This window comes from Lathyrus oleraceus, chromosome 4, assembly GCF_024323335.1.
Source record: "Lathyrus oleraceus cultivar Zhongwan6 chromosome 4, CAAS_Psat_ZW6_1.0, whole genome shotgun sequence".
Taxonomy (NCBI): Eukaryota; Viridiplantae; Streptophyta; class Magnoliopsida; order Fabales; family Fabaceae; genus Lathyrus; species Lathyrus oleraceus.
Window position 1 is genome coordinate 332,422,111 of NC_066582.1, and position 72,089 is coordinate 332,494,199.

Here is a 72,089-nt window from a genome sequence, read left to right on the forward strand (position 1 = left end):
TCTCCAACAAGCTATCTCACCAATTGATCAAATATCTCAAGGCACACTTTAAAATTCATCATCTTATGCATATATGATCTATCATGAGCCTAAAAAGTCAAGAGAATTGAAGGTTAGCAAGTTGGTTGATGGTGGTTGGCCAGATGAATTCATCTGATCAAAACTGGGTCTCCCTAGACCCTATCTACTACAATTTTCACCATATGAAAATGATTCCAAGTGCAACATTACTCTAAATGACATTACAAACCACTTTCATGTTGAGACCTAGAGCTAGTTTTCCTTTGAAAATCATTTTCTATGTTGAAACATTATAGGTCATTTTGTCTAAACCCTAATTTGAAAGTTAACTTCCCAAGGCCATAACTTGCTCAATTTTTATGAGATGAAATATTTCCAAGTTGCACAATCCAATTCAAGATGTCTAATTCAACTTTGATATTTGGAGTGAGATCTAATTCAACTTTTATGACCATGTGATATAAGGATACATTATAGGTCATTTTTGACCTATACCATTGGACAAGTGATTTTTCCAAACTTCAAAAATGCATAACTCTACCATTCTAAATCCAAATGACATGAAATTTGTGACCATTTTGAAGTTATTTGAAAGAGGTACAACTTTAATGAAGACACTTTTTTCATTTGGAGCTCACATGAAAAGTTAAGTAAAGTGGAACATTGAGGTATATGACTTGACACTTAGAAACTTTTTCAACATGTTGAAATTTCCAAATTTTCACCTCAAAATTCACCATGATCCAAATTCAAAATAAAAAAGTGTCCAACATCAAGCTTGTTCCCCTTTATCTAAGCTTTATAAAGAACCTAAGTTCATATACTTTGGATGAAGTTTGTTAGGTCTGCATATGGCTTTAATAGAGCTGCATCATTGGAGAAAATCAAATGTCCAAAACTCCACATATCATTGTCTTGCCACTCAAGCCTCATTTGAACTTCAGAACAGTTGGATATGGATCAAAATGGATTGCTTCATGGGCTTGTACACGCCCATGCAAGCTTGTACATGAAATGACCAAATTTAGCAATTTTTCAAATGTGCAATTATCAATCCCTACTGCTATAAATACAAGGCCTCTAAGCTCATTTAAAACACACCTTGCGCGCCAGCTTTGCCCCCCCCCCCCCCCCCCAATTGAAACCCTCACATTTCAAAGGAAAACTTGAGAATTTTCAATTTCAAAATTGACTTGGAATCTCACTGTTTGGATATTCAAGAACTCTAGGATCCAAAGCTTTGTACCATTGTTAAACCTCTCCTGCAAGCTTCTCAAGTGTGATCAAATCAAGGTTGAAGCAAGCAACATCAAGTTTTTCACAACATTGAAGGTAATTTTCAGAAAACTTCATCTCTTCGATTCTCACTCAATTCTACTCAATTCTCTTGGATCTTTGGTTGTCTGAAGTCCTACCAATGTAGGCAAGAAGATTGAGTTGCTTTGAGGTCAAAACAAAGCAACTCAGTTGACGCACCTCAAAATTCAACTCCTCATATCTTTCTATATATGTGAAGTTAGTTGAAATTGAGGTCAGATTCGTGCTATACGCCATTTTTTCTTTCAAATCATGTCCTCCTTTTTCATTTTCTTGATGGTGATGAGTGAACCGTCCGGTGGATCTCGCTTGAGCAGGTGACCGGTGGTCCAACGACGGCGGTGTGCTGGATAGGTTCTGTGCCATTGATCTCATTTGAATTGTTTTAATCTCACGCGTTGGTTTTAATTACCATCTCTGCATCGCATTGACTTAGGTCTATTGTGGAACGCGCGTTTGTGTCCACTTGATCTGCCACCTCAATTAATGTGGGAGATCAAGTGGCTCACATTTTTTTTTCTTCTGATTTTTGTTTTAATTCATTTGATTTTCATTAATTCATATTAATTTTAATATTGATCCAAAAAATATGAGAGTTTCACAAAAAAAAATTAAATAAATTCCACTTTCACATTCTGAATTAAAATTATTTTTTGGATCATTATTAATATTTTTCATGATTAATTGATTTTATAATTATTTTTAATTGTTTAAAAATACTTTTAAGTCTTTAAAAATTCTGAATTTTTTTCTCCAAGGTCCTTTGACCTTGTTTGACCTATGATAAATCTCATGGCCATTTATTTGGTGTTTTGATGAGGTTTTCGGAATTTGGAAAACCATATTTAATTTAAATGCCTTATTTTAGTATTTTTAATTTGAATAAATGCCAAATAATTGTGTTGACCTCTTGTCATGATTTGTGTAAGCTTGACTTATGTTGTTGGGCCTTGGTCAAGGTTGATTTGACTTTATTAAGTTAATATCATTGGATTTAGGGGATTGATGGAATGTACATTCCATCTCCCAAAATGAATGAATGATATTAATTTGGTAAAAGTCCTCCTTTGACCAATTTGAGTTTTGATCAATTCCCCTCCCTCTTCATCTATTTCACATTCTTTATGCATTCATCTCATTTGGCCTATGATATCTCGAAGTCCTAAGGCTAGTTGATTGCGAAATCAACATAAGTATGGATGAGATTAGGCCACCTCTTTTGCATTTTCTTTTTCGTGTGTGGTATGTTTCATGAGCATAGTCCATTATACTATGTCTCTAATATGCATTAACACCAAAATTCTATTGCCCGACCTCGAATAGTTGTGACTTCTACATAAGTCCAATTACGATTGCTTAACATAGCACTAAATTTTTGACACAAGAGGCATAGCATTCTAGTTAGTGAGATTGTAAGTCTCCCCTCTTTCATGGTATTGTATGGAAACTTGGCCTTTTTTCATTCCTTTGGAAGATGTAGTGGCTCAAGGATCCATGCTTGTGATTAGTGGGTTGAGTGTTCTCCAAAGAATGACTTAAAATGAAAAGTAAAAGCAAAACAATACTAACTTCTAACTCATTAACAACTAACATTTAATTTCAAGTCCTTTATTTTAATGCACTTTAATTTTTAAGTTCTATTCATTTGCCATTATTCATACCATTCTAATTATTTATGTTAGTGCAATTTTTACTTTGCCCATTTGGACCATATTGTGTGATATATCTTGTTTGTGTATATTTTGTTTGTTTGTGTGGTCTTTGACCATTAATGTACATAATAAGAACAAAAACCCTAAAAAACTTTTGTGTGGACTGTTGACTTGATCTTGGACAAATTGGACTTAGAATCTAGACAATCTCCCTATGCTAAAGGACTTGGCCAATGCCAACATTTGTGTAACCAAGTGCTTTCAATTTGAAACTTCATCTCATACATCCTTGAAGATCCCTTTGAGTTCATCTGCAACATGATCATTGTGAAGTTGTTACTTTGAACCTGTGACTTGAGGAATTCATCTGCTACATGGGCTAATTTGAAAAAGATCATGGAGTGGCTAAGCTTGGATGTGGCTATCTTTATTTGATGTCTTGCTCTTCAAGATTGATATAATTGTGCATTGTGTGTTACTTGATTCAAAATGTCCAAGGGAATTTGGGTTTCTATAAGACATTCTTGTCTATTGGATTGCTACCCATTGGTCAGATCTTTTCAACTCTTAACTTTTAATTTTGTGCATAGGATTAGTCTCTTCATCTCCTCCCCACTTCTTTAATTTCAAAATATCTCCCTCCTTTTAAAAATTCTTCTTTGCTTGAACTAGTTTTGTTTTAAACTTTGACCACTTTGCAAACTAGAAACTTTGGCCTTATGCCATTGCATTTTCAAACTTCTTTTCTTAATCAAACTTGTAAATAGACTTAACCATACTTAAATTAAACTTTCAAAAAGCCAAAAAATCTAACTCATTCAAACCATTTTTAGGCCTTGGTGCCTCTCAATCTAAATTTTTATTAAAAGTTATGCATTCACTTTGAAATTTGTATCACGAACTACGAGGTTTTTATCCCTCATTTTTATGTTGGTACGTAGGCACAAGTCCGAAGGTCTTGTCAAACACAAAAATATAATTAATGAATTCTCTTCTCATCCCCCCATTCTATTTGTTTGTAAACATCACTTTGTACAAAATACATATGCACACAAAAAATGGCTCCCTATGAGTACCTAGGACACTTTGGGTGCTAACACCTTCCCTCTGTGTAACCCACCCCCTTACCTGTAATCTCTGACATTTTATTAGTTTTGATTTGAAAACTTCTTACTTTTGGGTTTTGTTCGTACTTTTTCCCTTTTCCCTTGGAAACAATAAAAGCGCGGTGGCGACTCTTGTTATTTGATGTCTTGCTTATCCATAGCTTGATGATCATGAATTTACCGCTACACTTCCACCATATTATTATTCAAGTTCGACCCATTATCAGTAATGATCTTACTTGGCACACCATAACGGCATATGATCTGATTCTTGATAAACCTCACAACAACCTGCTTGGTTACATTTGCATATGATGCTGCTTCAACCCACTTTGTGTAGTAGTCAATTTCCACCAAAATGAAACGATGTCCATTTGAAGCTCTAGGCTCATTCATGCCAATCATGTCAATTCCCCACACGGGGAAGGGCCATGGAGAGGAAATAACGTTCAACAGTGTCTGAGGAACATGGATCTTATCCGCATAAATTTGACACTTATGGCATTTCTTCACAAACTTGCAACAGTCAGATTCCATTGTCATCCAATAGTAACCTGCTTTCAACATATTCTTTGTCATAGCATGTCCATTGGAATGAGTACCAAAGGAACCTTCATGGACTTCAGTCATCAACAGGTTTGCTTCGTGTCTATCCACGCATCTGAGCAGAACCATATCGAAGTTTCTCTTGTACAATACATCACCATTTAGGTAGAAGTTGTCGGCTAATCTCCTCAAAGTATTCTTATCTTTCAAAGATGCCCAGGCGGGTAAATCTGACTTTGAAGGAAACATTTGATATCAAAATACCACGGCTTTTCATCTTTGTCTTCTTCAACAGCAAACACATGGGCTGGCCTATCAAGACGCATCACAGTCAAATTGGGAACCTCATTCTAATACTTCACCATAATCATAGAAGCCAACGTTGCAAGAGCATCTGCCATCCGATTTTCATCTCGAGGGATATGATGAAATTCAACCTTTATGAAGAAAGTTGAAATCCTCCTCGTATAATCTCTATATGGTATTAAACTGGGTTGATTCATCTTCCATTCACCTTTGATCTGATTCACAACCAAAGCTAAATCTCCATAGACGTCTAAATACTTGTTTGTACACTTGAAAGTTAATCTAGCTTTAAATGGAAAATGAGTGCCTTGAGGAGTAATAATTACTGCCCCAATACCATTACCATATTGATTAACAACTCCATCAAATACCATGCCCCAACGGGAACCAGGTTCTGGCCCTTTTCCAAGCAATGGTTCATCACAATCTTTCATCTTCAGGTACAAAATCTCTTCGTCAGGAAAATCATATTGCACTAACTGATAATCTTCAATCGGTTGGTGAGCCAAATGGTCAACCAAGACACTACCTTTAATCGCTTTTTGAGATCGGTATTCAATATCATACTCTAATAACAACATCTTCCAACGGGCAATCTTCCCAGTTAAAGTAGGCTTCTAAATAATATACTTGATTGGATCCATTTTGGATATCAACCAAGTAGTATGATTCAACATATACTAACACAAACACTTAGTAGCCCAAGCCAATGCGCAAGAAGTCTTCTCAAGCATAGAATATCGAGTCTCACAGTCGGTGAACTTCTTACTGAGGTAGTAAATAGCATATTCTTTCTTTCCAGTTTCATCTTGCTGACCAAAAACACAACCCATACTCTCTTCAAGCATAGTCAAATACATGATCAATGGTCTTCCTTCAACAGGCAGAGACAGAATTGGAGGCTCAAGCAGATACTCTTTGATACTGTCAAATGCTTTCTGGTAGTCTTCAGTCCAATCACAAGACTGACCTTTCCGAAGAATCTTGAATATAGGCGCACATGTGGCAGTCATGTGTCAAATGAATCTTGAGATATAATTCAAGCGGTCGAGAAAACCTCTGACTTGCTTCTCAGTTTTGGCGCAGGCATCTCTTATATTGCTTTGACCTTGGCATGATCAACTTCAATACCCTTCTCGCTGACAATAAAGTCCAACAACTTACCAGAACGAACACCAAATGTACACTTATTGGGATTAAAGAGGAGTTTATACCTCCTCAAATGCTGGAATAACTTCAACAAATGCTCAACATGTTCCTCTTTATCAATGGATTTGTCAATCATATCATTAACATAAACTTTGATCTCTTTATGCATCATATCATGAAAAAGAGTAGTCATTTCTCTCTGGTAAGTTGCACCAGCATTCTTTAAACCGAAAGGCATCACTCTATAATAAAATGTTCCCCGGGGTGTAATGAATATGGTCTTCTCCATATCCTTGGGTGTCATCTTGATCTGATTGTATCTGGAAAATTCGTCCATAAACGAAAAGACTTTGAATTTAGTTGTATTGTCTACCAACATATCAATGTGTGGCAGAGGGAAATCATATTTTGGACTAGCTTTATTCAAATTTATATAATCAACACACATACGGACTTTTCCATCCTTCTTCGAAACAGGCACAATATTAGCCACCCATTGCGGATACTCAGCAGTAACAAGGAAACCGGTATCAATATGCTTCTGCACTTCTTCTTTGATCTTCACTACCATATCAGGATGAGTTCTCCTCAATTTTTGCTTGACTGGCGAAAATTCTGGCTTCAATGGTAATCTATGTTCCACAATCTCAGAATCCAAACCAGGCATGTCTTGATAGGACCAAGCAAACACATATGAATACTCTCGGAGAAGATCAATCAACCCCTTCTTAACTTCTGGACCCAATCTTGACTTCCTTCACATCATCTTCGGAACCCAAGTTGACCAACTCAATCTGCTCTTCGAATGGCTGAATGGATTTTTCCTCGTGCTCAAGTAGACGAGATAATTCATCAGATACTTCTTCATCACTTCCTTCCTCGGTCTCAAACACAAGGAATTCAAAGTTTGGCGAAGGAGTGGGATCATTGTATTCAATGGGTTTAAAAACCAACCTGCATAATGATTTGATATTTTGATTTTAGATAAGTGATTTGGTGACCAAATATTATGCAGATGGACAATTATATTTATTTATTTATGTTTTTTATGATTACCATTTTCAGAAAAAGCAAAAAGTAAAAATAAAACATCATAGATGCGGATGAATAATATTGAATTTTATTAATGATCAAATTTGAAAATGCCAAACAATGTTCACTTCTCCCTTAGGCATAGGAGAAGTATTTTCAAAAACACTAAAAGCAATTACTTAGAACGATGCATAATAACAGGAACATCGACAGCAGTCCAATTGTTGCAAGCTTTTCCATGCGTCACAAAATTGGTGCAGTCTTCATCTTCCTCCCCCTCGATCACAGCAGCTAAGTGTTGTTCATTACCATGAATGAACCCTCCACTACGGAAACTGGGTTGCACATCTTCAGTTCTAATCTCAGATGAACCTTGTTGGAAACCCAAACCGGCTCTGCTCTTGTTTTCGGCGACCTCTATCATCTGGCCCCACTGATCAGAATTACCGTCTTCAAAAATCTTCTGTGCATCTTTGAAGGAGGACATAGGTGCCCCAACTCTCTTTTCCTCAGCAATAGGTAGAGCTTGGAACGGAGTTCCAATCTCATGCTCAACTTCTACATAAGAGAAAGACGACAGGTAGCTTACCAACAAAGCCTTCTCCCCACCGACGATAACAAGCTTTCCATTCTTAACAAACTTCAACTTCTAATGTAGTGTTGACGTAACAGCTCCTGCCTCATGTATCCATGGCCTTCCTAACAATCATCTATAGACCGGGTGGATATCCATTACTTGGAAAGTAATTTGGAAATCACTCACACCTATCTTCACAAGAAGGTCCACCTCACCAATTACAGTCTTGCGAAAACCATCAAATGCCTTGACAATCATGCCACTATATCTCATCGGAGCTCCTTGATACGACAATCTGGACAGAGTTGACTTGGGAAGTACATTCAATGAAGATCTAATGTCAACCAACACATTTGACAAATCCTCCTCCTTGCAGTTCATTGATATGCGTAATGCTTAGTTGTGATTTCTACCCTCCTCAGGGAGTTCTTCATCACAAAAGCTCAAGTTGTTGCAGGAAGTGATGTTATCCATAATATGATCAAATTGATCCATCGTAACATCATGTTCCACCTAAGCTTGCTCAAATACCTTTTGCAATGCTTCTCTGTGCGCTTTAGAGTTCATGAGCAGAGACAACACTGAAATCTTGGAGGGAGTTTGGAGCAACTGCTCCACCACATTAAACTCTCTCTTCTTGATTAACCGGAGTACCTCATCATCATCATTAGGCTTCAAACTGCTGGATTCACCAGACTGACACCTTGGAGCGCTAACCGTATCCACTACAGGCACATCCACTTTCTTGCTGACAGATACATTTTCTACACTCTTTGGGAACATAAGCCCAAAAACACGACCGCTACGAGTCACCTTCGTGACATCGGCAATGCTCACAACATAACTGGTCATAGGTAATGGAACCTTTTGACCATTCTCTAACATAGTCGCATTATATTGGTACGGGACAGCTCTATCGGATGCATACGGGACGGGGCCCGCTAACCATATTACCAACGTCGATACCGATCTATTGCTGATACTATTACTGCTGCTGCTATCAAACTGAATTATTACTCTCTCTGGAGTCTTGAATACTAGCACTATAACATTCACATCGTCACCCAAGTGACGGGACTGAAGAATCTAGATGATACCTTCATCCATCAACCTCTGGATGTCTGTCTTCACAACCACACAACCTCGGGGGTTAACACTGCAAATTGCACAACCATCATGGTCATGCTCACAATCACTCACCAAACAAATATCCTTGTGCTTCCTCACCAAGGATCTTCTAATGAAACGGACATCATATACCTTGAACTCCCCAGGACATCCATTTACCATGTTAACAGAAGGATTACCATGAGCAGGTAGTGGGTTAGCTTTAACATTAGGCGCACGGTCCTCAAAGGACACCATCCCACTTTTGACCAACTTATGAACTTCGTATTTCAGGGGGTAACAGTTCTCAATATCATGTCCAGGAGCCCCTTGATGAAAGGCACAATGAAGATCTGGCTTATACAACCATGGAAGTGGTTCTGGGATTTGTGGCGGATTTCTCGATTGGAGAAGGTTCTTGAGAACTAGAGATGGGTACAATTCAGCATAAGTCATAGGAATTGGGTCGAAAGAGACCTTCTTCCTTTCAAAGTTCTGTTGTTGTTGATGATTATTGTTGTTGTTGTTGTTGTAGTTGTTTGTTCTTTGTTGTGGTTGTTGTTGACGTTGTTATTGAATTGGCACTAATTGATTGTTGGAAAATATTGGAATAACAGATGATACTTCATGATGATGTTTACGGGGTTGCAAATTCCTTCTGACATGAGGCCTCCTCCGCCTCCCAACCGATACTGCATTAGTCTCTCCTTCTTTCTTTCGGGCAAACCCATTGCCATACTTCTTGCTAGACGAAACCTCCTCTTTAGACAATCGTCCCTGTCAGACTCCTTCTTCTAGTCTCATCCCCATGTTTACCATTTTGGTAAAATCACTAGGGGAACTGGCGGTCATTCGCTCATAGTAAAATGATCTCAGGGTCTTGAGAAAAATCTTGGTTATCTCCTTTTCTTCCAAAGGAGGGGTAATCTGAGCAACAAGCTCTCTCCATCGCTGAGCGTACTCTTCGAACGTCTCCTTATACTTCTGAGACAATGACCTCAACTGGTCCCCATCCGGCGCCATATCCACATTATACTTGTACTGCTTCACGAAATCCTTACCCAAATCATTGAACATGCAGACACTCGTACTATCCAAACTCATGTACCACCTCAAAGCGGCACCAGTCATACTGTCTTGGAAATAATGAATCAATAATTGATCATTATCAGTTTGCGCCGACATCTTTCTAGCATACATGACGAGATGACTGAGTGGATAAGTATTCCCTTTATACTTTTCAAAGTCAGGGACTTTGAACTTCATCGGGATCTTAACATTAGGAACCAAGCAAAGTTCCGCAACACTCTTACCAAATAAATCTTTTCCCCTCAAGGTCTTCAACTCCTTTCGCAGCTCAAGGAATTGGTCTTTCATTTCATCCATCTTTTCATAAACATCCGGACCCTCAAACGGCTCGGAATGATAGATGGTGTCCTCAACACGAGGCAGAGTGTGAACGATCGGTGGTGGCACAGACATGACCAGGCTAGATGTCGACATGGAAGAAAAATTAGGCGCAAAGCCCTCATGCACAAGGTTGGGAGACATTCCCCACGAAAATCCGACAGGCATGACGGGAGCGAACTGAGTGGCAGGCACAGTTGAAGAAACAACCTCTGAAATGACCGTCCTCTGAGGAGGAGGAATTGCAAGCTATGGATAAGCTAGACGTCAATTAAACCAGAGTCGCCACCGCGCTTTTATTGTTTCCAAGGGAAAATGGAAAAGTACGAACAAAACCCAAAGATAAGAAGTTTTCAAATCAAAACTAATAAAATGCCAGAGATTAAAGGTAAGGGGGCTGTTTACACAGAGGGAAGGTGTTAGCACCTAAAGTGTCCTAGATACTCCTAGGGAGCCTTTTCTTGTGTGCATATGTATTTTTGTATAAAATGATGTTTGCAATAAAATGGAGTGGAGGGATGAGAAAAGAATTCATTAATTATATTTTTTTGTTTGACGAGACCTTCGGACTTGTGCCTACGTACCAACATAAAAATGAGGGATCAAAACCTCGTAGTTCGTGGTAACAATTTCAAAGTGAATGCATTGCTTTTAACAAAAATTTAAGTTTAAAAAAGGCACAAAAGGCCTAAAAGGTTTGAATTAGTGTTAGTTCTTTTTGTCTTTGGAAATCTTAAGTCAAGTATAGTTAAGTTCATTTACAAATTTGATTAAGAAAAGAGTTTAAAAATGCAATGGCATAAGGCCAAAGTTTCTAATTTGCAATATGGTCTATGTTTAGAAAAAAAACATAAGCAAAGAAGATTTTAAAAATTTTAAAATAAGTGGGGAGGATATGAAGAGACTAATCCTAAGAACAAATTTAAAAGTTAAGAGTTAAAAAGATCTGACCAATGGGATGCAATCCAATAGACAAGAATGTCATATAGAAACCCAAATTTCCCTTGGACTTTAGAATCAAGCAATATCAATACACAAATAGAAAGATGAAGAGCAAGGCATCAAATAAAGATAGCCACGTCTAAGCTTAACAACTCTATGATCTTCTTCATAATCTCACATGTATCAGATGAAATCAGAGATAGGCATTAAGCACAAGTTCAAAGTAACAACTTCAATAAGACCATGTAGTTGATGAACTCAAATGGGATCTCAACACTTGCTTCAGATGAAAATTCACTTCACAAGCACTTGGTTTCATGAAAGTTGGCATTGGCCAAGTCCTTTTGCACAGGGAGTGTTGCCTAATTCTAAGTCCAATGTCTCGGATTAAATCCAACAGTCCACACAAATGTCTTTTAGGGTTTTTATTGTTATTATGCACATTAAGGTCAAAAGACCACAAACACAAACAAGTATATACAATCACAATGTAATCACAAGATATGGCTCAAATGAGCAAAGTGAAAATGGCATTAAAGTAAACAAGTTAAATGGTATGAATAATGGCAAATGAATAAAGACTTGAATTTAAAGTGCGTAAAAGTAAATGGCTTGAAATTAGATGTTAGTTGTTAGTGGATTAGAAGTTAGTATTGCTTTTTCTTTTGTTGTTTAAGTCATTCTTTGGAGAACACTCAACCCACTATTCACAAGCATGGATCCTTGAACCAAGACATCTTCCAAAGGAAGGAAAAAAGGCCAAGTTTCCAAAAAAATACCATGAAAGAGGGGAGACTTACAATCTCACTTACTAGAATGATATGCCTTTTTGTGTCAAAAATTTAGCGATATGTTAAGCAATCGTAATTGGACTTATGTAGAAGTCACAACTATTTGAGATCGGACAATAGAAATTTTAGTGTTAATGCATGTTAGAGATATGGTATTATGAACCATACTCCTAAAACATACCACACTTAAAAGAAAATGCAAAAGGGGTGGACCTAATCTCATCCACACTTATGTTGATTTTGCAATCAACCAGCCTTAGGATATTGAGATATCATAGGTCCATGAGATGAATGAGAAGAGAATGGGATTGAGATGAAGAGGGAGGGGAAATGGAATCAACACAAATTGGTCAAAGGAGGACTTTTATCAAATTAAAATCACTAATTCATTTTGGGAGATGAAATGTACATTTCATCAATTCCCTAATTCCAATGATTTTAACTCAACAAAGTCAAATCAACATTGACCAAGGCCCAACAACACAAGTCAAACTAAACAAGTCAATATCAAAATCTCAACACAATTTATTTGGCAATTAAACAATTAAAATTAATTAAAAAATGCATTAAATTAAATTACGGTTGGTCAAAATCCTAAAACCTCATCAAAACACCAAATAAATGACCATGAGATTTATCATAGGTCAAACAAGGTCAAAGGACCTTGGACAAAAAAATTCATAATTTTTGGAAACTTAAAACTATTTTTTAACAATTAAAAGTATTCACAAAAACATTAAATCATAAAAAATATTAATAATGATCCAAAAAATAATTTTAATTCAGAAAATGAAAGAGGAATTTATTTAAGAATTTTTCGTGAAAGTCTCATATTTTATGGATCAATATTAAAATTAATACGAATTAATGAAAATAAGTCAATTAAATAAACAATCAGAAAATAGCAAAAAATGTGGACCACTTGATCTGCCTCATTAATTGAGGTGGCAGATCAAGTGGATGAGAGAGTGCGTTCCATGATGGACCCTGGTCAATGTGCCACACGTGTGGTAATTAGTTTGTACGCTCAAGATTAAAACAAAATGGATGGATCATATGGTTCTGAGACATGCCAACGCATCGTCGGAGCTGTAACTCCGGTTTTCTTCTCCGGTGGACCTCACCGGACTGGTCAACCTTCAACCATCACCAAAATAAAAATAAAAAAGAGGACATAAATTTAAAGTAAAAATGCTCAGGAGCTCGAATCTGGCCTCAGTTTCTCCTAACTCCAAGTATATTGAAAGATACAGGGAGTTGAAATTTTAGGATCATGAATTGAGTTGCTTCGATTTGACCTCAAAGCAACTCAATCTTCCTGCCTACATTGGTAGGACTTCAGACAACCGAAAAATCAAGAAGAATTATGGAGAATTGTGTGAGAAATGAAGAGATGAAAAATTGAGAAATTCACCTTCACTGCAGGTCTGGATGAACACGATCTTGCTTCCAATTGCACTTGGCCTTGCTCTGGACACTTGATGGAATGAAATTGAATCAAAAGGGAAGTAGGACTCTTTGAGATTTGAATCTCAAATCAGTGGAGATTCAAACGCGATTTCTAATGGAAATCCTCAAGGTTATCCTTTGAATGAGAGGGTTTGGAGCTAGGGATTCAAAGCTGACGTGCAGGGTTTTTCAATTCTGAATGCAAGGGACTCTATTTATAGCCAAGGCATTGCTAATTGCACACTTGATTCAAGTTTTCAAAAATAGTAACTTTGCTTGCATGGATGCATGGTCGTGTGATAGGACCATGTAATCATTCCTTCAGGTCCAAAATTATGTACAAACATTGCTGAAGTCGTGTGGAAAGGCCATGCATTTGTGTATGGAAGATTCAAGTTCACTTATGCCAAATGGTGATCCAAGTTCAAGCCATGCGCAAGTCACTCATACTTTGTCCAAATAGGATGAAATTGGACTTTTTGAAAAGTTTAGATCAAGAGGAACAAATTTAATGTTTAACACTTTTTCATTTGAAGCTTGGATCATGATGAATTTTGAGGTGGTAGTTGGGAAAATCAAACATATCAAAAAAAAATTCTAAGTGTTAAGCCATATGTTCACTTCTTCCACCTTCGCTAACTATTTATATGAGCTTCAAATAAGAAAGGTTCCTTCATAAAAGTTGTAACTATCTAAAATTACTTCAAAGTGGTCACAAATTTTACCTCATTTGGATTTAGCATGAAGGAGTTATGAATTTTTGAAGTTGAGGAAAATCACTTGTTCAATGGCATTGGTCCAAAATGACCTATAATGTCTCCTCATATCACATGCATTTAAGAGTTGAATTTAATCTTACTCCAAACATAAATATTTAAGTAGACATATTAAATTTGATCATGCAACTTAAATATCTTTCATCTCATAAAAATTGAGCAAGTTATGGCCTTGGGAAGTTGACCTCCAAATTAGGGTTTAGACAAAATGACATATAATCTTTCACCATAAAAAATGACTTTCCAAGCAAAACTAGCTTTAGACCTAAACATGAAAGTTGTTTGTAATGTAATTTATAGTAACTGTTCTCTTGGAATCATTTTCATAGGACAAATATTGTAGGATATAGGGTCTAGGGAACCCCAGTTTTGATCAGTTGACTTCCTCTGGTCAATCACCATGAACCAACTTGCTAGCTTGATATTCTATTGACTTTTGGGACCAATGGGGGATCATATATGCATAAGATGATTAAATTTTAAGTATCCTATGAAATATTTGATCAATTGGTGAAGAAGCTTGTTGAAGAAGTCGCATAAGATACCTAAATAAATTAGGGTTTCCAAGGAAAACAAACTCCAAACTCTTGATGAATTCTTGATCAAAACAACATGTGAAGATCATGGGGATCCATATATGACGCTTAGAGCCATAGTAAACCAATTCTTGATTGAACTCCTTGCATTGAGGGTCTTAAACCCTAGATGTGAGCTTGATAGATCAAAGGTGAGCATGTGCCCTACCTAGAAAAAAAGTTAAACTATACAATGACATATTTTTGTATTTTGATTAGTAAATGATAAAAATACAAAGTATGGTACAATCAAATTATGCTTGGTGATCTCTCCCAATGCAAACCAAATGAATGAGGGGTAAGGAGGATGCCAAGATGTGATCCCAATGCCAATGCATATGATGAGATAGCATGAAGGATCTTAGGGTCAAAATTGGGGTCTTACAAAAGCTAAATTCACAGTCTTTTCTATTATGGACGGATTTTCCGGTTATAATAAGATTAAGATGGCACTCAAATATATGGAAAAGACCATATTCATTACACCTTGGGGTACATTCTATTATAGAGTGATGCCTTTCGGTTTAAACAATGTTGGTACAACATACCAGAGAGATATGGCCACTCTTTTTCATGATATGATGCATAAATAGATCGAGGTCTACATCGATGATATGATTGCCAAATCAAGTGATGAAGAAGAGCATGTTGATCATTTGTTGAAGTTATTCCAGCATTTGAGGAAGTACAAACTCCGCTTGAATCCCAATAAATGTACTTTTGGTGTTCGTTATGGTAAGTTGTTAGGCTTTATTGTCAGCGAGAATGGTATTGAAGTTAATCCTACTAAGGTCAAAGCAATACAAGAAATGCATGCGCCCAAAACTGAGAAGCAAGTCAGAGGTTTTCTCGACAGCTTGAATTATATCTCAAGATTTATATCGCATATGACTGCCACATGTATGCCTATATTTAAGCTTCTTCGGAAAGATCAGTCTTGTGATTGGACCAAAGATTGCCAAAAAGATTTTGACAGTATTAAAGAGTATCTGCTTGAGCCTCCGATTCTGTCTCCACCTGTTGAAGGAAGATCGTTGATAATGTATTTGACTGTGCTCGAAGAAAGTATGGGTTGTGTTCTGAGTCAACAAGATGAAACTAGAAAGAAAGATTATGCAATTTAGTACCTCAGTAAGAAAATCACCGACTGTGAGACTCGGTATTTTATGCTAGAAAAGACTTGTTACACATTGGCTTCGGCTGCTAAGCGTCTACGTCAGTATATGTTGAATCATACTACTTGGTTGATATCTAAAATGGATCCAATCAAGTATATTTTTAAGAAGCCTGATTTAACTGGGAGAATTTCCCGTTGGCAGATGTTGTTATCTGAGTATGATATTGAATACCGATCTCAAAAAGCTATCAAATGTAGTGTCTTGGTTGACCACTTAGCTCACCAACCAATTGAAGATTATTAGTCAGTGCAGTATGATTTTCCTAATGAAGAGATCTTGTATCTAAAAATGGAACATTGTGATGAACCATTGCTTGAAGAAGGGCCAGAGCCTGATTCCCGTTGGGGCATGGTATTTGATGGAGCTGTTAATCAGTATGGTAATGGAATTAGGGCAGTGATTATTACTCCTCAAGGCACTCATTTTCTGTTTACAGCTAGCTTAACTTTCAAATGTACAAACAATATGGCTGAATATGAAGATTGCATTATGGGGCTTGAAGAGGCCATTGATCTCAGAATAAAATATCTTGACGTCTATGGAGATTCATCTTTGGTTGTGAATCAGAACAAAGGTGAATGGGAGACGAATCAACCCGGTTTGATACCATATAGAGATTATGCGAGGAGGATTTCAACTTTCTTTACAAAGGTTGAGTTTCATCATATCCCTCGAGATGAAAACCGGATGGCAGATGCTCTTGCAACGTTGGCTTCAATGATTATGGTGAAGTTCTGGAATAAAGTTCCCAATCTGACTATGATGCGTCTTGATAGGCCAGCTCATGTGTCTGTTGTTGATGAAGTTAAAGATGAGAAGCCATGGTATTATGATATCGAGTGTTTTTTCCAAAGTCAGATTTACCCGCCTAGGGCATCTTTAAAAGATAAGAAGACTTTGAGAAGATTAGCTGGTAACTTCTACCTGAATGGCGATGTGCTTTACAAGAGAAACTTCGATATGGTTTTGCTCAGATGCGTGGATGGACACGAAGCATACTTATTGATGACTGAAGTCCATGAAGGTTCTTTTGGTACTCATTCCAACGAACATGTTATGGCAAAGAAGATATTGAGGGCGGGTTACTATTGGCTGACAATGGAATCTGGCTGTTGCAAGTTTGTGAAGAAATGCCACAAGTGTCAAATTTATGCAGATAAGATTCATGTTCCTCTGACATTGTTGAATGTCATTTCCTTTCCATGGACTTTCTCCATGTGGGGAATTGATATGATTAGCATGATTGAGCCTAAAGCTTCAAACGAACATCGCTTCATTCTAGTGGCTATTGACTACTTCCCAAAGTGGGTTGAAGCAGCATCGTATGTGAATGTAACCAAGCAAGTTATTGTAAGGTTTATCAAGAATCGGATTATATGTCGTTATGGTGTGCCAAGTAAGATCATTAATGATAATGGATCTAACTTGAATAATAATATGGTGGAAGCTCTTTGTAAAGACTTCAAGATTGCATACCATAATTCTTCTCCCTACAGACCTAAGATGAATGGGGTTGTTGAAGCTGCGAATAAGAATATTAAGAAGATCATTTAGAAGATGGTTGTGACCTACAAGGATTGGCACGAGATGCTCCCGTTTGCTTTGCATGGGCACCGTACATCTATTCGCACTTCAATAGGGGCAACCCCTTTCTCACTTGTTTATAGCATGGAAGTTGTGCTCCTAGTAGAGGTTGAGATCCCATCATTGTGTGTCTTGATGGAACTCAGTTGACAAAAGTTGAATGGTGCCAAACCAGATATGATCAGCTGAATTTGATTGAAGAGAAAAGGTTGACTGCCATGTGTCATGGCCAGTTATATCATCAGAGAATGACGAAAGCATTTGACAAGAAGGTCAAACCTCGTGCATTTAGAGAAGGTGACCTTGTGTTCAAAAAGATTCTATATTTCAAACCTGATGTTGGGGGCAAATGGACTCCTAATTATCCCGATAGATTGAGTACCCCGCCTTGGGGAAATTTATGCAAAAATTAGGGATTATAGCAAGTAACTGCATTCGGCTGATCTCCAGTCTTGAGCAATTCAGTCAACTCGGATCCATCATTCTCAACCAAAACCGAGAGCACAGTGGATATTGAAGTTGGTAGAAGGATTAGTGATCATTGTATTCAATGTAGCCCTTTTCCATGTAAATTACCATTTTTCCACTTTTGTAAAGATCTATGGAGTCTTGTCATATACAGGCTACCACTTTATTAAATAAAGTTGGGCTTTTTATCCATTGTTTCTACTCTTATTTATTTTTCAGCTAAATAGAATTGAATTTTTATGATGATAATTTTGAAATATTTAAATAAAAATGAAAACCATTTTTCTTAAAATAACGAAAGCAATTACTTCTAAAAAAGCAATCAACTTCATTCAAGAAATATCAACAGCAGCCTGAGAACAGGTAAGTCTTAAAATGCGGAACATCGTTGGTCTTTCCCCAAGCAGTTGGTTTGGTCACTTTTTCCTTCCCAACGGCAATTCAGTTTCTCCAGTCGAGTTTTGTGATCTCCTTCCCAACGGTTTACTTGATTCAGCGCAGGATTTTATTCCTCTCAGGTCGCCAGCAAAGTTCACTCCTGAACCCCGCCATCACTGATTCTTGAGCAGTATTTTTGGTCCTCTGCAAGGTTGTCTCCAATGTGGCATTGTGTTGACCTAAAATTACCCGCAGAGTTGATGATTTAGATCCTCGACAGATATTTTCTATCTCCCCAGTCAGGGTCGAGTGGTTTGCGATGGATGGTTTATGTTCATCCCCAGCTTTTTCTCCAGATGATGCCTCCATCCTATCGAGATTAGTCGAGTGTTGTGGCGGTGATTCAGATCAGTGACATGTGTATCCTTTGTGATTATTTTTTCAGCATAATCATCATTCATATATACATATACACATACATTCGTACGTCATATATTTCATTTCGCATTATTATTGCATTTGATTCCTTATTTTTCCAATCCTCTGCCATGGTGATATCCTTTCCCCACGCAAATTTGGTGCGTCTTTCCTCCCTCAGTTGTAGAGTGTCAGCCCCTTTAAGCGGAAAGAATTTAACCTTTCTCATTCCCCGCTGAGATATTTCCTTGTGGATGATTATTACTTTAGTTTCCTCCCCGGTTGATTATCTGGGTGGAACCGCTCCCCCTGAGTTATATCCTCACCGGGTCGAGTCATTTGTTTGACCGTTTCTTTCTAGCTCTTACCTAGATAGATGCTTTTGGTCCCTCGAAAGTTTGTTACCCAGTAACTGGTAATATTCTTCTCGATTTACGAGTACCTTACTCTTACCCAATACCCGGTAACAGTAATCTACTTCCTCTTGTTTTTCCCCAGCGAATTCGTTTTTACGTTTCCCCGGGTAGTCTATCCTTGATATGTTCATCCTAATCAATGACGAATATTCTTCCCTTTGATTCTATCCTTGATATGTTCATCCTAACCGATGATGGATATTCTCCCCCCTTTGTGGTTTTCTACCCAGTAAAAAGGTAGTTGTAATCCCTATTGCTTTCTCAGAGAGTTAATCCTTGATATGTTCATCTTGACCGATGATGGGTTTTCTCCTCTTTACGGTCTTCTGCCCAGTAACCGGTAGTTGCAAATCCCGCTGTTCCCTGCTGAGTCTATCCTTGATATGTTCATCTAACTGGTGATAGACGTTCTCTTTTCGGTATTCTATCCAGTAACTGATAGATATAGTTCCTACTTTTCATTGGCAGTCTATCCTTGATATGTTCATCTTAACCGATGACGGATATTCTTCCCTTTGAGTTTATCCTTGATATGTTCACTTTAACCAGTGACAGATATTCTCTCTCTTTGGTCTTCTGCCCAGTAACCGGTAGTTATAAATCCTATTTGGCTTTTCCCTAGAAGGTTATTCTTATCCAGTAACCGGTAATGAATACACCTCTTGCGTCCGTCAGCGAGTCATCCTTGATATGTTTACCCTAACCGGTAACGGATGCCTGCCTGTCAGATTATGTTATCTTCCTATCCAGTAACCGGTAATAGATAATATATTTCTAATACTCTTATGTTGAAGATTATTCTTCCCCAGTTAAGTTTGGATACATATTTCCTCAGTGAAATTGCCATCCCCTATTTGGTTGGAGTATTTCAGTTTTATTCTGATTTACCCGTTTCCCCTGTAGACTTTACCCTTTTTCCCCAATCGGGTCCTTCCATTGATTTATTTTCATGGAATTACCCTCGTGTCCCCAACAGTTTTTTAAGTCATAGTCTGACTTACACACAACTTTTTATCCCTAGAGTCTCTGTCTCCCCAGTGAATTTTTCTTACAGAATGCATTATGCTCCTATGGACTTTCAGTCTCTCCGGATTTCTTTTCCTTTGTGGCAATATTTTCCCCACAAATCTTGTTTTAACATTTTCATATCATATGCATCATGAGGTCTCTTAGGGACCAAAATTTATTTCTATATGTTGTTATTTAAGTTCATTCTACTGAGTCGATACGAAGATTTTAACCTTCACATCCTCGGTTAGAATGTCCTTAAATAGGGGCAGCTGTAAGACCCTAATTTTGACCCTAAGATCCCTCATGCCATCTCATCATATGCATTAGCATTCGGATCACACCTTAGCATCCTCTTTACCCTTCGTTCATCCAGAGAGATCACCAAGCACTTTTTATTGCATCATACTTTGTTTTCATTATTTACTAACCAAAATACCAAAAATATGTCAATGTATAGTTTGTTGCTTTTGTAGGTAATATGCATGCTCACCTATGCTCTATCAAGCTCATATCTAGGGTTTAAGACCCTCAATGCTAGGAGCACAATCAAGAATTGGTTTACATTGGTTCTAAGCATCATATATGGATCCCTATGATCTTCACATATCATTTTAATCAAGAAATCATCAAGAGTTTGGAGTTTGTTTGCCTTGGAAACCCTAATTCATCTGGGTATCTTATGTGACTTCTTTAACAAGTTTCTTCAACATTTGATCAAATATTTCAAGGGATAATTCATATTTCATAATATTACACATATATGATTCTCCATGAGTCCCAAAAGTCAAGAGAATGTCAAGGTAGAAAGTTGGTTCATGGTGGTTGATCAGAGAAAGTCAACTGGTCAAAACTGGGGTTCCCTAGACCCTATCTCCTACAATGTTTGTCATATGAAAATGATTCCAAGATAAAGGTTACTCAAAATTACATTCCAAACAACTTTCATGTTTAAGTCAAGAGCTAGTTTTTCTTGGAAAGTCATTTTTCATGGTTAAAGATTATAGGTCATTTTGTCTGAATCCTAGTTTAGAGGTTAACTTCCCAAGACCATAACTTGATCAATTTTTATGAGATGAAAGCCATTAAAATTCCGTGATCAAATTCAATATGTCTAATTATCCTTTGATTTTTATAGGAAGTTCAAATTCAACTTTTAAATGCATGTGCCAAGAGGAAACATTATAGGTCATTTTGGGACACTACCATTGAACAGGTGATTTTCCTCAACTTCTAAAATGCATAACTCCTTCATTCCAAATCCAAATGAGGTCAAATTTATGACCAAATTGAATAAGTTGGAAAGAGCTACAACTTTGATGAAGGAACATTTTTCATTTAAAGTCCATAGGAAAAGTTATTCAAGGTGGAAGAAGTGAACATTTGACTTGGGACTTAGAAAACTTTCAAATATGTTTGATTTCCCAAACTTCGGCCTCAAAATTCATCATGATCCAAGCTTCAAACAAAAAAGTGTTCAACATGAAATTTGTTCCCCTTGATCTCACCTTTCGAAAAAGTTCAAGATCATCTCATTTGGCCAAAGGATGGAGGACTTGCGCATAGGTGCAATATGAGGAACCGTTTGGATGATTTTCACTTCCACATTTCATACACAATTGCATGGCCTAACAACATAATTTCAGCGTGATTCTTACTCATTTTTGGACCTGAATACATCACTTTATGATCCTATCACACGCCCATGCAAGCATGCAAAGGGAATTTCTCACTTTTTCCAAATTTGGAAGTGTGTGGAAATGAATCTCATTGGCTATAAATACAACCCCCATTGCTCAGAATTAAAGACCTCATGCCCAAGCATTGAACCTGCAATCCAAACCCTCTCTATTAAAGGATAATCTTGAAGGTTTTCTTTGGAAAATCGAGTTTCAAATCTCCATCTGTTTTGAGATTGAAACTCCAAGAGTCCAAACCATTTCTTGATCCTAATCACTTCTAACAAGCATCTGAAGCAAGGCCAAGCACAATTGGAATCAAGATCAAGCAAGTTTGAAGTTCCATTGAAGGTGAACTTTCAGAACCTTCATCTCTTCGATTCTCCCTCAATTCTTCACCATTCTTTGTGATTTTTGGTTGTCTGGAGTCCTATCAATATAGGCCAGAAGATTGAGTTGTTCTGAGATCAAATCGAAGCAACTTAGTTCATGATCCTCAAAATTCAAATCCATGTATCTTTTTATATACTTGGAATTGGAGAAAATTGAGACCAGATTCGAGCTCCTGCGCATTTTTTCTTTAAATCTATGTCTTTGTTTTTCATTTTGGTGATGGTTGATGGTGAACCAGTCCGGTGAGGTCCACTGGAGAAGAAGACCGGAGCCCTAGCTCCGGTGATGTGTTGTCACACATCTCAGCCACAGGATCCATTTGAAATGTTTTAATCTCAACCTTTATTTTTGATTGCCAAGCCTGCAGTGCGTTTGACTCAGGTACTTGTGGAATGCGCGCTTCTGGCCATCAGATTTTCCACCTCAATTAATGAGGCAGATCTGATGGCCCTTGTTTTTTTGAATTTCTTTTTATTTTCTGATTTTTCATTTAATCCATTTATTTTGATTAATTCACATTAATTTCACTTTTAATCCAAAAAATATGGGGATTTCACCAAAAAATCTTTAAATATTTTCCTCTTTCATTTTTTGAATTAAAATTATTTTTTGGATTAATTTTGATATTTTTTATGAATTAATTGTTTTTGTACATATTTTTAATTGTTTAAAAATACTTCCGACTTTTCAAAAATTGTGAAATTTTTTGTCTAAGGTCCTTTGACCTTGTTTTGACCAAATTATATTTAATTTAAACGCATTTTTAATTTGATTTTTAATTGATTAATTGTGTAGAAATCATGTTGAGCCATTTTTATTGACTTGTGAAGTTTGACTATGTGTTTGGGCCTTGGTCAAGGTTGATTTGACTTTTGTTGAGTAAAAATCATTGGATTTAGGGGATTGATGAAATGTACATTTCATCTCCCAAAATGAATGAATGATTTTAATTTGATAAAATTCCTTCCATGACCAATTTGTGTTTCTCTTATCTCCCCTCCCTCTTCATCTTCAATCCCATTCTCTCTTATGCTTTCCATTGACCAATGAAGTCTCAATATCCTAAGGCTAATTGGTTCATCAATAACTTTGTGTTAGATGAACCAATACAAGTATGAATGAGATAGGTCCATCCTTTGATCTTTTTTCTTTTTATGTGTGGTATGTTTTAGGAGTATGATTCACTATACCATATCTCAAATATGCATTAACACCAAAATTTCTATTGCCCGACCTTAGATAGTTGTGACTTCTACATAAGTCCAATTACGATTGCTTAACATATAGATAAATTTTGACTCTAAAGGCATAGCATTCTAGTAAGTGAGATTGTAAGTCTCCCCCCTTTCATGGTATTGTGTGGAAACTTGGCCTTTTTTTTCCTTCCTTTGGAAGATATCTTGATTCAACGATCCATGCTTGTGAATAGAGGGTTGGGTGTTCTCCAAAGAATGACTTAATCAATTGAAAAGTAAAACATCACTAACATCTAATCAACTAAATTTTACTAACTTTTGTTATTATTGCCTTTTATTTTTCGAGTCATTTACTTTATGCAATTTAATTTCAAGTCATTTACCATTTCATTTGTCATTTACATCTCATTTACCTTGTTTATGTTTATGTCATTTTCATTTTGCTCATTTGAGCCATATATTGTGATTGTATATATTTATTTGTGTATTTTGTATGTGTTTATGGTCTTAGGACCTTAAAATACTTAATAAACAACAAAAACCCTAAAAAAATGTTTGTGTGGACTGTTGGGTTTGATCTGAGCTTTTGGACTTAGAGTTAGGCAACATCCCATATGCAAAAGGACATGGCCAATGCCAACATTTCTGAAACCAAGTTATTGTGATTTTTAGCTTTCATCTGATGCAAGTATTGGGATCCTCATGAATTCATCTGCTACATGGTCTTGATGCAACTGTTACTTTGAACCTGTGTCTGATGCCTTATTCTGAGCTAATCAAGGAGTATGTCATCTGATACATGAGGAGATAAAGAAAAGTGTTAGCTGTGAAGTTGCTTGCTTGGATGTGGCTATCTTTATTTGATGTCTTGCTCTTCATATTGCTAATTGCTTGTTGATTATTGCTTGATTCAAAGTCCAAAGGGAAAGTGGGTTTTCTATATGACATTCTTGTTTGTTGGGTTGCATCCCATTGGTCAGATCTTTTCAACTCTTAACTTTTAATTTCATGATTAGGATTAGTCTCTTCATCTTCTCCCATTTGTTAAATTTCAAAATCTCTCCCCTTTTTCAAAATATTTCTTTGTTTGTGATTTCAAATTTAGACTCTTTTGCAAATTAGAAACTTTGGCCTTATGCCATTGCATTTTTAAACTCTTTTCTTAATCAAATTTGTAAATGAACTTAACCATATTGACTTAAAATTTCAAAAGACAAAAAGAACTAACACTCATTCAAACTCTTTTAGGCTCTTTTATGCCTCTTTTAAACTTAATTTTTTATTAAAAGAAATCCACTCATTTTGAAATTGTTACCACGAACTACGAGGTTTTGATCCCTCATTTTTATGTTTGTATGTAGGCACGAGTCCGAAAGTCTTGTCAAACACAAAAATATAATTAATGAATTTTTTTGTCATCTCTAGACTCTATTTATTACAAACATCTTTCATACGAAAAACACATACACACATAAAAAATGGCTCCCTAGGAGTACCTAGGACACTTTAGGTGCTAACACATTCCCTCTGTGTAACCAACCCCCTTATTTGTAATTCTGACATTTTATTAGTTTTGATTTGAAAACTTCTTATCTTTGGGTTTTGTTCGTATTTTTCCCTTTTCATTTGGAAACAATAAAAGCGCGGTGGCGACTCTGGTTTTATTAACGTTAAGTTTATCCATAGCTTAATGATCATGAATTTACCGCTACACTAATACCTTCCCTCTGTGTAACCAACCCCCTTACCTGTAATCTCTGACATTTTATTATTTTTAATTTGAAAACTTCTTATCTTTAGGTTTTGTTCGTACTTTTTCCCTTTTCCTTTGGAAACAATAAAAGCGCAGTGGAGACTCTGGTTTTATTGACGTCAAGTTTATTCATAGATCGATGGTCATGAATTTAACGCTACAACCTCTTATACTAATGTTACGGATGCAGTCTCCTCCAACATTGGTAACAACCCCAATGCTTTCAACCTTACTGAAGAAGAAAGTCTAAAACCCATTCCGCAACCATATTGAGGCATCACATATATCATTTCATCAACACTTAAACAAATTGCACAACACGGAAATTGCTCAAGGATCCACTTAGTCCTTGTTAAATAATAAACAACACTGTATATGGATTCACCTAGTCCATATAGCAACAAGACACAAAACATCGCAACGGAAATCATTTAGATAATTAAGTTGAGTCGTACATCTACACATTCAAAAGAAAACAAGCAAACAAATGCCCATCACAACTATCATATACAATGATATACAAAAGGGCATTGTTACTATCAAAATCATGAAAAACGTCCATTAACCCCTGAGTGTTACAATCCTAATCAGAGCAATGACGCCAAAAGTGTGCTACCACTATCCTCCTCTCAACGCGGAGCACCTGCACGTTACCAATATAAAGGTAACGGCCAACAACAAAAGGGTGAGATACTCAAATCATATAATCAAGATAATGATAAGCAATATATAAGTAAATTCGGAAAGTTAGAAATATTGTTACCACATCGCACAATCCTTCACTTGAATGCTTATGTATTTAATCATAAACAAAGTCAATAATCATCCACAACATCAATGTTACATCATAGCATCTCATCACTTTAACATTTCATCAATCCATCATAAAACATTACGATTCATCGCATCATCGCAAAATATCACCGCACATCATAAACGGTCACATAACAACAATTATCACAAAATGCAGAAATAAACATAACCAACATATGTGACTCAACTATGGAAATGCTATGCGGTACCGACTCGTCGCTTTGCCATCAAGGCCAAGGCTTTATGCCCACTTTGCTTTTGCCAAAAGGCCACGTCGCTATTTCCAAAAGGCCACGTCGCTTATGCAAATGTATGTGACTCCATGATAAATGATACACATACACCAAAATCATCATCGCATCAACATAACTCATCACAATGGCCGAAGCCCACGTCGCTATTGCCATTCAGGCCACGTCTCCATTCACATGCATAAAAGCATTCACGCAACATCATCTTCACCAACATTCATACATATGTTTTTATATAAAACAAATGAGAATATTCATCACAATCAATTGTTTCATCATACAATCTCTTAGGTAATTCAACCTCATGCTATGTTTATTTACATCGCACACCTACACACTATAGTTAAGTGGTATTCCTCATTAATCAAATAGGCTTCCTACTATATCAATTATTAATCACTTTTCCAAAATAATCACTTATTAAAATAAGCCCTTATAATGGCCTATAAACATCAACAACATGTAGAAAATTTCATAAGCTTCGCAACGCTTCGAACGGGGACCAAAACGGGGTTACGGTTCAAAAGTTATGACTTTTTGAAGTTTACAAAAGAATTCTGTTTTCAACTCAATTGGCGCCGCGAACTCTCTTTCGCGCCGCGAATTTAGCAGAAAACAGAGAAAATGCGTTTTTGACCGTTAAATACCTTCCGGACCTCCGATTACGATTCCGTAAAAAGTCTCATTCTCAGAATTCAACGAACTACAATATTTTCAATATTACAAAGCCATTCTAACCACAATTTAACTTTTATTTCATCATTCTAAACATCATTCAATTAATTTCCAACACTTCCTAAATTCACAATTTGTGAAATTACTCATACTTTAATTCATCAACACAATAGCATATTTTTCACAACATACATCAACCACAAACCATCAACAACAACACAACACACAATGTTATTTATCATTCTTATAAACCTAACCCTAACATTTTGCAAGGAATTGATACATGTTCAATAATCACAAACAATCAACACTACATCAAGAACACAAACAACATTTTCAAAGCAAGGAATCCAATCACAACATCAAAACCCAACAATACCATCTAACAACCATTACCCACATAAAACCCATCATTTTCATAATTATAGGAAATGATAACTCACACCCTTACCTTAGAGATGATGATTGAGTTACTCTATAGTGTTCTAGCAAGCTTGGGTTGATCAAGATGATGCCCTTCTTCTCCAATTTCCTCTTCCTCCTCCAAACCCTAACTTTTCTCTCTTTTCTTCTCTTTTCTCCTCCTTCTCTCTACTTATTTCTATTTCTCTTCTTTCTCTTTCTATCTTATTTCTATTCTATTTCTATTCTATTTCTATTCTATTTCTATTCCTTGTTTTAATTAAATAAAAACTAACTAATGGGCTTAATTGTTACACCTCCCTTAATTACTATATACACCACTAGGCCCAATAGCTATTATACCACAATTCTCATAATTAAACTCTAATAATAAATTAACACACAATAAAATATTTTACCGAAATAATTATAAATCAAACATTATAAAAATAATAATAATAACACTTAATAAAAATCGGGGCTTACAACTCTCCCCCACTTAAATATTTTCGTCCTCGAAAATTACCTCATTCGAATAACTCGGGGTAGGAGTCGCGCATCCTGTTCTCCAATTCCTATGTCGTGCTTTCTCCGACTGCACCAATCCAAACAACCTTCACCAAATCAATTTCCTTTCCCCGTAGGGACTTCGTCTCACGACCTTCGATCCTCAAAGGCATCGTCTCAACCGTAAGGTTATCGCGCACTTGAATATCATCCATTTGAATCACATGAGACGGATCCGAAATATACTTCCTAAGTTGAGACACATGGAACACGTCATGCAAATTCGAGAGGTTTGGCGGTAACACCACTCTATAAGCAACTTTTCCCACTCTACTCGTAATTTGATACGGTCCAATGAAACGAGGAGTCAACTTCTTAGCTTTCAATGCTCGTCCAACACCGGTCGTAGGTGTGACTCTTAGAAACACATGATCACCCTCTTGAAATTCCAAATCCTTTCTCCTCTTATCATGATAACTCTTTTGCCTACTTTGAGAAATCTTCATCTTATCCCGAATCATCTTAACCGTCTTGGTAGTTTCTCGAACAATCTCGGGTCCAAGTACCACACTTTCACCAGATTCATGCCAACACAACGGAGTCCTACACCTCCGCCCATACAAATCTTCAAAAGGTGTCATTCCAATACTTGAATGGTAACTATTGTTGTAAGTAAACTCCATCAACGGAAGGTGAGTATGCAATGAACCTCCTTGTTCAAGAATACACGCCCTTAACAAATCTTCCAAGGATTGGATAGTCCTCTCCGTTTGACCATCCGTCTGAGGATGATACGCCGAACTCAACCTCAACTTGGAACCTAAAGCTTCTTGCAAACTCTTCCAAAATTCTGAAGTGAACCTCGGATCTCTATCCGAAACAATACAAAGAGGAACACCGTGCAGCTTCACAATAACATTGGTATAAATCTCCGCCAACTTCGACACTGGATAACTTATGTTAATAGGAATAAAGTTAGCCGACTTCGTAATCCTATCAACAATCACCCAAATAGCATCACATCCTCTAGATGTATTCGGTAAACCCGTCACAAAGTCCATGGAAATGCTATCCCACTTCCACTCAGGAATTTCTAATGGTTGCATTAACCCCGCAGGTTTCTGATGCTCCACCTTTGATTTCTGGCAAGTCAAGCACGCATACACGAAATGAGCTACTTCACGCTTCATTCCCGACCACCAAAATAATCTTTTCAAATCTTGGTACATCTTAGTCGCTTCGGGATGAATACTCAAATTACTCCTATGGCTTTCTTCCAAGATCATCCTTTTTAAATCCACATCATCGGGAACACAAATCCTATCACGAAACCTCAACACACCTTGTGCATCCAATTTGAAATCCTCATTCTCAGATTATCCGAGTCCAATAATCACATCAACAAGTTTCATATCCAACTTCTGAGCCTCTCTAATGCTATCAAGAAAATCATTGTTAATCTTTAACATACCCAAAATCACACTTCTTGGTGTCACCTCGATCACTAAGCTCATATCTCGGAATTTCTCAATCAACTCCAACTCTTTCATCACCAAGGTTGACATATGCAAAGTTTTCCTACTTAGAGCATCGGCCACAACATTCGCTTTTCCCGGATGGTAGTTCAACCCAAAGTCATAATCCTTTAGCAATTCCAGCCATCACCTTTGTCTCATGTTCAGCTCTTTTTGATCAAACAAATACTTCAAGCTTTTATGGTCACTAAAGACTTCAAATCTAGATCCATAAAGGTAATGCCTCCATATTTTCAAAACAAACACAACCACCGCAAGCTCCAAATCATGCGTAGGGTAGTTCTTCTCATGAATCCTCAATTGTCTAGAAGCATAAGCAACCACCTTACCATTCTGCATAAGCACACCTCCTAATCCCATCTTCGAAGCATCGCAATAAACCACAAACGGTTCCTCGGGATTTGGCAAAATCAAAATCGGAGTCGTTGTCAACCTTTTCTTCAACTCAAGGAAACTTTCTTCGCATCGGACATCCCACACAAAAGCAGCACCCTTACAAGTTAACTTAGTCAAAGAAAGTGTCAACTTAGAAAATCCTTCTATAAACCTCCTATAGTAACCTGCCAAGCCTAGGAAACTTCTTATCTCGGTAACTGACGTAGGAGCTTCCCATTGCAACACCGCATCAATCTTCGATGGATCAACCGCAATTCCGTCACCGGAAACAACATGACCAAGAAAGCTAACTTCTCTCAACCAAAACTCACGCTTAGACAACTTAGCATACAATCTCTTCCCTTTCAACACTTGCAAAATAATACGCAAATGTTCCACATGCTCTTCCTCCGACTTAGAATAAACCAAAATGTCGTCTATGAACACCACCACAAATTGATCCAAATAAGGATGGAAAATGCGATTCATGTACTCCATGAATACTCTCGGCGCATTAGTAACGCTGAAAGGCATCACCGTGTACTCGTAGTGTCCATAACGAGTCCTGAAAGCAGTTTTCTGAATGTCCTCATCTTTCACCTTAATTTGATGGTAGCCCGACCTTAGATCAATCTTATTGAAAATACGAGCACCCACTAAACGATCCATCAAGTCATCGATCCTTGGGAGTGGATACCTATTCTTAATCTTCACCTTATTCAATTGTCTATAATCAATACAAAGTCGCATGCTTCCGTCTTTTTTTTTTTCACCAGCAAAACTGGAGCTCCCCAAGATGATACACTAGGTCTCACAAACTTCCTTTCAAGCAAATCCTCAAGCTGACTCTTCAGTTCAGCCAACTCTGATGTTGACATCCTATACGGCGCCATAGAGATGGGTCTAGTACCAGTTATAAGGTCAATAGTGAACTCAACTTCTCTTTCTGGCGGTGCACTAGGAATCTCATCGGGAAAAACTTCAGGGAAATTGCACACCGCCGACAAGTCTGCAATTACAGTCTGACTCTCCACAGTTAAAGCAAACAACATCCTTCTGCTTACAATCACGAGCCGCATGTCCCGGCATACCACAACGGAAACATCTCGTTTCACCAAGCGTACATACATTACTCTTGCGACCCGGCTTTCCACACTTGAAACAGATAACATTAACAGGAGCATCTCCCCCACTTGTTCTTCGACCTGGAATCACTTTCTATTTCCCTTTTCCAACCGAAGTTTCATATGGCTTACCACGGTTGTGTTGGCCCCTTCCTCTCTTCTCAGACAAGATCTTATAGTGTGCATTGTTGTCCTCTTCAAAGATTCTACAACTATCAATCAGATCCGCAAAGACGCGAATCTTTTGATATCCCACAGCTTTCTTAATTTCCGGACGCAATCCATTTTCAAACTTGATGCACTTAGAGAATTCGGCATTGGCTCCATCATAGTGAGGATAGAACTTAGCCAATTCAGTGAACTTAGCAGCATACTCCGTGACTGACAAGTTCCCTTGCTTCAACTCGAGGAATTCAATCTCTTTCTTTCCTCGCACATCTTCTGGATAATACTTCCTCAGAAATCCTCTACGAAACCCTTCCCAAGTAATCTCCTCGCCCGCAGTTTCCAACCTTAGACGAGTGTCCACCCACCAATCATCGGCTTCACCTGACAGCTTATGAGTTCCATAACGGATCTTTTGCACAAGAGTGCAATCCATTACTCTGAAGATTCTTTCAATCTCCTTCAACCAAGCCAAGGCTCCTTCAGGATCATACCTACCCAGAAAAGTAGGCGGGTTCTCCCTCTGAAACATCGCCAGACTACGAGACCCCACGTTCTCGTCAGCATTGGGTGGGTTCTGGAACGCCTAAACCATTGCCTGCTTAGCTGCAGCAAGAGCCTCATCATTCCTCCCAATGTTTCTTCCGGCCATCTTACACTTCTTCTCACAACACAAACAAGGATTAGCAACAAATTAACAACACAAGGTCGTTAAACAATAAAAGACTCAACAACGTGGTCGGATGGACCGACCTGCTCTGATACCACTAATGTAACACCCCAATTCTACCCGTCGTAATTTCAATTAAAAATCAGAGTAAACAAATTTCACACAAAATTGAGGCATCACATATATCATTTCATCAACACTTAAACAAATTGCACAACACGGCAATTGCGCAAGGATCCACTTAGTCCTTGGTAAATAATAAACAACACTGTATATGGATTCACCTAGTCCATATAGCAACAAGACACAAAACATCGCAACGGAAATCATTTAGATAATTAAGTTGAGTCGTACATCTACACATTCAAAAGAAAACAAGCAAACAAATGTCCATCACAACTATCATATACAATGATATACAAAAGGGCATTGTTACTATCAAAATCATGAAAAACGTCCATTAACCCCTGAGTGTTACAATCCTAATCAGAGCAATGACGCCAAAAGTGTGCTACCACTATCCTCCTCTCAACGTGGAGCACCTGCACGTTACCAATATAAAGGTAACGGCCAACAACAAAAGGGTGAGATACTCAAATCATATAATCAAGATAATGATAAGCAATATATAAGTAAATTCGGAAAGTTAGAAATATTGTTACCACATCGCACAATCCTTCACTTGAATGCTTATGTATTTAATCATAAACAAAGTCAATAATCAACCACAACATCAATGTTACATCATAACATCTCATCACTTTAACATTTCATCAATCCATCATAAAACATTACGATTCATCGCATCATCTCAAAATATCACCGCACATCATAAACCGTCACATAACAACAATTATCACAAAATGCGGAAATAAACATAACCAACATATGTGACTCAACTATGCAAATGCTATGCGGTACCGACTCGTCGCTTTGCCATCAATGCCAAGGCTTTATGCCCACTTCGCTTTTTCCAAAAGGCCACGTCGCTATTACCAAAAGGCCACGTCGCTTATGCAAATGTATGTGACTCCATGATAAATGATACACATACACCAAAATCATCATCGCATCAACATAACTCATCACAATGGCCGAAGCCCACGTCGCTATTGCCATTTAGGCCACGTCTCCATTCACATGCAAAAAAGCATTCACACAACATCATCTTCACCAACATTCATACATATGTTTATATATAAAACAAATGAGAATATTCATCACAATCAATTGTTTCATTATACAATCTCTTAGGTAATTCAACCTCATTCTATGTTTATTTACATCACACACCTACACACTATAGTTAAGTGGTATTCCTCATTAATCAAATAGGCTTCCTACTATATCAATTATTAATCACTTTTCCAAAATAATCACTTATTAAAATAAGCCCTTATAATGGCCTATAAACATCAACAACATGTAGAAAATTTCATAAGCTTCGCAACACTTCGAACGGGGACCAAAACGGAGTTACGGTTCAAAAGTTATGACTTTTTGAAGTTTATAAAAGAATTCTGTTTTCAACTCAGTTGGCGCCGCGAATTTAGTAGAAAACAGAGAAAATACGTTTTTGACCGTTAAATACCTTCCGGACCTCCGATTACGATTCCGTAAAAAGTCTCATTCTCAGAATTCAACGGACTACAATATTTTCAATATTACAAAGTCATTCTAACCACAATTTAACTTTTATTTCATCATTCTAAACATCATTAAATTAATTTCCAACACTTCCTAAATTTACAATTTGTGAAATTACTCATACTTTAATTCATCAACACAATAACATATTTTTCACAACATACATCAACCCCAAACCATCAACAACAACACAACACACAATGTTATTTATCATTCTTCTAAACCTAACCCTAACATTTTGCAAGGAATTGATACATGTTCAATAATCACAAACAATCAACACTACATCAAGAACACAAACAACATTTTCAAAGCCAGGAATCCAATCACAACATCAAAACCCAACAATATCATCTAACAACCATTACCCACATAAAACCCATCATTTTCATAATTATAGGAAATGATAACTCACACCCTTACCTTAGAGATGAAGATTGAGTTACTCTATAGTGTTCTAGCAAGCTTGGGTTGATCAAGATGATGCCCTTCTTCTCCAATTTCCTCTTCTTCCTCCAAACCCTAACTTTTCTCTCTTTTCTTCTCTTTTCTCCTCCTTCTCTCTACTTATTTCTATTTCTCTTCTTTCTCTTTCTATCTTATTTCTATTCTATTTCTATTCTATTTCTATTCCTTGTTTTAATTAAATAAAAACTAACTAATGGGCTTAATTGTTACACCTCCCTTAATTACTATATACACCACTAGGCCCAATAGCTATTATACCACAATTCTCATAATTAAACTCTAATAATAAATTAACACACAATAAAATATTTTACCGAAATAATTATAAATCAAACATTATAAAAATAATAATAATAACACTTAATAAAAATCGGGGTTTACAACTCTCCCCCACTTAAATATTTTCGTCCTCGAAAATTACCTCTTTCGAATAACTCAAGGTAGGAGTCGCGCATCCTGTTCTCCAATTCCTATGTCGTGCTTTCTCTGACTGCACCAATCCAAACAACCTTCACCAAATCAATTTCCTTTCCCCGTAGGGACTTCGTCTCACGACCTTCGATCCTCAAAGGCATCGTCTCAACCGTAAGGTTATCGCGCACTTGAATATCATCCATTTGAATCACATGAGACGGATCCGGAATATACTTCCTAAGTTGAGACACATGGAACACGTCATGCAAATTCGAGAGGTTTGGCGGTAACACCACTCTATAAGCAACTTTTCCCACTCTACTCGTAATTTGATACGGTCCAATGAAACGAGGAGTCAACTTCTTAGCTTTCAATGCTCGTCCAACACCGGTCGTAGGTGTGACTCTTAGAAACACATGATCACCCTCTTGAAATTCCAAATCCTTTCTCCTCTTATCATGATAACTCTTTTGCCTACTTTGAGAAATCTTCATCTTATCCCGAATCATCTTAACCGTCTTGGTAGTTTCTCGAACAATCTCGGGTCCAAGTACCACACTTTCACCAGATTCATGCCAACACAACGGAGTCCTACACCTCCGCCCATACAAAGCTTCAAAAGGCGCCATTCCAATACTTGAATGGTAACTATTGTTGTAAGTAAACTCCATCAACGGAAGGTGAATATGCAATGAACCTCCTTGTTCAAGAATACACGCCCTTAACAAATCTTCCAAGGATTGGATAGTCCTCTCCGTTTGACCATCCGTCTGAGGATGATACGCCAAACTCAACCTCAACTTGGAACCTAAAGCTTCTTGCAAACTCTTCCAAAATTCTGAAGTGAACCTCGGATCTCTATCCGAAACAATACAAAGAGGAACACCGTGCAGCTTCACAATAACATTGGTATAAATCTCCGCCAACTTCGACACCGGATAACTTATGTTAATAGGAATAAAGTGAGCCGACTTCGTAAGCCTATCAACAATCACCCAAATAGCATCACATCCTCTAGATGTATTCGGTAAACCTGTCACAAAGTCCATGGAAATGCTATCCCACTTCCACTCAGGAATTTCTAATGGTTGCATTAACCCCGCAGGTTTCTGATGCTCCACCTTTGATTTCTGGCAAGTCAAGCACGCATACACGAACTGAGCTACTTCATGCTTCATTCCCGACCACCAAAATAATCTTTTCAAATCTTGGTACATCTTAGTCGCTCCGGGATGAATACTCAAATTACTCCTATGGCTTTCTTCCAAGATCATCCTTTTTAAATCCACATCATCGGGAACACAAATCCTATCACGAAACCTCAACACACCTTGTGCATCCAATTTGAAATCCTCATTCTCAGATTATCCGAGTCCAATGATCACATCAACAAGTTTCATATCCAACTTCTGAGCCTCTCTAATGCTATCAAGAAAATCATTGTTAATCTTTAACATACCCAAAATCACATTTCTTGGTGTCACCTCGATCACTAAGCTCATATCTCGGAATTTCTCAATCAACTCCAACTCTTTCATCATCAAGGTCGACATATGCAAAGTCTTCCTACTTAGAGCATCGGCCACCACATTCGCTTTTCCCGGATGGTAGTTCAACCCAAAGTCATAATCCTTTAGCAATTCCAGCCATCTCCTTTGTCTCATGTTCAGCTCTTTTTGATCAAACAAATACTTCAAGCTTTTATGGTCACTAAAGACTTCAAATCTAGATCCATAAAGGTAATGTCTCCAAATTTTCAAAACAAACACAACCGCCGCAAGCTCCCAATCATGCGTAGGGTAGTTCTTCTCATGAATCCTCAATTGTCTAGAAGCATAAGCACACCTCCTAATCCCATCTTAGAAGCATCGCAATAAACCACAAACGGTTCCTCGGGATTTGGCAAAATCAAAATCGGAGTCATTGTCAACCTTTTCTTCAACTCAAGGAAACTTTCTTCGCATCGGACATCCCACACAAAAGCAGCACCCTTACAAGTTAACTTAGTCAAAGGAAGTGCCAACTTAGAAAATCCTTCTATAAACCTCCTATAGTAACCTGCCAAGCCTAGGAAACTTCTTATCTCGGTAACTGACGAAGGAGCTTCCCATTGCAACACCGCATCAATCTTCGATGGATCAACCGCAATTCCGTCACCGGAAACAACATGACCAAGAAAGCTAACTTCTCTCAACCAAAACTCACACTTAGACAACTTAGCATACAATCTCTTCTCTTTCAACACTTGCAAAATAATACGCAAATGTTCCACATGCTCTTCCTCCGACTTAGAATAAACCAAAATGTCGTCTATGAACACCACCACAAATTGATCCAAATAAGGATGGAAAATGCGATTCATGTACTCCATGAATACTCCTGGCGCATTAGTAACGCTGAAAGGCATCACCGTGTACTCGTAGTGTCCATAACGAGTCCTGAAAGCAGTTTTCTGAATGTCCTCATCTTTCACCTTAATTTTATGGTAGCCCGACCTTAGATCAATCTTACTGAAAATACGAGCACCCACTAAACGATCCATCAAGTCATCGATCCTTGGGAGTGGACACCTATTCTTAATCTTCACCTTATTCAATTGTCTATAATCAATACAAAGTCGCATGCTTCCGTCTTCTTTTTTTTCACCAGCAAAACTGGAGCTCCCCAAGGTGATACACTAGGTCTCACAAACTTCCTTTCAAGCAAATCCTCTAGCTGACTCTTCAGTTCAGCCAACTCTGATGCTGACATCCTATACGGCGCCATAGAGATGGGTCTAGTACCAGTTACAAGGTCAATAGTGAACTCAACTTCTCTTTCTGGTGGTGCACTAGGAATCTCATCGGGAAAAACTTCAGGGAAATTGCCCACCACCGGCAAGTCCGCAATTACAGCCTGACTCTCCACAGTTAAAGCAAACAACATCCTTCTGCTTACAATCACAAGCCGCATGTCCCGGCATACCACAACGGAAACATCTCGTTTCACCAAGCCTACACACATTACTCTTGTGACCCGGCTTTCCACACTTGAAACAGATAACATTAGCAGGAGCATCGCCCCCACTTGTTCTTCGACCCGGAATCACTTTCTGTTTCCCTTTTCCAACCGGAGTTTCATATGGCTTACCACGGCTGTGTTGGCCCCTTCCTCTCTTCTCAGACAAGATCTTATAGTATGCATTGTTGTCCTCTTCAAAGATTCTACAACTATCAATCAGATCCGCAAAGACGCGAATCTTTTGATATCCCACAGCTTTCTTAATTTCCGAACGCAATCCATTTTCAAACTTGATGCACTTAGAGAATTCGGTATTGGCTCCATCATAGTGAGGATAGAACTTAGCCAATTCAGTGAACTTAGCAGCATACTCGAGGAATTCAATCTCTTTCTTTCCTCGCACATCTTCTGGATAATACTTCCTCAGAAATCCTCTACGAAACCCTTCCCAAGTAATCTCCTCGCCCGCAGTTTCCAACCTTAGACGAGTGTCCACCCACCAATCACCGGCTTCACCTGACAGCTTATGAGTTCCATAACGGATCTTTTGCACAAGAGTGCAATCCATCACTCTGAAGATTCTTTCAATCTCCTTCAACCAAGCCAAGGCTCCTTCAGGATCATACCTACTCAGAAAAGTAGGCGGGTTCTCCCTCTGAAACATCGCCAGACTACGAGACCCCACGTTCTCGTCAGCATTGGGTGGGTTCTGGAACGCCTGAGCCATTGCCTGCATAGCTGCAACAAGAGCCTCATAATTCCTCCCAACGTTTCTTCCGGCCATCTTACACTTCTTCTCACAACACAAACAAGGATTAGCAACAACTTAACAACACAAGGTCGTTAAACAACAAAAGACTCAACAACGTGGTCGGATGGACCGACCTGCTCTGATACCACTAATGTAACACCCCAATTCTACCCGTCGTAATTTCAATTAAAAATCAGAGTAAACAAATTTCACACAAAATTGAGGCATCACATATATCATTTCATCAACACTTAAACAAATTGCGCAAGGATCCACTTAGTCCTTGTTAAATAATAAACAACACTGTATATGGATTCACCTAGTCCATATAGCAACAAGACACAAAACATCGCAACGGAAATCATTTAGATAATTAAGTTGAGTCGTACATCTACACATTCAAAAGAAAACAAGCAAACAAATGCCAATCACAACTATCATATATAATGATATACAAAAGGGCATTGTTACTATCAAAATCATGAAAAACGTCCATTAACCCCTGAGTGTTACAATCCTAATCAGAGCAATGACGCCAAAAGTGTGCTACCACTATCCTCCTCTCAACGCGGAGCACCTGCACGTTACCAATATAAAGGTAACGGCCAACAACAAAAGGGTGAGATACTCAAATCATATAATCAAGATAATGATAAGCAATATATAAGTAAATTCGGAAAGTTAGAAATATTGTTACCACATCGCACAATCCTTCACTTGAATGCTTATGTATTTAATCATAAACAAAGTCAATAATCATCCACAACATCAATGTTACATCATAGCATCTCATCACTTTAACATTTCATCAATCCATCATAAAACATTACGATTCATCGCATCATCTCAAAATATCACCGCACATCATAAACCTACAAATAACAACAATTATCACAAAATGCGGAAATAAACATAAACCAACATATGTGACTCAACTATGCAAATGCTATGCGGTACCGACTCGTCGCTTTGCCATCAATGCCAAGGCTTTATGCCCACTTCACTTTTGCCAAAAGGCCACGTCGCTATTGCCAAAAGGCCACATCGCTTATGCAAATGTATGTGACTCCATGATAAATGATACACATACACCAAAATCATCATCGCATCAACATAACTCATCACAATGGCCGAAGCCCACGTCGCTATTGCCATTTAGGCCACGTCTCCATTCACATGCATAAAAGCATTCACACAACATCATCTTCACCAACATTCATACATATGTTTATATATAAAACAAATGAGAATATTCATCACAATCAATTGTTTCATCATACAATCTCTTAGGTAATTCAACCTCATGCTATGTTTATTTACATCGCACACCTACACACTATAGTTAAGTGGTATTCCTCATTAATCAAATAGGCTTCCTACTATATCAATTATTAATCACTTTTCCAAAATAATCACTTATTAAAATAAGCCCTTATAATGGCCTATAAACATCAACAACATGTAGAAAATTTCATAAGCTTCGCAACGCTTCGAACGGGGACCAAAACGGAGTTACGGTTCAAAAGTTATGACTTTTTGAAGTTTACAAAAGAATTCTGTTTTCAACTCAGTTGGCGCCGCTAATTTAGCAGAAAACAGAGAAAATACGTTTTTGACCGTTAAATACCTTCCGGACCTCCGATTACGATTCCGTAAAAAGTCTCATTCTCAGAATTCAACGGACTACAATATTTTCAATATTACAAAGCCATTCTAACCACAATTTAACTTTTATTTCATCATTCTAAACATCATTCAATTAATTTCCAACACTTCCTAAATTCACAATTTGTGAAATTACTCATACTTTAATTCATCAACACAATAGCATATTTTTCACAACATACATCAACCCCAAACCATCAACAACAACACAACACACAATGTTATTTATCATTCTTCTAAACCTAACCCTAACATTTTGCAAGGAATTAATACATGTTCAATAATCACAAACAATCAACACTACATCAAGGACACAAACAACATTTTCAAAGCAAGGAATCCAATCACAACATCAAAACCCAACAATATCATCTAACAACCATTACCCACATAAAACCCATCATTTTCATAATTATAGGAAATGATAACTCACACCCTTACCTTAGAGATGATGATTGAGTTACTTTATAGTGTTCTAGCAAGCTTGGGTTGATCAAGATGATGCCCTTCTTCTCCAATTTCCTCTTCCTCCTCCAAACCCTAACTTTTCTCTCTTTTCTCCTCCTTCTCTCTACTTATTTCTATTTCTCTCTCTTTCTCTTTCTATCTTATTTCTATTCTATTTCTATTCTATTTCTATTCTATTTCTATTCCTTGTTTTAGTTAAATAAAAACTAACTAATGGGCTTAATTGTTACACCTCCCTTAATTACTATATACACCACTAGGCCCAATAGCTATTATACCATAATTATCATAATTAAACTCTAATAATAAATTAACACACAATAAAATATTTTACGGAAATAATTATAAATCAAACATTATAAAAATAATAATAACACTTAATAAAAATCGGGGCGTTACAACATCCACTGACGAGGCTATAGTAAAGATTTAGCGATGTTAAATGCTAATTCCCTTTGTTGTTGCTGATAAACTCATCGCTTTCTACAGGTCATGTCAAGATACAAAAATGCCACCAAGAAACATTCAATCACACTTCGCTGGTTTTACTCCCGTTGTTCCACCAGCCTTTGAGAAGAATGGTTCCATCGACCTGAAGTTCATGGACCCAAAGGCCATGGTTTTTAGGTCGATGCCCACTCCTGGTAACAAAGAGTATGTGGCCTGGCTCAATAAAGTCCAAAATAAACGCCAGGAACAATGAAAAGCGATTTGCATCTTCGACATCATCCAAATCTCGAGGAATGCCCATCGAATCAATCCTTGTATACTGCTTGCTTCGATGTACTTCTGGGAAGGTTCGACTAACACCTTTCCACTTCCTTGTGGTATGTTAACGCCTACCCTTTTTTACGTGGCAGCCATCATTGGTTTCTCACCTCTGGGCGAAACTTTTGACCCAACTCTTCCAATGGAAAACACTTTTATCTTCAATCGTGCAAGTTTTCAGAATTACATTGAAGATCACTATGATCAAGACTCCACTAAAGTGTCCGACGAGGAACACATTTCTTTTCTAACTCTTTGGCTCTCGTATTATATGTTTTGTCCTGGCTCTCTGCAGATAGCTAAGAGCTATATAAGCCTGGTGATCCAAATCCATGAAGGTCAACAGGTTTCTTTGGGTAAAGTTCTGCTAGCATCTCTTTACCATTATCTAGGGCTCGCGACACTAGAACTAAAACTTCTCCACTCTACTTCTAAGGCCTTAAATCTATCTGGCCTCATGTGGTTGCTGCAACACTGGTTAAATGCCACCTTCTAATATCAATTGGGTTATCCTATGTCAGAGCGTATGATGTGTTTGAACCAGGATTGACCTATAGAAGCTGTAAGACTTGCCTTGATGACCTGTCAGGAGACCCCTAACAAACATCTTTTCATGAAGTACATTAATATGTTCATTGAATCCACCTCTTTCATTCCAGGAATGGCCCCTTTTATGGATCGAAACTTTGGTACAACATGGTTAAAAAACCTTTTTCCTGGTGATTCTTCACAAGCTGCAGCATTGTCGAGCGCTGTGTAGAGGGCATTTTTGACTCCCACGATGTTGTCCTTCAGGATAGAGGTTGGGTCGAAGGGGTATGGATTTATGAGCTATCAGCCCAACTTGGTGGCTCGACAATTTGGCTTAATCCAGATGCTTCCAAAGTCTTTGGTGTCTCATCCAACTGATATTGTGTATGTTGGTCGACAAATGAACTTTGAAGGTCATAAAGCTTGCCTCAAATTTCATAAATCGACTCAGTGCCTTGAGTTACCCATTTTCAACTTTCAATAATCCTTCCTAACCACCAAAGACTTTGACAAGTGGTGGTCTGAATACCAATATCAGTACTTCCCCAATGCACTCTTTCTCCAAAACATGATCGATGCTTTTTCTACCCTTGCTGGAGAAACACCGACTTCACAGTCGCATATTGACGCTCCCGTCGAGAAAACCCAAACTATTGATGTCGATGAGGCCCAACCAAAGAAGGTAACTACTGCTCCCTTGCCTTTCCTTTCTTTAGGAAGCAAAAAACCCACTAGCCTTCTCTGTATTTGTTTTCTTGGGTCGAAAGCGGGCTCCAATTGTTGCGCCAGCCCCAAACAAACCTCCTAAAAAACAAAAAGCATTTGCAGCTCCGAAACCGCAGGTATTTCACGTCTTAGTGTTTCATGATGTTTTAATTCAGTCAATCGCTTACGTTTATTATGACTTAGGTTCTTGAAGAAGTGACTTATGTCGAAAACGCTCCAACTTCCCCATAACACATAGCTTCAAAGGTATTTGAACATTCTTGTTTCGTAACCTCGTGAATGTTTCTTCGACGTTGATCCTAACTTCTTTTTACACGAAAACAAGGATGATTCGGCTCTTGTTGAGGCTAAAAGAAACGTAAGGGTTGAAACTCATCCAACAGAAACTTTCATCCTCTTGAGTCCCCAAAAAACTGTTGATTTTCATGGCACGTCGACTGAGGACAACCAAAATCCCGACGCGCATCAAATTCAGGGTCCTTCGACCGCTGCTGGCTAAGGTAATACAGCCGCTACTGGTGGCGAAACCCTCTCGCCTACTTCCAGCAATCTGATTAGTGAAGGAACATCCAATAGGACTCTTACTCCAGAGGATATTCTATACATGAAGCAGCAGAACCTGGCATAGACTTTGAGAAAGCTGCAAAACTTTGCCAAACGTCGACTGAGGTTCAGCCCTCTAGCTCGACTGCCACGCCTAGTCCAAAAATGGATGTTTTTGTCACTCTCAAACTCCAACAGCTAAGAACCTATTTGTTTGAGCGTGAGGTTTTGGCCTTCGTCAAAGAAGAAGATGCCTTGGGGGTCAACATCCTCAAGCTGCTTGACAAGCTTTCTCGACACAAGCTTCTTGCTCTTGTGGCCAACTACCTGATTGAATTTGAAGCTTTCTTCACTTAACTTGTCAAAGACCTCACTCTTTATCGGAATTCTGACTCTCAAATTAAGACGAAAATTAACAAGATGAGACAAGAATGGGACTTTCGTGAGGTTTGTGAGAGGAAGCTCAATGATTTTGAGGCCAAGAAGCAAGAACGTCTCAATAAGCGGCAAGCCTTTAACCAGAAAATCTCTGACTATCAGGCTCAAATAGTTGAGGTCGAGGAACAAAAGGCTTCCTTGGACTCAACTGAACCTCTTCCGGCTCAAGACGTTGTCGACGAGGAGATTCTCTAGGGGATTGCACATTGTGAGAAGGCCCTTGAAATTAAAGAAAGGATTGGCCAACTGCGGGAGAAGATGGACCTCCTTGACAACAGGATTGCTCATGAAAAGACCTTTTTTGAAGACTTTAAGTATGGATTTCCTGCCTAATGTATTTCTCCGTAGAGACAATGTAACTCCGATTGGAGATTTTGCATGCCATCTTGGCTTTTTCCATTTTGTCTTTGATAAATGATCAGTTTTATTACCTTTTGATTTGAATCTCTTGGAGCATAGGTTTATATTTTTTCAAATATTTCCCATTTACCCTTAAGATTCGTCGATTAATACCCAACTCTTGAATTTCATAGGCATTATTCGTAAACGTTTAATTACTTGAATGGTCCTTCCCAATTAGGTGACCATTTTCCTAAAGTTAGATCTCTTTGATCCATAGGTAAAATCACCTTCCAAACGTAATCATTTATTTCAAAGGTTTTTATCTTCACCCTTTTATTGTATGCTTTGGCCACACGCGCTTTTTGTCATATCAACATGTCTATGGAACTAACCTTTCTTTGTCTAAATCGGTCATTTCATCGAACATCAGTCTCCAATATTTTTCCAACGGAATGTTATTTTGTCGTTGCACCCTAACTAATTGTAAACAGATTTATGTTGGCAACACGATATCATTCCCAAATTTCAAACGAAAAGGCGTTGAATTGGTTGCCTCCTTCGAGGATGTTCGACAAGCCCAAAAAAATTGATCTAATGTTTTATGCCAATTCTTAGGTTTCTTGGCAACGTGTTTTTTGATTAAACCAATGATCACTTTATTGGTTGCCTCAACTTGGCCATTTGCTTGGGCGTAGTAAAAGGTGTAGAATTAACCAACTTGAATCCATTTTCAACAGCAAATTCTTGCATCTTTTGACCCACAAAAATTGAGCCTTGATCTGTAGTAATGGTTTCAGGAATTGAGCCTTGATCTGTAGTAATGGTTTCAGGAATTCCAAACCTATACACAATGTGTTTTTAAATAAATTCGATCACAACCTTTTGATCCACTTTTATCAAAGGGATAGCTTATATCCATTTTGCGAAATAGTCTATACCTAATAGGATAAATTTTTATTGTTTCGACGAGGCTAGTCGAATCTCACCGATGACATCTAACGCCCAACCTCGAAAGGGCCAGGGCTTGATGATTACATGCAAATCATTGGCTGATACATGTTAAATGCTTGCATGTATCAGACATTCTTGATGTAACACCCTTCTAAAAATACCCCAAATGTTTAATTAAAATAGCAGTATATCATCAGAGTAATTATGCCCTTAAGGGTGTCACACAATCATTTCACACCATTTATCCAAAATATCCTGTCATGCTCATTTATTTAATCAAATAAAACATTTGCATAATACGCAGCGGATACAGATCAAATCGATCATTCAAAAACATGTAACTCATACATGTAAAATCATTCAACAACCAACAATGAAAATAAGACAAAACATCCCGTCCCGATGTTACATCTATCAGAGCATGACCCACTAAGGAATTACACTAGACTCCGAACATTAGCTTCTACTCAACTCACTGCTCGTTACCTGAAAAATAGTTGTAAGGGTGAGTTTCTCAATCGATATAATAAGCATTATAAAACATCATGTAATGCTAAGTAATTTAACACATTAATCACCCTAATCAGATCATACATTCAGCAACGGCAACATCAACTAAAATCATACTCAACTCAACCACAAAACACACGTATAATATTGGAATACATCCATTCATATTATACGCCATACAATACAAATGCAATGAGACTCCATGCATGCGGTACCGACTATTTGTGAACATATAGTTCACCTCACCGTCCAAATCCAGGCACGGCTACCAAGCCCACTAGTCCCACTCATTTGAGACCTAGTGACTCACTCACTAATTCCTCACCATGGGAATTAGCTACCACCCCAAGGGCCATGCTATGCACGCTAATTCACCTAGCATGCAAACATCAACAACAGTCCAAAATGACTAACTCACTAATTCCTCACCATGGGAATTAGCTACCACCATAAAGGCCACAATATGCATGCTAATCACCTAGCAATGCTAAATCATCAACCACAATTCAAGAATAGACATATGCTCACACTCTAAGCCATAAAACAGTCTATTCACAAATGCACACATAACTGATACATTCACAGCATCATGCATACCATCACACATCATCAATATTTTATCACATAAGCATATCAGATCATGCCAAAGAACAACCACAGTATTAGCACACTCTACTAATACCTATACTACTCAAAACAACGGGAAATGATCCCTAGTATATCATACATCGGCTGAATTACATTACTCAGCTGAACAACCAAAAACTGCACAACAACAGCACAGAAAATCACAATCCTTCCCATACGCGTATTGCCTATTCCCATACGCGTATGGCCCATTTCTACGCCAATCCCATACGCGTATCACCTGTCTCATACGCGTATGCTACGCGTACCACTTCCCCATACGCGTACCAACAGAGACCAAACCACGTTCAAAACCTCATCTTCCTCATCCATACGCGTATTGCCTAGTGCCATACGCGTACCAGACCATCTCATACGCGTATTGCCTAGTGCCATACGCGTACCAGACCATCTCATACGCGTATTGCCTAGTGCCATACGCGTATGACCAGAAACCAGATTTCCAGATCTGCTATGGCATTCTCTGCTACGAGATCTATCCAATTCAACCTTCCACAGTCCAATTTTACACATTATTCGTTCATATCCCCTAACACAATTCATATCTTATTCAATCTCACAAATCCTAACACTATTGCATCTAATTCCTACGGATTTCCCTCAATTTTAATCCAGATTCGTTCATCCCAAAAGTTCACAATTTTCAGCACAATTATTTCAAATCAGAGGTAAATCAATGGTTTATCACTACCCATTACATATTATCTCATAATACCCATTAAACGATGATAAACCCCCCTTACCTGAGTTAATCCGGCAAATCCTGCAGCTTCAAGCTCTTCCTCTCTCCAACCCTTGTTCTCTGGTTCTCTTTGCCCTTCTCCACTTTTCTGTCTCTTTTCCCTTTTCACGTGAAAAATAAACCTTTTTACTAAATGGGACCTTTTCTAAATTCCAACTTTTATATTTTCCAATAAAATAATAATCCAATAATAATAATTCCAATTATTTAATTGAATTAATAAATATATTATTAACTTAAATTAAATAATTATCTTATTTTATCGGGGTGTTACAACTCTCCCCTACTAAAAGAGTTTTCGTCCTCGAAAACATACCTCAAGCGAATAACTCTGGATAAGACTCCTTCATCTGACTCTCAAGTTCCCAAGTCACATTGCCACCTGCTGGTCCTCCCCAAGCTACCTTCACCAAAGCAATCTCTTTACCCCGCAACTGCTTCAACTCTCGATCCTCAATCCTCATAGGTGATGTTTCAACAGTCAGGTTATCTCTCACCTGTACATCATCTATTTGGACTACATGCGACGGATCATGAATGTACCTCCTCAACTGAGACACATGAAAAACCTCATGCAAATTCGCAAGCGACGGCGGTAAAGCGATACGATAGGCTACCTCCCCTATCCTCTCCAAAATCTGATAAGGACCAATAAATCGAGGTGTCAACTTCTTCGACTTCAAAGCTCGACCAACCCCAGTTATCGGAGTAACACGGAGAAACACATGATCTCCCTCTTGAAACTCAAGTGACTTCCTTCTCTTGTCGTGATAACTCTTTTGACGACTCTGAGCAATCCTCATCTTCTCCTGAATCATCTTAATCTTTTCCGTAGTTTGTTGAACAATCTCCGGTCCAATCACAGCACTCTCACCAGACTCATACCAACATAAAGGCGTCCGACATCTCCTACCATACAAAGCTTCAAACGGTGCCATACCAATGCTCGAATGAAAACTATTGTTGTAGGTAAACTCAATCAAAGGTAAATAACAATCCCAAACACCTCCTTTTTCCAAAACACAAGCCCTCAACAGATCCTCTAGTGACTGAATCGTCCTCTCAGTCTGACCATCAGTCTGCAGATGATATGCAGAACTCAATCTCAGCTTAGTTCCCAAAGCCCTCTGCAAACCTTCCCAAAACTTCGATGTAAATCTAGGATCTCTGTCCGAAACAATACTCGACGGAATACCATGCAAACTTACAATTTTCTCAATATACAACTCAGCTAATCTCTCTAACGAATAATCCATTCTGATCGGAATGAAATGAGCCGATTTTGTCAACCTGTCAACAATCACCCAAATAGCTTCAAAATTCTTACTTGTCCTCGGTAAACCAGAAACAAAATCCATACTGATACTATCCCACTTCCACTCTGGAATAGCCAACGGTTGCATTAGCCCAGACGGCTTCTGATGCTCAATCTTTGACTTCTGACAAGTCAAACAAGAATAAACAAAACTCGCAATTTCTCTTTTCATTCCCGGCCACCAAAATAACTTTTTCAAATCATGATACATCTTCGTAGCTCCAGGATGAATACTCAGGTCACTACGATGTCCTTCCTCAAGAATACTCTTCTTAAGTTCGGTAACATCCGGAATACACACCCGATTACCAAATTTCAAAACACCATTCTCATCAACTCTGAATTCACCACCTTGACCTTGATTCACTAGAGTCAACTTATCAACCAAAAGCACATCGGATTTCTGACCCTCTCTGATCTCATCCAGAATACTACTCGTTAACTTCAACATTCCCAATTTAACACTGTTGTGAGTACTCTCACACACCAAACTCAAGTCTCTAAACTGCTCAATTAAATCCAATTCCTTAACCATTAACATAGACATATGCAATGATTTCCGACTCAATGCATCAGCCACTACGTTTGCTTTACCCGGATGGTAATTCAAACCAAAGTCATAATCCTTCAGAAACTCTAACCATCTCCTCTGTCTCATATTCAGCTCTTTCTGATCAAACAAATACTTTAAACTTTTATGGTCACTGAAAACCTCAAATCTTGATCCGTACAAGTAATGCCTCCATAACTTCAGAACAAATACCACTGCTGCCAACTCTAAATCGTGTGTCGGATAGTTCCTCTCATGAACCCTCAGTTGTCTCGAAGCATAAGCTATAACCTGCTTATTCTGCATCAACACACCACCCAAGCCCAACAATGACGCATCACAATAAACCTCAAATAGTTCTGACGGACTCGGTAATATCAGAATAGGAGCAATAGTTAACCTTCTCTTTAACTCTTGGAAACCTTCTTCACATTTTGAGTCCCAAACAAACGCTTGCCCCTTTCTGGTCAACATCGTCAACGGTAACGCCAACTTAGAAAATCCCTCAATGAACTTCCTATAATAACCAGCCAATCCAAGGAAACTTCGAATCTCAGCAACAGACTTCGGAGCTTCCCACTTAGACACCGCTTCTATCTTAGAAGGATCAACAGCAACACCACCTCTTGAAATTACATGACCCAGAAAACTAACCTCTTCTAACCAAAATTCACACTTAGACAGTTTAGCAAATAACTTCTTTTCTCGGAGAACTTCTAAAACCACTTTCAAATGTTAAGCATGCTCTTCTTCAGATTTCAAATACACCAAAATATAATCAATAAACACCACAACAAACTTATCTAGGTACGGATGGAAAATCCTATTCATATACTCCATAAATACTCCAGGCGCATTAGTCACACCAAAAGGCATTACAGAATACTCATAATGTCCATACCTTGTTCTGAAAGCAGTCTTCTGAATATCCTCAGTTTTCACACGTATCTGATGATACCCAGATCTCAAATCTATTTTGCTGAACACACTCGCACCAACCAACTGATCCATTAAATCATCAATCCTCGGCAAAGGATACCGATTCTTGATCGTCACTTTATTCAGTTGCCTGTAGTCCACACACAACCTCATAGTACCTTCTTTCTTCTTAACCAACAACACTAGTGCACCCCACGGTGACACACTCGGATGAATAAATTTCTTATCCAACAGATCTTCCAACTGACTCTTCAATTCAGTTAACTCAACAGCAGACATACGGTACGGAGCCATCGATATCGGTCTAGTACCAGGTACCAAATCAATCGAGAACTCAACTTCACGCTCTGGTGGTAATTCATTCACTTCTTCTGGAAACACATCAAGAAAACCACACACCACGGCTAGATCACCAATCACCAGTTTATCTTTAGCCTCCATAGTAGCTAACAGCATGAACAACTCTGCCCCATCTGCTACTGCCCCATTCACCTGCCTTGCTGATAGAAACAAACTCTTTCCTTCCTCAATCTCAGGAAAAATCACAGTCTTATCAAAACAATTGATATAGACTCGGTTACACACCAACCAGTTCATACCCAGAATAACATCAATCTGCACTAGTGGAAGACACACTAGGTCCATCCCAAAGTCTCTACCAAAAATACTCAAAGGACAATTTAAACAAACTGAAGTAGTAGTCACTGAACCCTTCGCAGGAGTATCAATCACCATACTTCCACGCATCTCAGATATCTCTAACTTAAGTTTCACAGCACAATCCAAAGATATAAAGGAATGAGTCGCACCTGTGTCAATAATAGCTACAAGAGGAAAGCCATTAATATAACACGTACCTCGGATCAAACGATCATCTGCAGAAGTCTCGGAACCCGATAAAGCAAAGACCTTGCCTCCCGACTGATTCTCTCTCTTCGGCTTAGGACACTGTGGACTGATATGACCCACCTCTCCACAGTTGAAACAAGTCACAGTCTTCAACTGGCAGTCTGCAGCCAAATGACCACCTTTTCCACACTTGAAACACTTCTTCTCATTACTGGTACACTCATGAATACGATGTCCAGCCTGACCACATCTGAAACACTTAGCAGGGGCACTGGAGTCTCCCCCACTAGGCCTCTTCATCCCACTCTGCCTCTGGAAACCTTTGCCAGTTGCATACGGTTTTCCACGATCATTCTGATTCTTGCCTTTCCTATCAACCCTTTGCTGATAGCTCTCCGCTCTGGCCTTGGTATCCTGTTCAAAAATCCTGCAACAGTCAACCAAATCAGAAAACACTCTGATCCGTTGGTATCCAATAGCCTGCTTGATCTCGGGACGTAACCCGTTCTCAAACTTCACACATTTCGAAAATTCTCCAGCAGCCTCATTATAGGGAGTATAATACTTTGACAGCTCTGTGAACTTAGCAGCATACTCAGTAACAGACCTGTTACCCTGTTTCAATTCCAAGAACTCTATCTCTTTCTTTCCTCTGACATCCTCTGGAAAGTACTTCCTCAGGAATCTCTCTCTGAACACCGCCCAAGTGATCTCAGCATTCCCAGCAGATTCCAACTCCGTGCGGGTAGCAACCCACCAATCATCTGCTTCTTCTGACAGCATATGCGTACCGAACCTGACCTTCTGGTTATCGGCACACTCAGTTACTCGGAAGATCCTCTCAATCTCCTTCAACCACTTCTGAGCACCATCTGGATCGTATGCTCCCTTGAACATTGGAGGATTGTTCTTCTGGAACTCACTCAGTTGACGAGCAGCTCCCATTCCCACAACATTCGGATTCCCTCCAAGTACTCCAGCTAGCATACCCAGAGCCTCAACAATCGCAGCATCGTCTCTACCTCTTCCAGCCATCTCTATTCTGAAAACCCAACAAGCTAAAACAATAAGTACGAATAGGGTTACACAACACCTATCACATACAGGGAAACAGAATAATTACGACTCGACTCGACCGACTATGCTCTGATACCACTAATGTAACACCCTTCTAAAAATACCCCAAATGTTTAATTAAAATAGCAGTATATCATCAGAGTAATTATGCCCTTAAGGGTGTCACACAATCATTTCACACCATTTATCCAAAATATCCTGTCATGCTCATTTATTTAATCAAATAAAACATTTGCATAATACGCAGCGGATACAGATCAAATCGATCATTCAAAAACATGTAACTCATACATGTAAAATCATTCAACAACCAACAATGAAAATAAGACAAAACATCCCGTCCCGATGTTACATCTATCAGAGCATGACCCACTAAGGAATTACACTAGACTCCGAACATTAGCTTCTACTCAACTCACTGCTCGTTACCTGAAAAATAGTTGTAAGGGTGAGTTTCTCAATCGATATAATAAGCATTATAAAACATCATGTAATGTTAAGTAATTTAACACATTAATCACCCTAATCAGATCATACATTCAGCAACGGCAACATCAACTAAAATCATACTCAACTCAACCACAAAACACACGTATAATATTGGAATACATCCATTCATATTATACGCCATACAATACAAATGCAATGAGACTCCATGCATGCGGTACCGACTATTTGTGAACATATAGTTCACCTCACCGTCCAAATCCAGGCACGGCTACCAAGCCCACTAGTCCCACTCATTTGAGACCTAGTGACTCACTCACTAATTCCTCACCATGGGAATTAGCTACCACCCCAAGGGCCATGCTATGCACGCTAATTCACCTAGCATGCAAACATCAACAACAGTCCAAAATGACTAACTCACTAATTCCTCACCATGGGAATTAGCTACCACCATAAAGGCCACAATATGCATGCTAATCACCTAGCAATGCTAAATCATCAACCACAATTCAAGAATAGACATATGCTCACACTCTAAGCCATAAAACAGTCTATTCACCAATGCACACATAACTGATACATTCACAGCATCATGCATACCATCACACATCATCAATATTTTATCACATAAGCATATCAGATCATGCCAAAGAACAACCACAGTATTAGCACACTCTACTAATACCTATACTACTCAAAACAACGGGAAATGATCCCTAGTATATCATACATCGGCTGAATTACATTACTCAGCTGAACAACCAAAAACTGCACAACAACAGCACAGAAAATCACAATCCTTCCCATACGCGTATTGCCTATTCCCATACGCGTATGGCCCATTTCTACGCCAATCCCATACGCGTATCACCTGTCTCATACGCGTATGCTACGCGTACCACTTCCCCATACGCGTACCAACAGAGACCAAACCACGTTCAAAACCTCATCTTCCTCATCCATACGCGTATTGCCTAGTGCCATACGCGTACCAGACCATCTCATACGCGTATTGCCTAGTGCCATACGCGTATGACCAGAAACCAGATTTCCAGATCTGCTATGGCATTCTCTGCTACGAGATCTATCCAATTCAACCTTCCACAGTCCAATTTTACACATTATTCGTTCATATCCCCTAACACAATTCATATCTTATTCAATCTCACAAATCCTAACACTATTGCATCTAATTCCTACGGATTTCCCTCAATTTTAATCCAGATTCGTTCATCCCAAAAGTTCACAATTTTCAGCACAATTATTTCAAATCAGAGGTAAATCAATGGTTTATCACTACCCATTACATATTATCCCATAATACCCATTAAACGATGATAAACCCCCCTTACCTGAGTTAATCCGGCAAATCCTGCAGCTTCAAGCTCTTCCTCTCTCCAACCCTTGTTCTCTGGTTCTCTTTGCCCTTCTCCACTTTTCTGTCTCTTTTCCCTTTTCACGTGAAAAATAAACCTTTTTACTAAATGGGACCTTTTCTAAATTCCAACTTTTATATTTTCCAATAAAATAATAATCCAATAATAATAATTCCAATTATTTAATTGAATTAATAAATATATTATTAACTTAAATTAAATAATTATCTTATTTTATCGGGGTGTTACACTTGACACCCTTTGTCAAAGTCAATACAATTTTTTAACACACTTGGCCAGTAAATACCTTGTTGAAATAATAACCATTTCATTTTATGAACAGCTTGGTGGGCCCAACATATTCCACTGTGTACCTCATACATTTCTAGGTATGCTTCTGTATCCCCAAGACACTTGGGCAACACTCCTTCTGGAGTCTTTTTCAATAACTCATTTCCCAGAAATACATAGCTTAACGCTTTATACTTGATTTTCCTGTCAGTGTTTCCGATTGGATTTTCTAGGTACTCTATGATTGGTTTTCTCCAATCTGACTGCGACAAATTGTCAACGGCAAAAACTTCATATCTTTCAGAATTTTCAAAACTTTAATTTTTTTTACTGAAGACATCTTCCCCCCCCCAGTTTTTGGGATTGCCATTTTAGGTGACGGTGGGACGTTTGACACCATCTTTTCTTTCACTTCAATAAAGTCCTTGAGCCTATCTTTCAACACTTTATACCCAGATGCGATATGTGCTAAACCGTTAGCTTCTTGATTCTCTATTCTAGGGACATGTGTGATGCCGATAACCTTGAAGCACTCTAATAGGCGCTTCGCCATTGCGGAATACATCAGCAGATTTTCTTTAATGCATTTATATTCTCGTGTGATTTGTTTGATTACTAGCTCTGAATCACCCTTTATCTCGACCTTCTCGGCTCCTTAATCCCTCAAGATTTTGAGGTCAATGATTAGGGCTTCGTATTCTACTTCCTTATTGGAACACTTTTCGTCGACTTTATATTTGAACTTTGTCGGAATGCCTTGTGGGGATAATAGTAAGATCCCAATGTCGTTTCCATTTTTGTGACTTGACCCGTCGAAGTATAATCTCGAAGGGTTCGTGTCGACCATGTTTAGTGATGGTTCGACTATTGCATGATCTACAATAAAATTTGCCACTATTTGGCCTTTCATAGCCCTCAAAGGCATATATGTTAAAGAAAATTCAATTAATGCTAGTGCCCATTTCCCAATTCGACTATGTAGAATGGGTTTAGACAACATATGTTTAATAACATCAAAATGAGACGAAACATAAACATCAACTGGTTTTATATATTGCTTTAATTTCATACATAAGAAGTACAAGCATAGGAACAGTTTTTCAATCATATTGTACCTAGTTTCAGCATCTATTAAAATTCGACTGAGGTAATAGATGGGTCTTTCGACAACACTGTCATCCTCATGTACTAACATACTTCTTATGGTCATATCTGAGACAACAATATATAACCTCGTATTCTTATTCATACTAGGTGGCAATAAAATGGAAGGTTTAGTGAGGTACTCTTTGATGGAATTGAAAGCCTCATGTTGCTCTCGTTCCCAGTGAAAATCACTCTCCTTCTTGATCTTTGTCGTACCCCAAATTTTGCCCTCCCCTTTTCACTTTTCATCTGACCCGTGACTTAAGATTCATCTGCATTCATATGTATCATGCATTCATAGATCCAAGGCTCATGGTAAATAAAACCTAGGGTTTTGCTTGAGGATTATGGTATTGCTCATCATGTGGGTGAAACCCTAATTTCATGTCCTTTGGAGCTTGATTCACGAAGTCCACAACATGATATTCATCTGTGCATTCAAACCCTAATTCATGACCTTGCTATTCATGATTCATTGCATTTGGTGCATTCACAGCACATCTATCCAAGTTCATTGTTTGCATATAAGCTCAAGGCTCATTCAATCCATAGTATTCAAATTGCAACCTTCACCCAATAGCATGATCATGTACATTACATTATGTGCCAAATTGCATTTTTTCCTAGTTTAACTTTTAGTCAAATGTTGACTTTTTAGTCAACCAGTTGACCAAAGTCAACAAATCAATTCTTGATTGTCTTAAGTTTGGTTTATAACCCACATGTTCCTCCATTTCATTTTCCATGACATTTAGGGTTAATTGTCACTAACATTGGCTTTAGAACATGTTATCATCATTTTAACCATGGTTCTCCAAATAACTTTTTTCCCTTATTGCATCGATCCAATGATATCAATCAAGGTCAGGTACATTTAGAATGGAAGTTTGGAGTGTAAAGCTTTTGCATTTTATTTTAAGCACGTGTATCTATATCATTAGGACATTCATATATGATTTGAAATAGCAAAACCAAAGATTGACTTGAATTTGATTACATAGAAATTGGATTTCCATTAAGTCATGAATCATTACATAAATCCATACACACATGATATTCACCATTTCCAATTCATTTAAGGTTTCTAATACCATACAAATTCAACATTCAATTTTCAATACAAACCATACATATCCATTTTCAATTCATGTTCATTTTCAACTTACATTTCTATTTACATTATAATCTAATCCGATTCAATCCATACAATCAAAAATCCATTATCAATTTCCAAGTCAAAGAAACCAATGTCGCATCTTAAGGCCATTTACTTCCTTCGACCGACGTCAGAGAATATTCAGTATATGCGTGTCGTCAGGTGGCTAGTCATAGATTTGGAGAGTATCATCTATTTTTCTCCAACATAATGAAGGACCGTCATACTCACTTACTTGCTGAATCAGATGAACAAGAAATCATCCAGCAAGTTCAGGAGTTCTATGCAAACTTTGTTGCTATTGATCCTTATCATTTCACTTTCTACGTGCCTTCAAATTACATTTATATGCTCCCAGCTGTCATAGACCCTTCAGCATTACAACGTTTCAGTGATCGGGTTGTTGAAGGTCTGGCTGCGGTTTTTTTGGGCATTAAAATGGAGACCTGTAATTAGATATCAAAGAACATTCGATATTGCAAAAAGAATAGCACGGGAAAAAGCTAAACTGAGGTACCAAGAGGAAAGTGGTCCTTTTGATTTTAGGGGAATGGAAGTTTCTCCGTTGTTATCGGTGATTGACAGGAGGGATGACCCTGTAACCCCGTTGCTAAATCTATGGACCTATTAGACTATGGTTCATGAATTGATGGGAATCCAAGACAACAAAGTGTACGTCAAAACTTCACTCTCTGTAACCACCTCCACAACTGAACCAACTGAAATCTAATAGAACTAACCAACTTGCACATAGTTTCTAACAAATTTGATCAGTAAAACTACCTTCCTCATTTCAATTAATGACTAACATCCACATTCAATTAACATACTAATAAATCCTAACACCACCAGTTATACACCAAAAACAGAATTAACTAACTTTAACAGATCATACATACCAGATGGAAATGAAGAGGAAATTAAAACCAAATTAAAGCCAAATTCATTCACCGATTTGATTTCCCTAACAAATAACTAACTAATTTGATTTACAACTAACTTTGAATTTCATGTGAATTTGAAGGTGAATTTCATAACTTAATTCAATTCAAAACTCTATAAAAAGAACTCGGGACTCACGTTTTTTTCTTCTTCGAAAAGCTCAATTTCTTCTAAGCCACAATCTTCATTGCTTCCAAGTCTCAATCTTCATTCTTCCAAGTTTCAATCTTCACTTATTCCAAACTTCAATCTTCATTCTTCAACCTTAGAACTCTCCTACTGTCACATATCCAAATTAGATTCCTCTTCACTTTTGATTCGCTCTGCACAACAACCGCAACGCCACAAAATTCAGAAAGGACAAAATCAAAGAAGTCGTAGAAGAAGAAGAAAAGACGAATCAGAATCACGGAAGGAGAATCGATACCTGTTCGCAATCAAACTTCAATTCCGGTAAGTCTTTCGTTTCGTGTCGACACCGCTTTTCTTCCGTTTGTGCATTTGATAACAGAACGAACCAAATTCCCGGAGCTGCGAAGCTTTACGATGGAAAGACATGAATCATGACTGAACCGTGAAGTTTCCTTGAAGCTGATGAACGCACGAGTTATTGAATGCATCATGATTCGTCCCCAATTCTCTTCGACTCCACGTGTAAGATATGATTTTATCTGGAAATTTTCATTTCAATATTGGATCTTGTAAATCTGATACGGTAAAAAGGATGATGAATAAGAATCAAAATGGGAAGCTCATTGGTGATGATTAGGCTCTATTTCGATTTGTTTTGTTCGATGGACGTTCGACATAAGAAGTGCGAGAACTGGAGAATTTGAAAACGGTGAGGAGAAGCATCCAATATTCATACGCGTGCTGAAGGATCAACCCGGATCTATCTTGGATGCTTGTGTCGGGTTTGACTGTGGGAAGCTTGGGCTTGAAGCCCAAGCCTTTCCAATCTGCACCATTGACTTACTAGTTGCACCCCTTTCCAGTTCTAAGGCCCATTAATTTTTGTTCCTGACCCAATCCGTTTCCCTTAGTTTTTTTTTGTTTTCTTGTTAATTAATTAGGGTATAATAATTAGAATTGATAGAAAATAATTAGATTTTAATTTTCGATTAGTTAATTAGAGTATTAAGCTTTAGAATTAGATTGGTAGAAATATTGAAAGTTTATAAATCTGGATTAATTCGTAGAAACTTTAGATATTAGAATTAATTAGGTTGTTAGAATAATCAAAATTGTTTAGGATTTATAATTGATTTTAATTAGGATTTCATGATAAGGAATTAATCCTTAATTTGTGATGACCATGTTAGCCCTAGGTTTAGAAATAGCTTAATTTTGCATGCTCCACTAATTTTGGACTTGTAGTGATAGTCTAATTATCAATTAACCTTTTAGGTTTTTGTATATTCATTTTCAACTGTTATTTTCCATTTGATTAAGTTGATTAAAGTTCGTTTTGATCAACTAAATCCTTTGATTGTGCTGTAAGCCCCAAGCCTATTCAAGTGATTTAAAAACCATTGATCACTTGATATGACAAGTTCATTGTGCTCAAGCTATTATGGATATGTTGAATCTCAAGACCTCAAGACCTCAAGGTTCAAATACAAGATCAAGACTTCAAGTCAACATAAGTCAAGCATAGCTGGCAACATGGACTACTTCTCAAACACTGTAAAGGAATCAACACTTGTCGATCACCATTCAGAGTGTGTAGCACAAACCTTAAGCAATAGAGAATGGATGAGAATGGAGAATTCCATTAACTCATTCTGAATATCTTTGGGTACGGGACGCTTGACCCAGTTCCTCATTGTATTCACCTCTACTAATAGACTTTAGCACAATTTGAATTATGTGATTGTCAAGTTTTATTCTACAACAAGTAGCATCGCATCAATAAGATCAACAAGCAGGATCTCTTGTCAGCAATTTATTAATTTTGATTCGAGTTGCACGCTACGAGCCTTAAGAAACAGAGAATGGATGAGAGTGGAGAATTCCATTAACTCATTCTGGATATCCTTGGGTACGGAATGCTTGACCCAGTTCCTCAAGGTATTCACCTTTGTTCATAGACTTTAGTGCAATTTGAATCACACGATTGACAAGTCTTCTTCTTCAAGCAAGCATATCAAGCTTTCAACACTTCAATAATGGAGCATCGTTGCTATTAGAAACTTGTGGTTGTACACCCTCTTTTGTTCAACTATCTGCCTTGTAAGGTGGTAAACCTTGGCAATTGTTCCTAGCCTTGAGAGGTGTTAAACCTTGGAAATTCACTTGTTCTTTGCCCTGAGAGTTCTGAATTATGGCATTTGATTCTTTGCCTTGTAAGGTGATAAACCTTGGCAATTCAATTAATTCCTTTCCATGAGAAGTGGTAAACCTTGGCAATTCGATTTTTTTCCCTGAGAGTCATAGACTCTGGCATCCGTTTCTCTCCGCCTTGTAAGGTGTTAAACCTTGGCAACTCAATTTGTCGCCCTGTAAGGTGATAAACCATGGCACTACAAATCAGTCTCTTGCTTTCAAAATTATAAACTCTGGTAGTGATACCTTACCTAGAAGGTTGTGAACCTTTACACTCCTTTTTCAGCCTTGAAGGGTAATGTATCCTAGAAAATCAATCGCGTTCCCTTTTGTTTCAGCCGTAGTAGGCTAAACTACGATTGCTCTAATTTTCTCATTACATAGTGAGAATACATAGGAACGAGGATGTGAATCCTTGGAGAGCGTACTTATTTATTTCTCCCGCCTTAGGACACCATTCATATCTTTCACTATCCATTATCTACATTCGATCATAAACCGCTCACCCCAGTGAAATACTGTTTATTCGAAATACAATTTTCTTTGGAATTCCATACACACCCTTTTAGGACCACATAGTGGAAATCCGCATTTTTACTAGGGGTGTTCGTGGTTTATGAACTGCACTGAACCAAACCACATTTATAGTTCAATTCAGTTTATAATAACCATTTAAAAAAAAAACGCAGTTAATTTCTAAAATGGTTTCAATTCAGTTTAAAACTAGTTTATAACCGGTTTGTATTTATAAACTAGTTTATAATCAGTTTGCAATTATAAATCAATTTTATAATTTGAACTCTTTTAAAATCATTTTTTTTAAATTTCATAAAAAATAATTAATTTTAAAATAAAATATTTGAAAATATTGATTTTTTTAAAAAAACTTTTATTTAAAAAAATTAGTTAAAATTTTTATTTTTTTGAAAAAAAATCTGAATAGATAATTTTAAAATTTCATGCAAAAAAAATATTTTAAAAAAATATTTTAATTTTAATTTTTCGGGGAAAAAATCCAAAATAAATTTTTTTCGAATTTTATTTTCGGAAAAAAAAAATCATTTTATTTTTATATTTCAAAAATTTTGGGAAAAAATTTCAATACAAAAATTATTTTATTCTGAAATTTTTATTTTTCAAAAAAAAAATATTTCTTCAGAATTTTTTTTATTTCAAAAAACAATAATTTTTTATTTTTCTGAAAAAATATTTTTTTTATTTCAAATTAAATTATATTTTTTTAATGAATAAAAAACATTATTTTCAGAAAAAAAATTATTTTTTATTTTTTGGAATACAAAATATTTTATTTTCAGATTTTTTTTCTAAAAAAACTATATTTTTTTTTATAATTTTATTTTTAATTTTCAATAAAATATTTTTTACTTTTCATAATTATAAATTTTTAATTTCTATTTTTTTTCACTCTCAATAATTCTTTTTTTTTATTAAAAAAAATTATAACTAAAGCAGTTTATAAAAGAAAACTGGTTATGAACCGGTTTTAAACTGAATTATAATTGGTTAATTTAAATGGTTCAGTTCATTAACCATTCAAGTGATTTAGTTATTTTATGGTGCAATGCAATTCAGTTTAGTCATATAGTTTGGTTAACCATATTTTTGCACACCCCTAATTTGTACCTAGAGTTGTTTCGCTTATACCCAGACATTTAATTCTTCTTTTTCGGCCCAACCATATAGTGATACCATGCCCTAGGTCCCTCACTTGTGGTTTGTGCCACCTTCCCTCTATGGTACAAATTCCATTTCTTCTATGGATTCCAATACACATTTACTTTTGGTTTCAAAGTAAACCTTTTCTGTCACTGTTACCAAACCCTTCACTTTTGTGACTTTGGTCATTCATCCCATCCATCTCCATGATGCATCATATTCTACCTTCATTCACTTCATGTGATATAGTCTTGCTTTGAGCTAAATACACTACCTCTTTAAGCTCCATCTTGTGTCACCTTGTGAACCAAGAGCTGTTTGGATCGTACCCAAACACCTAATTCCCTTTGTTTTCGGCTATACCATATAGTGGCAGACGCTTCCGGATAGCCCACATATTGGTCAACGCCAGTTTTACTCTTGGGTTCATATTTTATCCCCTTGTTAGAGTTCAAACAACATTATTCTTTGGTTCAGACCATACCTTTATGACACTTCTTTTCATATCCCACCACTGGTTCTATGAACTACGGAGCTCTGAATTCCATATTGCACTATAAGGATACGTAGGCATGAGGGCCCCAATCCTCACCGAGCACTTTATCTATTTATTTTCCTTTTCCCTCTTTCTTTTGCGAGTAATATTTAGATATAACATCCATTCGAGTAAGAACAATCAAAACGATTCCTATGGAGTACCATAGATGTAAGGGGTGCTAATACTTTTCCCTTGCATAACCGACCTTCTTACCCAGCATATCTCTTTCCCCCCGGTTTTATCGAGGTTTTCCTTTCCTTCGAGAATAAATAAAGTTCGATGGTGACTCTGTTGTATGTTCGAGTGTGCGATGCGTTCGGGTATATTTCCACTAGCTTCAGCTGGCGACTCTACTGGGGAATTTGCTTCTTGGAGAATTTCCTAATCGCTAAAAGGAGTTGAACCTAGTTTTGATTGCTTCTCTGTTTTCTTGGGTGTTTACCATTATTATTTTACTCGCTTTATTTATCACATTATTTATTGCTTTAAATATTATTTATTATGGATATTATCTATTATACGCTCTGTTGGGTTATGGGTTATGCTACATGAGTGAAGCTCTACACCCGAGCTTAATATACACACAAGATATATTCGTGGATAGTCGTGTAGACTTGTGTTTTGTGTGTTGGGTTGTCACGAGAACCACACCCAAACTAGATTCACTTGGAAGTACTTTTGTCATGTGAGAATTCACTACGGCAGGGTATTTTCATTTCGAGTCGATGACTCTAGGAGACCTTATAGGGACTAACTTTTGAAGACTAGAACCTACCTGTGAGAGGGATATGGGTTTTTCTGCAAGAAACCATAAACTCTATATACCTTTATTCTCATGGGCGTTGGACCTTTGATCTTGCATCGGGCAGTATACGCAAATTATCCAGATTGTTTTATGTTGTTAACATACTCTATTGCATATCATTATTGCATTGCTGTATATATGCTGGAGTTTTGACCTTGAATTATTATACCATCAGCGCTTTGAATCCATGGATGTTGCTTAATTATTTGCATTCCATCTCTAACATGTGCGTTCATGCATCCGCATCTCATGCCTATCAACTAGAAAAAGCTCACCTTGTCCTTTTCTCATCCAGAAAGACGACGACTCTTCGACATCAGTACTTCATGAGAGCTAACAAATCAAGAATTATGGCAGATATGGAACAAGAGAACGCTACCTATAGGGAAACCTTGGCTTAATTCCAAGGAAAATGGGACACCTTCCAAGGTAACATGAACACCATAATGGAGTACCTTCAAGCCCAGAAGGCTACTACCTCTACCTCTGCTACCAATCTTGCTATTGCTGTAGTTACTGATGTCGTTGTTGTCACCGCTTCTGCGGATGCTGTTGTGGACACTGTGATTCAACTTGTGGTGAGTCAGCCTATCTTTCAAACATGACCTAGAAAGCATGTTGCTACATATCCATGGGGTTTGCCTCCAAATTTTACTCCCTAAGCTGCTAATGGGAATGCTTTTGTGCCATATCAACTGTTTGATGTACATTCTGCCAATGGTAATTTTGTCGCCCATCCTTGGGGCATGACCATTCACTCTCCCCAAATGGTTACTGTCAACAACCGTGAGATCAACCCAGAATAGGCTCTTCAGACTTCTGCACCAGTTATTGTTGAAACTCCCAATGGTAATAAAGATGAATATGGAGGCCCCAACCTTCACTTCTGTCTTTCTCCTCGAGCTACTCAGCCTGATGTTCAGAATTTGAATCAAGGTATTGTCATACCACAAAATTCACCCTACCTTTCACAAGTTCATCTAGGTCACTAACTCTAATCACTCGTGCATCCTGATAGACATTCATCTCATCTACATGTCCATAATATCATAACACATTTCGCTTGCATTTGAAAAAAATCATAATCATGGGTTCAAGGGCATTCACTAGGGAGCATAGTGGAAACCCTAATTCAGGGGTGGTTGCATCTGATTCGTTTGGTTCATTTTAAATGGTTAAGTTGTTTGGTTAAGATTCATGGTTCTGATTCATTGGCTAAAACTCATTCAAAATGTTACAATCGGTTGCTTGATTGAGTACCATTTGGTTGGCTTTGATTGATTAAATTTTTAGTCTTGGACTGACATGTTTTATCTGGATTAAGAATGTTAGGCTTTTTCAGTCATACCCACACGCAGTCATGGTGCATACATGTTCATAGTTGGTCAAGACCTTGACTTATGTTTGGTTCATTAGATAATCAATTCTTAATAATTACAAATCATTTATGCATTGCGTTGTCATCATATCCACATTCATTGCATAAGAAAACATTTTTACATAAATTGATATTTGGTCAACTGTTGACTTTTTGGTCAACTACTTGACCAAAGTCCGCCATCTAACCAAAATCCATTTAACACTCTAATCCATTTTCATATTCATTATCCATTTTAATCCAAGTTTATTTCCATTATCCATTTAAAACCAAATATCCATTTTTTAATTCCAATTATCCAAGCCCAATGCATATCCGATACATTTTTTTCATCCATTTACCATTTTAATATCCAATTTCTAAATTCATTTCCCAATTAAAAAAACCAAGCTCCAATTAAATCCATTAACCATTTCATCCATTTTGTTATATAAAGAGACCATGTTAACCATTTTTTAGCCAAAATCCATTCCATCATCAATTTCACTTCATAAACCATTTCCAATTCAATTACCATTCCAACAACATGAACCATTAAAACCATGATCACTAAACTCTTGTTTCAAATTTATTCAATTCCCAAATTCACTACATACAATAACCATTCATAAACCTTTCAAATTCGATTTTCATCCAATGACCATGCTTACATTCATTTCAAACAAGCCTGTGATAAATCATTTCTATTTTTCAATAAATTCCAATTATAATGCATTTCTATTTCTCAAGAAATTCCAATTACAATTCATTTAATTGATATTCATAAATACAATGTTTCAACTGCAGCTATGAGGCAAGAAAGATTTCGATCTAGGACAATTTTCCGCAATCCAATAGGACACCTTCCTCGCAATTTCGAAGCTTTGGAACCATTTTCTAACCACTCACCGAACTTCCAGCCGAAGGATAAAAACAACCGTAACAGAATTTCATCAGATTTCTAACCCACTTCCATCAACATGCAAAATGGGGATTTTGACATTAAAATCCAATTCTCACTAATCCCAATTTATAAAACCCTTTTAAAAGTTTCCAACAGGGTCGGCAAGAAGAACGTCACCCCATCCAAAATAATGCCGCCTATCATTCACCTTAGCAAACCTGCATGATACGCAAACAGAACAAAATTCATTTAAAACTCGCACGTAACCGAAACTCAACAGAACTATCTAACCACCTCAACCAAAACCGAAAATTCCAATAATGATCCACAACATAACTTACCGAAAGAAAAACCAAACTGGAGGGAGAAATAAAAGGGACTCACAACAGTGTCGGAACCATGAAAAAGTGCTAACAACCATTGAAGCTTCACTCCACAATTCATTATAGAATCCACCTCGAAATTCCTTCAATAACTTCCTAACTACTACTAACCGAATCCAATCTCTAGTAGCCACCCACTTCACTCTTCGAGAATCGCCTCTGAACCAATTCAGAATCTGAATTTACCTGCATAATAAATAAATAATAGATGAGCCTAACAGAATACCAGAATTCCTAATAGAACTTCCAATCGATTTTAATTCCACAATCTTACTAACTAACAAAAAGACATTCACCCACTTAAACCTCCACTTGACATTAGTTTCACGGGTGAACAATTATCGTTTCACAATTTCCATTTGGATTATATATTTGAATTTCTAACTGACTTAACATGGGGTTAACTAACTAACTGATTGAGTTGTTAACTGGACTAACCGCCTAACCATTTCAGTAACTGATTCAGAGGAGCAAAACAGAAAAACAAATTGGTTCATAACATAAGGCGGAGTGGATAAAAGATTTGGGGGAAAGATATAAATTCAAACCTTATTCATTCGAGAAAGAGGCACGGAAGGACAACCCTCACCACTTCTTCACAACCCCACTCCTTCAATCTGCTATAACAGAACCATCCTCCATCTTCAATTGACCACTCTCTTCCTCACCCTTCATCAAGCATCTTCAACAACAACTCCTTTAACCTCACCTTCAATCCACGCATCCATAACCATTTTTCTTCAACAACTAATCAAGGACCTCAAATACACAACTCAACTGTCATCTTCCAGCATCGACTTTGAACCTGCAATCCACAAAAAAACTTTCGTTACACATTCAGAACTCCCACGCGCAACAACCAAAATCCAAAATCTACGCTTCCAAATCATCTTCAAGAATACACACTTCGGCCACCTTTCTAACCAACCTTCCAAGAACCACTAAAAACTCACGAACAGAAAGAAGGGAGAAGAAGAAGAGAGGCCTCAAACCAGAAGAAGAAAGAAGAGATCGAAGAAGAGAGCGCGGAACTTTACCTGCGTCGAGGATTCACTATCCCCCGTCAAGCACAACCAACCACAATCTTCATCTTCAACAAGGCGGCATGGACTGAGGAGCAAATAATCACATACTCAGAAGCAGATCGAGAAGCGAAGAAACACGTAACAGAAATCGGAGTGGAAAATTGAAAGAAACCGAAGCTTGTTGATTACCTCACCTTCGATGAGAAGCCGAAGACGCATATCGATTCATCGTGACACACAAGCTTGAGCAAGTCTTCGTCTTCAGCTTCAATCAATAGCGCACGAACCAAGCTTCGCTCTCCATCATCAATGACGAATCGGCATCAACGAACTCGGAATAAAACAATTCACCATTCATCATACGATCTCCATCACGAATCAACGACATCAACAGCGCCAATACAAGGTTCTTCCCCTTTCGATCTTCTCCATTCCGTGCACAATTTCATTCTCGGTGTTGAGACACCTTACATATCCACCGTCGTTCTCGACGTTTCCGTCGTGGAAGAAACCTATTTCCTGTTTTTCAGTGAGTTTTTCAGGGTTGTGCGAGGGTTACGCGCCGTTGAAGGAGGATTTCTCTGGCGTTGTCGACGTTCGAGCGAAGAATCCTCTTTAGATGGGGCAACGGTTCAGGGCTGAGTATGGCGTGGCGTTGAGCTCGAGCAAGAAGCTTGGGCCTTGGTGAAGCCCAAGTACATTGGTATAATCATAGTAATTAGATTTGATTCTTGAATTTAGATTGGTAATTTTCCATTTGATTAATTGTGATCCTAATCCATATTTAGGTAGATTTTAATTAGTAGAATTAATGTTCCCTTTAATTGTCCATTTAATCGATTAGTTGGTTTATGATCATATTATTAAATTGAAAATCCCATTTCAATTTAGGTGATGAATATTTGGTATGTCTAATTTAATTTTCCTTAATTATAGGATAGATCTTTGATTACTTTTCATTGATTAATAATGCATTACCACTGAATCGATTTCAACCATTGTGTGTGCTTACATATCGTAGCATCATTCTCATTCATCCAACTTTATCCCATACTAACTCGTTTGTTGTTTTGTTTCAAGCTCATCCCTAGCTAGCCACCTAACTATTTCACTTTCATTCAATAACTTTGTATTGTTTGAAGTACCATGTCACTTGCATGCCCTAGGCATGGTACATAGTTTAGTAGTTTATAGCTTGTATTTTCCTTTCATTCCCTTTCCATTGTGTTGTGTGGATCCATCCCCCCATTGTGGGTCAAATGTCCCCCCTCTCATAGTCATGTAATAACTTAGATTTATTGCTTTCTAGCTAGTTTACTATGCATGTTAATAACACAGATAAAATACAAAACGATAAACAAAGCATTTCAAAAGAAACAAAAGGTGCTTGATTCAACGTCAAGTTGTTTTCCGAATAAACTCACACCATTGCAACGGGAACGCTTGATCCAACGTCAAGCATTCTCCATCCATTCCATGATCCATTATTCACGTCTCTTCTCCACTCTCTTCTGAATCTCATCCTATCTCTCACCATCATTCTTCACTCACACTTTTTCATAATAAATTCAAACACTTGATTTAACGTCAAGCTCCTTTTCCAAAACATTTTCATAACAAATTGGAATGCAAATGGGGTGTACGTGTTTGTAAACAACATTCAAGTAATTGGGTTGTCGGCCGTACCTAGCCTGAGGACCCGACACTTGAGTTTCCCCCCTAAAACATCTAATGATTCAAACAAGTTAGATCTAGGTGCTATAAGGATGAAAAAGAATAGTTAGGACTTCATTGTTCTCTCAATTCCCAAGTACTTTGATCGTTGATCGTACTTAGTCAAAGGTTAGAGACTTATCTCCCTCTAAGTTCCAACGATTAAACTTGCCAAATTCTTTTCACAATCCAAACCTCTTTTTTGGATGAAAAAGAGTGGTTAGGACAACATTGTCCTCTCAACTCCCGAGTTATTGGACCGTTGACTGTATCTAGCCAAGGGTCTAATGCTTGTCTTTATGCATAAAATCGACCCTAACAAATCAAATCATCTTTTGCCTTAGCACTCTATTCAAAACCTTTCAATAAGAACGTGTTACTTCCGTTCTACCATGAACGAAACTTAAGCCTCCATGTGCGAGCAAGTAATGTTTAACTGGTAGAAAGCGAACCAAGCATATCCACTTTACCGCAAACAAGCAACTACCTTCCGCTCCCATGACAAAGTATACAAGCAAGTGAACAGTAGAACGCGAACATCGATACCGTTCAGTAAAAACAACCAAACAAATACTCCATTTTTGAGCTGAACTACGAAGCTTTGACTTCCCTATTGCACGTATGGGGATACGTAGGCACGAGGTCACTAATCCTTGGCGAGCACACTAACTTAAAACTTATTTTCTCTCCCATCTTATCCTTTCATCTCATTCCCGATAGCAAGCAATATATAGATTAATAAACATCTATACGCATTTGATACGAGCAATCGGTTCCCATGAAGTACCATGGATGTGAGGGGTGTTAATACCTTCCCCTTGCATAACCGACTTCGGAATCCACTCTTGGTTGCGAAACCATTTCTCTCATTTGGGGTTTTATCGCTATTTTCCCTTTCCTTTGGAATAAATAAAATCCGATGGCGACTCTGTATTTTTCGCGGCACTTCAGCTCGCGACTCTGTTGGGGATAATATGGAGTTCCCATAAGCGATTCAAGCCTAGCTTGCATGTATCCTTTTCTTGGATTGTTTACTTCTATTATCACTTGCTTTATTTATCCATTCCTGTTAGATCTTCCTGTTATATATCATCTTGCTTTGATCTTGTGGGATAAGTAGTATAAAGTGAGAAGCCCAATACACAGGCTTAGAGAGTATACATAAGATAGGAGGGACTTCGTGTTGACCTATCGGACGTAGTTGTCTTGAGAGGGAGACACGAACATCCCACTTGGAATAGATTCATTTTTGGAGTTTTGCTGGAACGCGAGTCACGTTCGCGCTGACAACCATTCTTCCGAAGAGAGTCCATGACTCCAAGGACCTTAGATAACCCCTGACTTTCGAAGTTGAGGGAAGCCTCACTTAGAGGAGATCATCCTGAGGGTATTGTTAAATCACAAGTCATCTTGTGGCGATAATGATACTTTTGCCTCATGATCCGTGAAATTAAGCATCTTCATAAGTCTTAGTACTCACCTTGCGAGGGGACATGGTTATTTCTTGCATGGAAATTAACCTTCAACCTACCTCGAGCTTCACGATCAGATCCTCCAAGATGTTGTGAACCCTTGGATCCATGATGTTTCATGTTATTTCATCATGTCATTCAGCATATGCATTCCTTTGGGAACATAAAAACATGTTGCATTCATAGTTGCATTTCATCAGACCTATTCAAGAAGACTCACTGTTGTTTGGCCTTTGTCCAGAACCTGCTATGGTAAAGTTGGCTTCCCGACATTCATACAACACGCACCATAATCATAAGCTTCTCATGGATTAGTGGGAGCAGAATCAGGTTGTTATGAGGGAAGATATGACCGCTGTGAAAGCCCAGATGGGCCAAATCGTTGAAGCCATACAAGCTTTGGCTAGAAGACAAGAGGAAATGAGTCAGGCTAATCTGAGAGTTGTCGCTGCCAACCCTCCTATTGTGACAATACCAGTGAATCCCCCAGGAGGAGCTGGTACTCTCGTTGTAACTCAACCACCTCCCGAGAGAGGCCTAGTGTATCAAAATGTCGCTCATACATTCAAGATCCCTGTCGATGGGAGAGCTCTGTAACACCCCAATAAAATAAAATAATTATTTAAATTTAAGTTAATGGTATATTATTAATTTAATTTAATAATTGGATTATTTTATTATTAGAATAAAATATATTGGAAAATATATAAGTTGGAATAATAAAAAGTCCCAATTTTTGGAAAAGGGTTTTCACGTGAAAAGGAGCAGAGAAGCGGCTGAAAGAGAGAAAGGGCAAGAGGCAGAGCAAGAGAAGAGGAAAGGCTTGAAGCTAATGGAATTTGCCGGATTTACTCAGGTATGGGGGGGTTTATCATCGCTTAATGGGTATTATGGGATAGTATGTGATGGGTAGTGAGAAACCATTGAAATTGCCTCTGATTGAAATGATATGTGATGAATTTGTGAAATATATTGATGAACGAAATTGGATGATGATTGATGACATTGTAGGAATTAGATGTAGTGAGGGTAACGATTTGATAAGTTGAATGTATCTGAGTTGTAATTGATAAAACGAACGAACGTGTATGAAAAATAGGACTGTGAGAGGTTGGATCTAAAGGGTCTCGTAGCAGAGAAAACCCATAGCAGATCTGGAAAACTGTATTCTGGTCATACGCGTATGGCACTAGGCAATACGCGTATGGGGTGGCTTGAAAATGGGGGTTTTGGCGCTGGTACGCGCCATACGCGTGTGATACGCGTAATCCCTGGAGTGGTACGCTATGGTGTACGCCATACGCGTATGAGTGAAAGAGATGATGTTTTGAACGTGAAAGTGTCTCTGTTGGTACGCGTATGAGGATGTGGTACGCGTAGCATACGCGTATGGGCGTGGGCATTACGCGTATGGACTTGGTCAGGTTTGGGCAATACGCGTATGGGCATAGGCAATACGCGTATGGGCAGGATTGTGATTTTCCTGAGCTGTTGTTGTGCAGTTTTCCACTGTTCAGTTGAGTCACGTAATTCAGCTAATGTATGATATATTAGGGATCATTTCCCGTTGTTTTGAGTAGTATAGGTATTAGTAGAGTGTGCTAATACTGTGGTTGTTCTTTGGCATGATCTGATATGCTTATGTGATAAAATATTGATGATGTGTGATGGTATGCATGATGCTGTGAATGTATCAGTTATGTGTGCATTTGTGAATAGACTGTTTTATGGCTTAGAGTGTGAGCATATGTCTATCCTTGAATTGTGATTGATGATTTAGCATTGCTAGGTGATTAGCATGCACATTGTGGCCTTTATGGTGGTAGCTAATTCCCATGGTGAGGAATTAGTGAGTTAGTCATTTTGGACTGTTGTTGATGTTTGCATGCTAGGTGAATTAGCGTGCATAGCATGGCCCTTGAGGGGTGGTAGCTAATTCCCATGGTGAGGAATTAGTGAGTGAGTCACTAGGTCTCAAATGAGTGGGACTAGTGGGCTTGGTAGCCGTGCCTGGATTTGGACGGTGAGGTGAACTATATGTTCACAAATAGTCGGTACCGCATGCATGGAGTCTCATTGCATAATATGTGTATGGCGTATAATATGAATGGATGTATTCCAATATTATACGTGTGTTTGTGTTGATATTGAGTACGAGCATGAGTTGCATTTGTGTTGAATATGATATTTGAAGTGATGTGCCGTTACTGAACGTATGATCTGATTAGGGTGATTAATGTGTTAAATTACTTAGCATTACATAATGTTTTATAATGCTTATTATATCGATTGAGGAACTCACCCTTACAACTATTTTTCAGGTAACGAGCAGTGATTGAGTAGAAGCTAATGTTCGGAGTCTAGTGTAGTCTCCTTAGTGGGTCATGCTCTGATAGATGTAACATCGGGACGGGATGTTTTACCTTGTTGAATAATTTTACATGTAATGTGTTACATGTTTTGAATGATTGATTTGATTTCTATCCGCTGCGTATTATGCAAATGTTTTAATTGATAAATAAATGAGCATGACAAACTATTTTGATAAATGCGGGAAGTTGTTTGTGTGACACCCTTGACTGCATAATTACTCTGATGATATATTTTGATATTTAATTAAATAATTGGGGGTATTTTAGAAGGGTGTTACATTAGTGGTATCAGAGCATAGTCGGTCGAGTCGAGTCGTAATTATTCTGTTTCCCCTGTACGGTATAGGTGTTGTGTAACCTATCAGTACTTATTGTTTTAGTTTGTTTGGGTTTTCAGAATAGAGATGGCCGGAAGAGGTAGAGATGATGCTGCAATTGCTGAGGCTCTGGGTATGCTAGCTGGAGTACTTGGAGGAAATCCGAATATTGTGGGAATGGGAGCTACTCGTCAACTGAGTGAGTTCCAGAAGAACAATCCTCCAATGTTCAAGGGAGCATACGATCCAGATGGTGCTCAGAAGTGGTTGAAGGAGATCGAGAGAATCTTCAGAGTGACTGAGTGTGCCGATAACCAGAAGGTCAGGTTCGGTACGCATATGCTGTCAGAGGAAGCTGATGATTGGTGGGTTGCTACCCGCACTGAGTTGGAAACTGCTGGGAATGCTGAAATCACTTGGGCTGTGTTCAGAGAGAGATTCCTGAGGAAGTATTTTCCAGAGGATGTTAGAGGGAAGAAAGAGATAGAGTTCTTGGAATTGAAGCAGGGTAACAAGTCTGTTACAGAGTATGCTGCTAAGTTCACAGAGCTGTCGAAGTATTATACTCCCTATAGTGAGGCTGCTGGAGAATTTTCAAAGTGTGTGAAGTTTGAGAACGGGTTACGTCCCGAGATCAAACAGGCTATTGGGTATCAGCGGATCAGGGTGTTTTCTGATTTGGTTGACTGTTGCAGGATTTTTGAACAGGATTCCAAGGCTAGAGCAGAGAGCTATCAGCAAAGGGTTGATAGGAAAGG

The 72,089-nt window shown here is 37.9% G+C and overlaps 1 protein-coding gene and 2 long non-coding RNA genes across 5 annotated transcripts; all 3 read right to left on the reverse strand.

Moving 5' to 3' along the window:
- Positions 1–30,999: 30,999 nt before the first annotated feature.
- Positions 31,000–31,602, reverse strand: LOC127137310 (uncharacterized). The gene has a single exon (XM_051063782.1). The coding sequence runs from the start codon at positions 31,600–31,602 to the stop codon at positions 31,000–31,002; it is 603 nt and encodes a 200-aa protein (XP_050919739.1).
- A 23,797-nt stretch (positions 31,603–55,399) lies between these two features.
- Positions 55,400–57,320, reverse strand: LOC127075349 (uncharacterized). The gene is made up of 2 exons (XR_007786396.1): positions 56,871–57,320; positions 55,400–56,766 (listed from the first exon to the last, which is right to left on the reverse strand). It is a non-coding gene; the product is annotated as an uncharacterized LOC127075349 (long non-coding RNA).
- Positions 57,321–63,836: 6,516 nt separating this feature from the next.
- LOC127075350 (uncharacterized) lies at positions 63,837–66,153 on the reverse strand. Of its 3 annotated transcripts, none has more exons than XR_007786398.1 (5): positions 65,647–66,153; positions 65,470–65,542; positions 64,981–65,237; positions 64,391–64,618; positions 63,837–64,267 (listed from the first exon to the last, which is right to left on the reverse strand). It is a non-coding gene; the product is annotated as an uncharacterized LOC127075350 (long non-coding RNA). The 3 variants fall into 3 exon arrangements; XR_007786399.1 differs by having other exon boundaries at positions 64,434–64,618; positions 65,652–66,152; XR_007786397.1 differs by having other exon boundaries at positions 65,652–66,152.
- Positions 66,154–72,089: the final 5,936 nt, after the last annotated feature.

Bases quoted from the DNA above. Each gene is read 5' to 3' on its own strand.
- LOC127137310 (XM_051063782.1), bottom strand. From the start codon at position 31,602: ATGTTTCAGAGGGAGAACCCGCCTACTTTTCTGGGTAGGTATGATCCT.